The 62323-nt window shown below is 47.8% G+C and overlaps 1 protein-coding gene across 3 annotated transcripts; it reads right to left on the reverse strand.

The window, feature by feature from the left end:
* Positions 1–18155: 18155 nt before the first annotated feature.
* Positions 18156–60278, reverse strand: Znf341 (zinc finger protein 341). 3 transcript variants are annotated; one of them, XM_041670062.1, is made up of 15 exons: positions 60064–60278; positions 51113–51223; positions 46841–47037; positions 44955–45104; positions 43970–44212; positions 42687–42882; positions 41281–41371; positions 38890–39080; positions 35484–35674; positions 32245–32453; positions 25490–25586; positions 24761–24893; positions 21485–21596; positions 21208–21278; positions 18156–19477 (listed from the first exon to the last, which is right to left on the reverse strand). In XM_041670062.1, the coding sequence occupies exons 1-15, from the start codon at positions 60092–60094 to the stop codon at positions 18963–18965; spliced, it is 2538 nt and encodes an 845-aa protein (XP_041525996.1). In that variant the 5' UTR covers positions 60095–60278; the 3' UTR covers positions 18156–18962. The 3 variants fall into 3 exon arrangements, with proteins under 3 accessions (XP_041525996.1, XP_041525997.1, XP_041525998.1); XM_041670063.1 differs by lacking the exon at positions 44955–45104; XM_041670064.1 differs by lacking the exons at positions 46841–47037; positions 60064–60278 and having other exon boundaries at positions 51113–51181.
* Positions 60279–62323: the final 2045 nt, after the last annotated feature.

The following is a 62323-nucleotide window of genomic DNA, read 5'->3' on the forward strand; positions in this document are numbered from 1 at the left end:
ACGCGCCACCAAAACCGGCTCTGCTTGGGCATTGCAGTACCCCAAGCTTCCCACAGCTGCGGTCTGGGAGCTGGGAGCAGTTGTTCTCTGTGAAACTTGCAAGCAGCTCGGGAAGGCTGTTTGGAATTGGGCTCCAGCATCTCCAGGGCCCCTCCTCACTTCAGTCAGTTGCTGCCTGTGGGGGCAGGAGGCTGTAAGCAGAGTTCCCAGGCTTGGGCTGTGACCAAGGCAGCTGGGAGGAGGATTCAGCCAGCAGTGGCTGTAAAGCCTTCCTCAGCGAGGTGGGCATGGCGAAAGGCAGAGAGCAGCCTGCTTTTCTTTACAGCTCTGGAGAACAGTAGGGGAAGTCAAAGTCTCCAACAGGTCTTTTTGTAATAAAAGTGTGGGACACTCAGGAATAATCAGCCATCCTTGTGTCCATAGTCAAATGCTTTAGACATAGCGAGGGGGAACTCCTCCCCCGCCCCCGTACACCCCAGAATCGGACACCTGGGTGTACAGTGTAAACAAGGGGGGGGGCGTTCAGTACTGTCACTGTGGCTGCTGGGTAGACCTCTCAGGTGGGCAGAGCACCGCTTCAGTAGCCGGCTGTGCTGGGCGCCGCTGTTCTCTGACGCGCTTCTGTTCAGCAGCTGCTTTGGGAAGTGTCTCGAGCCCAAAGTCCTGTAAGGCCATTCCTGCTCACTGAAGTCTGCATTCGGCCACTCAGGGGCTGCTCTGTCTGAGGTGCGCAGTCTCTGCAGCTGTCATCTTCTGTTGCCTCCCTATCTGTCTAATTTTTTTTCCTTTACTAAGTCCTGGAGGGAGCATCTCTGCAGCCCCTCCATTCTCTGCAACTTGCTGTCTGATGCTGACTGGCCTATAAAAGACATCACTGCATTGGCTTGGTGATCTGCTGCCATGGGATCAAAATGGGTTTACATCCTGTACCCCTCCAATAGTCTTTCTAAAAAGTACTATCAGACCTTTGTACTATTGCTCTTACCTTAGCCGAATTAGCAAATTAGTAGGGTGCTTTGCAACACCCCCCTTTTTTTAGACCCGCCAATTGGACTCTGGCAATAAAGACAGAGCTGCTCCCTACCAGCTGGAGTATTGAAGTCCCATCCTCTATCTTGTCCGGTGATTGGGTTGGCCTGCTGTCAGCTCCTGGGACATTCTTTTTTCCTCTGTGGTTAGGAGCACCTGTAAGAGCTGCTGGCAATCATCCCAAGTGGGCTGATAAATAACCAGAACAGATTCTATAAGCCCATTCACGACCTGAGGGTCCCGAGAAAAGGAAGGGTTATAAGTAAGGATTAGAGGCAGAAAAAGGCAGTATTGTAATTGGCCTGCTACTGAGCAAAGGGGAAATGCTTGGGAGGTCACTCTCTCCCTAGCGGACATCCCTCCCCTCTCCCAGCATAGACACTGAGCACTGAAGTTTTCAGGACTAGGGCCCCTGACCAGCAGGGCTCCTCAGGAACAAAGTGCTTCCTCTGAGGGAGGAGGAGGGAGAAGTCTGCCATGCCAGAACGCTTGGCTGGATATCAGGAAGAACCGGAGGTGCCTGGATACTGGGTTTCTTTTGCTCCTGTACAGGAAAGAGAGAAGACAAAGGGCTTGGGGAGGGGCAGCCACCACCTCCTCCAGCAGTGGGGCTGCTTTCGGAATCAGGGAAACTGATGATGGCCAGGGGGCCGGTGCCAGGTTCTGAATTCCTGCAGGTGGATTTTAACAAAGACAAACTGACATACAAAAACAAAAATACAAAGAGATAGACATAAACTCAAAACCAGAAGCTGGTGCTCTTACCACCACTCTGGTGTAGAACTGAAAATACACAAGAACAAAAAGACAGACATAGACTCAAAATCAGAAGCCGCGCCGTAGCAGATCCAAAAATACAGATGGAGGATCACATCTCCTCTGGACATTAGGGCGACCTGGTCACCCCTCCCTCCCATAAATGCCCATGAAACGTCTTTCAGGGCTAGGGCAAGGGATCTCAGGACACGTCTGCCTCCTCCCTTAGCCCCATTTCAATACAGACCCTGCGCAAGTACAATTCTCAGATTACTAATTCACAATTACACAGAAACAGAAACACAATACACAGACAGACATAAAAATGAGCTCATTTCTTTATACCTCCAACTGGGCCCAGAGTATGTCTGGGAGCGACTCGATTCCCCATCAGGGAACCAAATGTTGGACTCTAGCATCCAAACACCGAGAAGCAGTCGCCCCCAGAGACCACCTCACACACCACAGCCGATGAAAAAGCATGAGGATTTTATTTATTCTGTCATGACAGGGTCCCCCAGCATTCGGGAAGCCGAGGGACCTCGAATAGCTGGTACAGTCTATTTTTAAAGGGGCCACAGAAGCAAGGGTGGGAGTTGTTCTTTGACTATTCTGATTGGCTTATTCGAAAGGGCTATTACCAATAATTGACTGGACACCTGTTGCCAGATCAGATGAGGTAAGAGGTCATTTTGTCCCCATTTCCCAGGGGACCGAACCAAAACATACGCATATGGGTAATTGTTCAGGAACTGAGTACTTGCGAGTGTAGCTGTTAGGTCCTTGGTTCCCAGGGGAGGAGGGGAAGCACTGTGGCACAGAGGCTGAGAGGATTCAGAATTGTCAAAAATGGCTTCAGAATTGTCTTAAAGTCTTACAGTTTGAATGCTGAGGAAGGAGCAACAGATGCCAAAAGATATTTGTTTATAAATGCTGCTGAACTAATCCAACATAGATATTTTGAAAATGCCTTGACTGAAATTTGGATCTAAGGACATGATGCTTCTATCCCAATATGGTATGATGGATCATGCCCTCCTGAAGGGTTGCTGTAAACACCTTCAAAAAAATTACTTCACTCAACTGCCAACTAAGATGACCCTGGCACACAGGTTATAACCATGAAAGACCCAATTAACGACGCCCCTATACAGCAGGAAGCAGTTTGGAGAGAAATAACTGCGCCCATATTCCCAAATATTGTTTATAATGTTCTTTTACATTTAAAGGGGGATATGACATAGGTATGAATAATTTGCATTGATATGGATTTTGCTTTAGTGATTTAAATTTAAGGTCAATTTTGTTATATGTATATGTATTTCTGGTCTTGATTAAGGTATTGTAATTGTGTAGTTCATTTAAAAATGTAATGTATAATTAGGAAATATAGGTTGCTAAAAGATAATCATCAATAATAGTAAAGCTTGTAGTCATGTTAGTTAGATTTTCTAGATATATATAGATATATTTCAGTTAGATAGGCATTCTTCATATCTTTCAAAGACTGCAGAATATGAATAACTTAGGGTTTTTCATGACAATTAGACACGTCTGCTCCTGGCAGCACCAAACTACTTCAAGAGGAATATGGGCATCAAAGAGGCTCCTTATGGAGTTTGATAGCCATTTGGGCAAGAAACTGCTCTTGCCTGGACTGTTGCATAAAGTGGACACAAAGAACCCGCAGAGAGAGGACTGCTGAACTTGCTTAAAGGTGAGATGATCTTTCGGGGTTCCTGATTCATGAAAGAGTCTGCAAGACATTCTGCAGGACACAGCAGATAGTGACTGTACTGCCTTTGAAATTTCCTGCTTCATTGAAATGTCTGCTGGAAAATATGGGCCTGTAGGCCGAAGATGGATGCCCCAACGGTACAGAGGAACTTTGGGTGACTGTCCAGGCAGCGAGATGTCTCTGTGATTTCTAGAGTTTTGTAAGTTGCTTACTTCTCATTTACTTAGGTAATATTATATCCTTCTGGAGTCTTTGATGGAGTTGAAGAATAGATAGATAGTTATAGTTATAGTTTTCCTTAGTTATGATAAAGATTATTGTAATTTTTACTTGATAACTGTTTTGTTATATGTAATTTTGCTATGTTAAAGTTAAAGCCTTTCCTTTTTGTTTAAACAGAAAAAGGGGAAATGGTGGAGGAAGGTCATTGGCTAATAAAGAAACTGCCTTGGCCCATCTAATAGGGCAGAATTTAGATAGGCGGAGTAAAGAGAACAGAATGCTGGGAGGAAGAGGAAGTGAGCTCAGAGGCCATGCTCCCCTCTCCGGGGCAGACACAATGAACTCTGACCCAGGATGGACGTAGGCTAGAATCTTCCCGGTAAGCGCACCTTGGGGTGCTACACACATTATTAGAAATGGGCTAGTCCAGGTGCGAGAGTTAGCTGAGAAGAGGCTAGATATAATGGGCCAAGCAGTGTTTAAAAGAATACAGTGTCTGTGTAATTATTTCGGGGCATAAGCTAGCAGGCGGCCAGGGTGCTGGGGACGTAGCCCCGCCGCTCCTATTACAACATTTTCAAGCGTCCCTGATAATGCTGGCGGATCCTCCCTGCTCTGCCCTCTTCCTGCAGACACCTCACTCCCTCATTCCACACTTCCCCTTTTTATTCTTTTCTGCTTTATAACAAACCACATAATTGTTGTATTTACTGTGTTCATCTTTTATCTCCACAAAGGATCATACAAATCATGGTGTTCGTGATGCTATCTTCAAAGCTAGGAAAGTATTTGGTTAGTTGGAAGCATCATCTCAGCCCCTAACATCCTTATCCAAAAACGTCTGGGATGCTTGGGTGGGGCTTCATCCAGCTCCAGGCATCCACTTTGGAATGCTGGGTGGAAAGCTCCATTTCAAGCCCCCTCCCCTGGGAGACGCCTCAATCCAGACTCCACCTCTGGGAAAGGCTGCCAAACAGTGACCCCCTCCCCAGGGAGGGTCAAGACCACTCCCACAGGCTATTTAAACTGCCCCCCAGAGAACAAACACATGGCCTCCTCAGTTCTCCTTCCCCCCTCTCCATGTTTTCCTAGAGGGCAAACATGGAGAGAAACCTGGGCTTCTTCTAATTTGGTTTGATTTGGATTCTTGCATCAGCAGAGAGGCATCTTGAGCTGAAAAAACTTAACATCATTTGCTAAATGAGTTAATCAAAGGACAGAGGTAGGGATGATGGGGGAGCCTTGCCCCGGGAGACCTTGTAAGGGGCCCTTTCCTCCCAAGCACAGTGTATGTGCTGTGACTATACAAGGGACAAGACCTTTGGTCTTTGGTCACCTGTCTCAGGACGAGGGCTCTTAAATGTGCCCCAGATATCCGGAGAGAATGTCAGACCCTTAACCCTGTATGCAGACCCTGTCAGTGTCTGTGATTCCCAGCTGTCCAGGGCGCTGAGAACATGGAGGACAGATCTGAAGTTGTGGGGGTTGGGAGTACCTGCACTGGAGGCCTCCCTTCTTCCCTGCACCGTGGGGCATGGGAGTGTGGGAGCAAAACTGGTCCAACCTGTTTTCCTAGGGACCTGCTCAGTCATCCCAGACTTGCAAGCTATTACTTCAGTCATTTTTCCAGAATGTCTCTGCTCAACCTTCAGACCATTGAAATGTCCTCTCTCAGACTGCGGCTAAGCCCACAAAGCAGAATCTACCTGGGGAAAGTTATTCTTAGCTGCCTGTGGTGAGATGAGAGGACACAACTTACATCATGTTCTTATTTTTTTTAGATTGATTTATTTATTATGTATACACTGTTCTGCCTCCATGTACACCTGCACGCCAGAAGAGGGCACCAGATCTTATTATAGATGGTTGTGAGCCACCATGTGGTTGCCGAGAATTGAACTCAGGACCTTTGGAAGAACAGGCAATGCTCTTAACCACTGAGCCATATCTCCAGCCCCCTAGACTGATTTATTTATTATGTATACACTGTTCTGCCTCCATGTACATCTGCAGGCCAGAAAAGGGCCCCAGATATTATTATAGATGGTTGTGAGCCACCATGTGGGTGCTGGGAATTGAACTCAGGAAGAACAGAGCCAGTGCTCTTAACCTCTGAGCCGTCTCTCCAGCCCTGTGTCAGGTTCTTTTATAGTGTGTTGTCCATTCCACATATGTTGATTGAAGAATTCCTGGGTAGTTTTAGGCACAGTGTGTGTGTGTGTGTGTGTGTGTGTGTGTGTGTGTGTGTGTCTATGAGCAAAAGTCTTTGCCTTTGTTAGAATGGGATTGATGGAGGCAGCATGGAATCAGAGACTGACCTCTGGTGTGGGATATTTGTACACTGTGTGAAGGTGTATTGCTGTGGTTGGTGTAATAAAGAGCTGAACAGCCAATAGTTAGGCAAGAGGTATGGGTAGTACTTCTGGGCAGAGAGAAAGGAAGTAGGAGATGAATCTAGACGAGTGTCAGATGCCAATGAGACATGGAGTGAGTCAGATGTACCAAATGAAAGAAAGGTAAAAAACCACGAGGCAAAATGTAGATTAATATAAATGGGTTAATTTAAGTTCTAAGAGCTAGTGGGACAAGGCTAAGCGAAGGCCAAGCTTTCATATGTTATGATTGTTCCATCACTTTAAGAGACAAGCCACGCCCACTCCCTGCAGCCCCCCACCATCTTGACTTCTCTCGCAGTCCCTTTTTTCTTTCCCCCTTCTCCTTTCTCTCTTGCTCTATTCTCTTCTCCTTCTTTCCTCCCCCTCCTCTCTTCCCCCTTCTTGCCTCTTTCCTTCCCATTTTATAATTTAACTAATAAATATCCAATTCTATTCTGTACGATGTGTCTATCCATGTCCCTGTCTCCTGCCTGCCCGCCATGTGTCTCCCTACCTGGGACCAGCCACCTGGGGATTGGCAGGCATCTCTGCCTGTGACTGGCTGCTCCCAGGGCCTGCTGCCTGCCGCCACATGGCCTGCTATCACCATTTGGGGACCTACAGCATTTCTGCTGCCTACTGCCACCGGGGATCTTGCAGTATTTTTAAAAAATCATAACATCGGGGGCTGGAGAGATGGCTCAGTGGTTAAGAGCATTGCCTGCTCTTCCAAAGGTTCTGAGTTCAATTCCCGGCAACCACGTGGTGACTCACAACCATCTGTAATGAGGTCTGGTGCCCTCTTCTGGCCTGCAGACATACACACAGACAGAATATTGTATACATAATAAATAAATAAATATTAAAAAAAAATCATAACATCATACTTAGTAAGTGTCCATGTCATTACTTGGGAGCTGGATGGTGAGACAGAGAAAAACCCAGTACAAACCTCTATACAGAATTGTTCTTTAGTTAAAATAGCTGATATTAAACTACTAGTAGTCTCTGCAGTAGCGGAGGCTTGGGGGTTTTATTAGGTGGAAAAGGGGACTTTGGGAATGGAAGATTCCATCTGCAGGTCAGTGTGAGAGCCAAAGTTACATTTTAAGTTTTAATTACTATGCCTAAGAGATCCTTGAAACAAAAACGTCTCTGGTCTGCAAGCCTTTTGCCCAAGGACAGATGGTTCCTGAAATGCTGGATGCTGTTGTTTATGGGAGATCACAAGTCACATGTTTTCACTCCCCTAAACAAATTTGTGTTGGAAGGAGGGGGCCACTTGTTTGGTTCCTGACCACCCGGCTAGCTTAGACCCGAAATAATCACACAGAAACTGTATTAATTAAATCACTGCTTAGCCCATTAGCTCTAGCTAACTCTTATATTAATTTAACCCATTTCTATTAAACTGTATATTGTGATGTGGCTGTGGCTTATCAGGTAAAGTTCCCAGCATCTATATCCGGTGGCTCCATGGCTTCTCTCTGACTTTGCATCCTTTCTCCCAGCATTCCATTCCATAGTTTTCCCCGCCCGCCTAAATTCTGCCATATCAACAGGCTAAGGCAGTTTCTTTATTCACCACTAGTATACATAGCATACAGAGGGAAATCCCACATCATGTTTGACTCATTTGCACCAGAAGTGTTTGATTGCATGTGGGCAGGATGTTCACAGGCAGGAAATATGTCAGGAAGTATGCTTGCCCCTGATTGGACCTGATGGGAAATGAAATGAGTTATGGGTTTTCCTTCTTAAACTGGTGACTTGGGGCCATTTCCAGAAATCTAGGTGTGGACTTGGCCAGAGCCCATCCACCTACCAATATTTAATTAAAGCTTGCTTCAAATGTGGCTTTAAACTGTGGTAGTGATCTTATTCCTGATCAGTGGGATTAACATGAGTTTTTCTGCACACTTGAAGTGATAAATAATAATGGAGGTTGGTATGTTGTTCAGAAGTTTGCTGTTTTTTGGGGGAAGAAGGGGTGCCTAGTGACGTCCCACAGGCAAGTCAACTTTCCTGTCCCAAGTTTCGCAGCCCAACTGAGGCTTTTAGGCCAACCCACTAATCTTCATAGAGCTTTTGTTTCTAATGAGGACAACAAACCTCAAAGAAATGTCTGGTGTAGTGGCACAGCACTCAGAAAGTAGGGGCAGTAAGATGAGGTTCAAGGTTATCTGAAGCTACATAGCAAGGTCAAGGCTAGCTTATGCTACATCTTGGACATCTAGGAGAACCTTTCTCAAATAAACAAAATGGGGAAGAGATGGTTCTGCCGATTTAAGGCTTGCTATGCAAGCACAAGGACCTGAGTTCAGATCCCAGCACCTATGTCAGGTGGCTCACAGTCACCAGGAACTTCAGTTCCAGGGGATCTGAGTCCCTCTTCTGGCCTCCAAGAGCACCAACACATGCATGGCACACACACAGACACATAAATAAAACTGAATAGTGTATGTGTATATATATGTATATATATATATATATTATAAATAAATAAGATAATTTTAGCTGGGCATGATGGCACTATGCCTTTAATCCCACCACTTGGGAGGCAGAGGCAGGCAGATCTCTGTGAATTTGAGGCTAGCCTGGTCTACATAGGAAATTCCAGGATAGCAAGGGCTGTATAGAGAGAGCCTCTGTCTCAAAACAACAGCAACAAAAGTCTTATATTTAAAAGGAGGTTATGTGCATAAGTGTTGGCCTGTGTGTGCATGTGCACCCTGTGGATCCTCTAGAACTAAAGTCAGAAATAGTGTGATGGGTGTGGGTGCTGAGAACTAAACTGAAGCTCTCCACCAGAGCACATGTTCTTAACCACTGAGCTGTCTCTCCAGCTCCAAAATAAAAATCTTGGCGGAACTAAACTCAATGCAATGTAAATAAGGTTCAAAGCACAAAGGTCGGCACTAAGTAGATGGCAAGTAAATTTGCTGCTAAAGAAACTGAGGCTAGCCCGGCATGATGGTGCGCACGACAGGGGCAGGTGGGTCTCTGTGAGTCTACGAAGCGAGTGAGGGCCAGAGCTGCTACACAGAGAAGAAGGAAGAAAGAAACTGAGGCTAGCCGGGCATGATGGTGCGCACGACAGGGGCAGGTGGGTCTCTGTGAGTCTACGAAGCGAGTGAGAGCCAGAGCTGCTACACAGAGAAGAAGGAAGAAAGAAACTGAAACTGAGGCCACCAGGGTGTGGTGGCTCATAGCTACAGTCTTCCCCTCGGGGAAGCCAAGTCAGCCCCTTTGCTGGCAGCTCAAGGGGACCTGAACGACTCTGAGTTCCAGATGTTCCAGGCAGGAGGAGGGGAGGGCAGGAGAAAAGGAGAGACAGAAAAAGAGAAAAGAAAGAAATGAATTGAAACATAAAGACACTTGGGGCTATCAAGATGGCTCAGTAGGAAATGTGCTGGCTGATACTCTTGCCATCCTAAATCCATCCCTGAGCCCCAAGCAGTGGAAGTGACTGACTCCCCAAAGACGTCCTCTGACCTCTCCACACGCCTGGCATGCACACACCCACGTGCACACTCATACATGGGCACATTAACAACAAAAATAAATCCTACTGTTACTACTGTGTGGCCCTGGCTGACTTAGAACTCATCATGTAGACTCAAGTGGCTTCAAACTCACAGAGATGAGTAGATGCACTGCGTCTCAAATGCTGAGATTAATATATATTTATGTTTTTGTTGTTCTTATTTTGTTTTGTTTTTTGAGACAGGGTTTCTCTGTGTTAACAGTCCTGGAACTTGCTTTACAGATGAGACTGGCCTCAAACTCACAGAGATTAGTTCATACACTACCTCTCAAATGCTGAGATTTATATATTTTGTTTGTTTCTTTTTCTTTTTTTTCTTTTTCTTTTCTTTTCTTTTTTTTTTTCTCTGTAGCTTTGGAGCCTGTCCTGGAACTAGCTCTTGTAGAGCAGGCTGGCCACGAACTCATTCACCTGCCTCTGCCTCCCCAGTGCTGGGATTAAAGGTGTGCACCACCAATACCCCAGCTTTTTTTTTTTTTAATGTTTTAAGAAAGTAAATGTAGGCTCTCTGCTCCTCCCTGTTCTAGAGACAGCCGCTTCTTTTCGTGCAGTACCAGCCTCGTTCCAGAGACACGATGGTGAAGGTCGGAGTGAACGGATTTGGCCGTATTGGACGCCTGGTTACCAGGGCTGCCTTCACTTCTGGCAAAGTGGACGTTGTTGCCATCAATGACCCTTTCATCGACCTCAACTACATGGTCTACATGTTCCAGTATGACTCCACCCCTGGCAAGTTCAAAGGCACAGTTAAGGCTGAGAATGGGAAGCTTGTCATCAACGGGAAGGCCATCACCATCTTCCAGGAGCGAGATCCCGCCAACATCAAATGGGGGGATGCCGGCGCCGAGTATGTTGTGGAGTCTACCAGTGTCTTCACCACCATGGAGAAGGCTGGGGCCCACTTGAAGGGTGGGGCCAAGAGGGTCATCATCTCCGCCCCTTCTGCCGATGCCTCCATGTTTGTGATGGGTGTGAACCATGACAAGTATGACAATTCCCTCAAGATTGTCAGCAACGCTTCCTGCACCACCAACTGCTTAGCCCCCTTGGCCAAGGTCATCCATGACAACTTTGGCATCGTGGAAGGACTCATGACAACAGTCCATGCCATCACGGCCACCCAGAAGACAGTGGATGGCCCCTCTGGGAAGCTGTGGCGAGACGGCCCTGGTGCTGCCCAGAACATCATCCCTGCGTCCACTGGCGCTGCCAAGGCTGTGGACAAAGTCATCCCAGAGCTGAACGGGAAGCTCACGGGCATGGCCTTCCGCGTTCCTACCCCCAATGTGTCCGTCGTGGATCTGACATGCCACCTGGAGAAAGCTGCCAAGTATGATGACATCAAGAAGGTGGTGAAGCAGGCATCCGAGGGCCCACTAAAGGGCATCCTGGGCTACACTGAGGACCAGGTTGTCTCCTGTGACTTTAACAGTGACTCCCACTCTTCCACCTTCGATGCTGGGGCTGGCATTGCTCTCAATGACAATTTTGTAAAGCTCATTTCCTGGTACGACAATGAATTCAGCTACAGCAACAGAGTGGTGGACCTCATGGCCTACATGGCCTCCAAGGAGTAAGAAGCCCGCCCTGGACCACCCATCCCAGCAAGGACACAGCAAGAGAGAGGTCCTCGGCTGCTGAGCAGTCCCTGGCCTAACTAACCCTTGACACTGAGCATCTCCCTCAGTTTCCATCCCAGACCCCCAGAATAGCAGGAGGGGGCTTAGGGAGCCCTACTCTCTTGAATACCATCAATAAAGTTCATTGCACCCCTAAACAAAAAAAAAAAAAAAAGAAAGTAAATGTAATGGTCTGCCCTATCCCTTTAAGAGACAAGCCCTGCCCACTCCCTACCCCATGGGCTAAGGCAACAGATCTTCCTTTGGCTTCCAGCCTGAGTCCCTTCATTTCTGTTTCTCTCCTGAAGAGGCAGTTTCTACTTCTCTCCCTTCTCTCCAGTTCTCCCCTTCCCTCCTCTCTCTCTCTCTCTCTCTCTCTCTCTCTCTCTCTTTCTCTCTCTCTCTCTCTCTCTGTTTCTCTCTCTCTGCTCTTTTCCCTTCTCCCCTTCTTCTCTTTGCCTTTCCCCTCTATAATCTACTAAATAAATACCCACTTTCTCTGCATGGCATGCCTAGTAGGTCTCTGCCTCTCACCTGCTGCGTGTCTCCCTGCCTGGGACTGGCTGTCTTCATGGCCCCCACCCACTGTGGTCTCGTGGCCCACTGCCCACTGCAGCCTCTCAGGGAATGACACTGTTTTATTTTTACCATAGCATTTGGGTCCCGAAGAGACACGGGACAGTTCCATACCACAAATTCTGGACAGGAGTAAAGCAACTAGCTTCCTCAGGATGTGACCAGTACCCAGCTTTCTTAGGTTCCCCCCAAAGACAACACCCACAAATAAGCAGGAAGCAGTCTTGAGAATCTGCCATCCCAGTTCCTTTAACCTGTTGTGCCTAACTTCCCACCGTTTTATTATAAGAAAGAAATGGGAATGTTATGATCTGCTGGCCTAGTCTGTCACCTGGGTACCCTGTCCCTTTAAGAAGCAGACCCCTTTTCTCAGGAAATCCGGGATCAACTTACCCCTGGACCCAGCAATACCACTCCTGGGAATATACCCAAGAGATGCTCTATCATATGACAAGAGCATTTGTTCAACTATGTTCATAGCAGTATTATTTGTAATAGCCAGAACCTGGAAACAACCTAGATGCCCTTCAATGGAAGAATGGATGAAGAAAGTATGGAATATATACACGCTAGAGTACTACGCTGCGGTAAAAAACAATGACTTCTCGAATTTTGCATGCAAATGGATGGAAATAGAAAACACTATCCTGAGTGAGGTGTCCCAGACCCAAAAAGATGAACATGGGATGTACTCGCTCATAATTGGTTTCTAGCCATAAATAAGGGCCACGGAGTCTACATTAGGTGAACCTAAAGAAGCTAAGTAAGAAGGTGAACCCAAGGAAAAACATATAGTTATCCTCTTGGCTAAGGGAAGTAGACCAAATTGCCGGGGAGAAAATTAGGATCTTGGGGGTGGGGTGGGATGGGGGTAAGGGGAGATGGGGAGAGAAAAGGTAGAAGGGAAGGAGGGGGGACTTGGGGAATCAGGAGAACTGGGATAAAGGAAAGGTGGATAGGGGAGCACGGAACCACAATTCTTAGTTAAGGGAACCACTTTAGGGTGAGCAAGAGATTTGACCCTAGAGGGGCTCCCAAGTGCCCAACATGAGGTTCCCAGTTAGTTCCTTGGGCAGCTGAGGATTGGGAAGCTGAAATGACCCTATCCTAGAGCAATACTGACGAATATCTTGCATATCATCATAGAACCTTCATCTGGTGATGGATAGAGATAGAGACAGAGACCCACACATGAGCACTGGACTGAACTCCCAAGGTCCCAATGAGGAGCAGAAGGAGGGAGAACATGAGCAAAGAAGTCGGGACCACGAGGCGTGCACCCACCCACTGAGACAGTGGAGCTGATCTACTGGGAGCTCACCAAGGCCAGCTGGACTGTGACCGAAAAAGCATGGGATAAAACCGGACTCTCTGAACATGGCGAACAATGAGGGCTGATGAGACGCCAAGGACAATGGCACGGGGTTTTGATCCTACTTAATGTGCTGGCTTTGTGGAAGCCTAGCCAGTTTGGATGTTCACCTTCCTAGATATGGACGGAGGGGGGAGGACCTAGGACTTACCACAGGGCAGGGAACCCGGACTGCTCTGTGGACTGGAGAGGGAGGGGGAGAGGAGGGGGGGAGGGGGAGAAGGGTGGGAGGAGGGGGAGAAGGGTGGGAGGAGGGGGAGGGAAATGGGAGGCTGGGAGGAGGTGGAAACTTGTTGTTTTTTTTTGTTTATGTTTTTTTTCTTCTTTTCTTAATAAAAAAAATTATAAAAAAAAAAAAAAGAAGCAGACCCCTTGGGGGCTGGAGAGATGGCTCAGAGGTTAAGAGCACTGGCTGCTCTTCCAGAGGTCCTGAGTTCAAATCCCAGCAACCACATGGTGGCTCACAGCCATCTATGATGAAATCTGGTGCCCTCTTCAGGTGTGCAGGCATACATGCAGGTAGAATGCTGTATACATAATAAATAAGTCTAAGAAAGAAAGAAAATTGCAATTTTTTTTTCGAGACAGGGTTTCTCTATGTAGCAGTCCTAATTGTCCTGGAACTAGCTCTTGTAGACCAGGCTGGCCTTGAACTCACAGAGATCCTCCTGCCTCTGCCTCCCGAGTGCTGGGATTAAAGGCATGTGCCACTACCACCCGGAGAAAATTGCATTTTTAATTGCAACTGAAGAAGGGAAAATTTGTATATACCCATCGTATTAGTTCAGCACTGTTCTATTACCAGTCAAGCCTTGTAGTGGGTCTTCCTCTCTTTTTTAACTGAGTGTATGTGCATGAGTGTGCGTGTGCCATTGTGCATGTGTGGAGGTCCAGAGTTGATCCCTTTACCATGCACAAGGGCCTTTACCCTCTGAGTCATCTCATCAGCTGCTTGTGGCATTTTCTTTTTGTTTGTTTGTTTTATTGCTCTGGCCAGACCTTCACTGTCATGCTGGAATCATGCTTAAAAGGAATCCCAGCATAAAGGAATCTATCATAGGTTTCCCCTTGTAGTACATTTTTGCCATAATTTTTTTTGTCTTATTTGTAGTTCATTTTAATTTCACTATTTTGGCTTATTTATTACTTTATTATTTTGAGATGGGTTTTATGTATCCCAGGCTGGTCTCCAATTTGCTATATACCCAATAATGACCCTGAACTTCTGATCCTCCTGTCTTCACTTCCCATATGTTGAGATTACATGTGTGCCACCACTTGGTTTTATGGGATATTAGGGATTGAACCCCAAGCCTCACACATGCTATGAAAACACCCCCAGTCTTTTCTTTCTTTCTTCCTTCTTTTCTTTCTTCGTCTTTCTTTTTTCTTTTTCCTCTGACAATATAGCTCTGCCTGGAATAGAACTCACTATGTTGAACAGGCTGGTCTCGAGCTCACTAAGATTCACCTGCTTTGCCTCCCAAATGCTAAAATTAAAAACACAAACCACCACACCAGGCTATTAGCAATATTTTTTTAAACAGGGCCTTGATATGTAGACATGGCTGGCCCTGAACTCTGAGATCTGCCTCCCAAGTGCTGGGACTAAAACATCAGTGGTGGCCCACGTCTTTAGTCCCTGTACTTGGGAGGCAGAAGCAGGCAGATCTGAGTCTAAGGTCAGCCTGGTCTATATAGAAAGTTCTGGGACAGTCAGGGCTACACAGAGAAACCCTGTCTCAGGGACACACACATAGGTACACAAAGCATCCACATCAAGCCTGTTTGAAACGTGGTCCTGCCACGGCAGCTCTGGCAGAATTTGAACTTACTCAGTAGCCAAGTTTGACCTTGAACTTGTGATCCTTCTGCCTCAGCCTCCAGAGGTGTACACCACCACCCCTCTGGTATTTATTCATTTATTTACCTTTATTTACCTTCTTTGGCAGTGGTGAGGATTGAACGCAGGACCCTATTGGTGTGAGACAAATGCTCTACTAGTACCACTATTTGAGACTGACGTGCTGCCTACTGCGCTAAGGAGGCACGTTAGTACCACTATTTGAGAATTCCACTTTTTTCTTTTTTCCTAACATGGTCAATGCCTGTCTGTTAACTGGATTCCACCCAGCAGTTGCCAATCGTTGTTCTCCAGTTTACCTATTTTATCCCCCTAAATTATGGCATCAGCCTCTTGTGAGACCCTCATCCCTTATTCTCAGAGGAACGAGAAGGAATTTCCTAGCAGGGTGTTTTAAAATCAAAACCCCAGACTAGCTTCATGTTCCTAGAAAAGATAGCATGCCCCCCCACACACACACACACACTCAGAAAATTTCCAAAGCACAAGGACACCTGGCCACCTGGTGGAGACTGATAACTGATAAAGATGTCCTGACTCAGGGATATGGTGACCTTGCACTGAAAACAAAGAACAAGCTGATGTAACAGGCTGGGTAAGAGCTAGGACCTTGCACCTGTGCCAAGCCCCCTGATGGTCTTGAAGGGCTTGTCGTTTTTGCCTTTAAAAAGCTGACCCCACAAAGGGATTCAAGCTCCTCCCTGCCTCACTGCAGCAAGTGTGGAGATGAGTCTCAAGCTAGCTCATATTACGCTAACAATAAACCTGGCTTATTGCAGTCTGGACTTCTCTGGTTTCTGGTGGTCTCCCTGCGGGTTGTAATCTGGACACAACACCTCATCAGGTAGCATACTGTGGTGGTTTGGATGGGAATACCCCACATAGACTCGTGATTGAATGCTTGGCCCAGGGAGAGTGGCACTATTAGGAGGTGTGGCCTTGGAGGAAGTCTGCCACTATGGGGCGGGTTTTGAGGTCTCCTGTGCTCAAGCTACACCCAGTGTCACCACTGCTTCTGCTACCTGCTGATCAAGACACAGAACTCTCAAGCTCCTTCTCCAGCACCACGTCTGTCTGCACACTGACATCTCCTACCATGGTGATAATGAACTAAACCTCTGAAACCATAAACTATCCCAATTAAAGTTGAGATTCAGAAGCATTCACCACGGTCTAGAAAGCACGGTGCTGGGATTCAAGCATACCTTACCTGACTCCAGTCTGTGTTCTTTCTGCATTAGGGCGGGACCCGGATGCTCAGCCTCTTAACACTACATTGTCCAGCAACCTGGGGGCTCTTCAAGGTGCTTTGGATCCTGTGCCCCCACTTCTCTGTGACCCCTGATGAAGGACTTTCTTTCCTCTGGGGCTCAGTCTCCACCTGTTAACCTAGGAATACATGTGTCAACCGACTCCAGGGGTGTCCAGCTTCCCTCACAGAGTCCCAGGCCAAATCTGCCTTATTCTGTGATCTGTCTCTGCCACTTACCTGCTCCGTGGCTTTGGCCTGGCAATCTCTGAAGCCCCCACTGCCTTATCTCAGCTCCCAAACTGGATTCAGTGCGTAACTTGAGTGCTTCAAACTATGGCAAGCCTATGGCAAGTGAGTGAACACGCAAGTGCTGCTGGGAACAGAGCTCTAACTGAGCATGAATGCAGGTGTGTCAATATTTCCCTGAATGGTCCCGCTCCAGTCTAAAAACAGGTTCTCTACCTCCCAGGACGCCTTTGATATATAGAGAATAAAAGCCAACTTCCGTCTACCCAAGGCTCTCTCATTTGTCACCAGCTCATAGCTCACATGTCAACAGAGCAGAGTGGCTGGGAGCATGAGGAAGCAGAGCTTGACTCCCAGCTCTGCCACTCGCACGCTGTGTGAGCTTGGGCAAGGAGTGTGCCTCTCTGTGCCTCTGCTTCCTCAACTCTAAACTCGGAGAAGCAGTGGCACACACCTGATGGCTGCAGCAGTGTGACATGAGCAGTGTCCATTGTATGAATACAGCTGTCACCTTCCATGTACTCCTCCCAATATCCGGTCACCCTGGGCCATTGTCCAGCCCAGACTTCACACATACTTCCTTCATTGCCTTCCCTTGTCTTCCCACCCGAGCTCTCTGTGGCAGCCGGTATGGGGCCACATCTGTAATCCCAGCACTTGTTAGGAGCCAGGCTGGGCTATTTAGTGAGCTACAGAGTGAGGCCCTATCTCAGAAAATCAGCCTGCCAGCCAGCCAATCACGTGAACCAAAACAAAGCCCCAGCTCAAATGTCATCTCTTTCAAAAGTCCCTGTCCCCATCAGTCCTCTAGCTCTTTTGCAGATGGGACACTTGGAGCCCTCGCCCATCCCCAATGGCTTTGCCCCTCCTGCAGCTGCCCCCACCCACCCCCCATGTGGGAAGTCAGGTATGGCTCTGAGCTCCAGCCTTGGGTCTCAGCACAGAGCTTCTGAAGGCCATGCCAGGCTTCTAGGCAGCTCAGTCATCAGTCAACTCTACTGTGCCCTGCCTCAGTTTCCCTTTCTGTAACAGAAGCAACATGGTTCAGAGGGTGGCTGTGAAGAGATGGATAAACATGAGTTAAGGGCCCTTTTCTCCTACCTGCCTCCCACCCGAACCAGCTGGGAACGGAGGGAACAACTAGACGTGGGGCATGGGGAGGGCTTCTCTCTATAGTCAGAGCTTCTGAACTGACAGCATGCAGGGAAGACCCAGGATTCTGAAGTCCCACGCACAAGTATAAACCTCTTCCAGGGGCCATTCGCACAGAACATGCTATGTAATAGCATCTGGAAAACACCGGGTCTCCACCCATGAAAGAGAGGGGTTGGGAGCCTGTAACCCAGGCTGACCGGAAGCTTGAAATCCTCTTGCCTCAGCTTCTTGAGTGCTGCTGACTGTCAGAGTTACCACCCGTCTGGACAAGCCTGCTCCTCTGTGATTCTCCCTGGCTGGTTATGATGTGGGTGCTACAGGGCACATCAGCCTGGGCTTTAGAGAGGAGTACCGCCCCTTCGGAAAGGAAACACTAAGGCTCAGGCCTGAGTCTTTTGGACACATGTCACTGATAAAAACATTTATTGAGACTTACTGAGCAGTTTCCAAGCCGTGGGTACTGTGTGCAGCCCTTTGTCCTCAGGACGCTCTAAGAGGTAGCACTCTATCAAGTCCTGTTGTACAGGTGAGGAAGTGGAGCAGAGAGAGGTGAAGCGCCTTGCTCGAAGCCACACTGGGACATCTGAAGCCAGGTCTGGCTGCTAGCTACACTCTAAGCCCCAGGTTGAGTGCCACTTACATATGCACCTCACACAGTCCTCTGAGGGCGCCATCAGGAAGTATTCAGCCAGCAGAAAGAGCAGCCCTATCTGAGGCCACCCCAGGTAGCCTGGATTGGTGGGTAGAACCACCCTGCCTTCTCTTGGACAAGACCCAAGTACCAGCCTCTATCACTCAGCCCCTGGGCGTCTCATGTTCTGACTATCTCTCTTTTTGTTTAATTTTTATTTATTTTTAAATTATTTTTATTTTATTTGCATTGGTGTTTTGCCTACATGTTTGTCTGTGTTAAGGTTTCAGATCTTGGAGTTGCAGACAGTTGTGAGCTGCCATGTGGGTGCTGGGAATTGAACCTGGGTCATCTGGAAGAGCAGCCAGTGCTCTTAACCACTGAGCCATCTCTTCAGCCCTGGCAATCTCTCTTACCACTGCTATGCCCTAGAGCTACGGTGCCTGCCTCAGCCCCTGTGAGTGCTACGGGGCTCCTCAGCCGATTCGCAGGGCATTGAAGGACAGTGGTGGCATAGGGTTGATACATAACTTCCAAAAGGGCTTGTGCCATGGTCCTCCACCCGGGAAGTCCAGCCTGGTCACTCGGAGGCCTGGATGTAGACTGGGACAGCAAGCATGGCACATGCACCCTCAGCCCCGGCCTGCAGCTCGGCCAGTGCCAGGTTGGACCCCAGACCCTCGGTGTGCCCGGGCACCACCAGCTCTGGGTCTCCGCCCACCACGATGGACAACACGGCGTCCTGCTCGAAGGGTGGCTTGCCTGGAGCAGCCTCGGGTGCGGGCCCTGCAGCCTTTAGCTCCTCCAGTCCCAGTGGGTCGGGCACAGGGCTTTCCTCCTTGTGCGCACTGACAATGCTGCCACCACCGCGTGGGGCTGCTCTCCTCCGGGGAGGCCTCCGGGCTTGCAAGTCCTTGTCCTTCGTGGGGCCCAGGCGGCAGCGGTGATCCTTGAGGTATTTGTGTCGCGAGAAGCCCTTGGCACAGCCGGCGCAGCGGAACTTGTAGTTGCCCGTGTGTGAACGCTGGTGCTCGGCCAGATGGGCTCGGCGGCTAAAGGACTTGCTGCACAGCCCACACTTGTGGAGCTTCAGGCCTGGGGAGGGAGGAGCCATCAGGGAGAGGCACAGCCCCTCACCCCGCAACATGTCCCACCCAGGAATAACTGCAGCCTCTGAGCGGACAAGTGTCAGTGTGGCCAGGCCTCACCAGGAGGCTCCACTGTCCCCTGTCACTTCCCCCACACTGTGTATCCTCCTGCCCCTGGGCCTTTGCACCTGCTTTCTCCGTGTCTGAAATAATCTGCTAAATTCTTAAGCCTTGGTGGACTCTGTAGGTCACACCACTTCTCCCTGGATGGCCAGAGGCAGCCACCACCTCTGGGCTGCTGGCCTCACCTGTGCCCCTCAGGCCCCTGCCAATGGGAGAGAGAGATGTTTTTGTAAAGCACAAAACAGTAAACGGCTTGGTGTCTAAACCCTGCTGAGGCCCTTTCCTACAAATCAGGGAGTGGTCTGCCCAGCCCCTCCTCCACCACCACCCCCCCCACTCTGGGCTTTCCTTATCCAGGGGCCTGTACTTGTTCTGTCTTCCTAGCTCCTCTCTCTCCTTAAGCCTAGGCTCTGTGGAGGACTTCCCTGATTCCACACCAACCCGGCTGGGCTAGGCTCCTTCTGTAAATACCTTCACCCTTCAGCTCCTGGGGTTGGGGGCCCAAAAGGAGCAGCTGCTTGCCTGAGACCACCCAGCAAGAAGCTGGCAAGCACCAAGGCTCAAAGCCTTGTTCAAAGTCAAAGTCCTTGATTAACTCTCCCCATTTCTGATTTAAAAAGGAGGGGGAAGGCTCCCTTAGCCCAGGCTGGCTTTGAACTTGCTATGAAGCCAAAGATGACCTTGAACTCTTGCTTCCAGCTCCCTAGTTTTTGGCTTCCATGCTTAGTTTATGTGTAGCTGGGAATCAAACCCAGGGCTTTATACATGCCAGGCTGAGGCATCCTCCTGCTCTATGTTACCATTTTCAAGCTTTTAACAGAGGCCACGTTATCTCCACAGGAATTTTTGGAGACAGTTTTGATTGTTACAGTAAGGGGAAGACGTCACACTGACATACCGTGGATGTGAGGTGGGCATGGACAGTGAATGGGGTCAGCCTGGATGGTGAAGGAGAAACATGAACAATGGATGGGGGCGTCAGCATGGACAGTGGAGGGGGGCATGGACAGTGAATGGGGTGGGCATGGACAGTGAATGGGGTGGGCATGGACAGTGGAGGGGGCATGGACAGTGGAGGGGGCATGGACAGTGGAGGGGGGGGCATGGACAGTGGAGGGGGGGCATGGACAGTGGAGGGGGGGCATGGACAGTGGAGGGGGGGCATGGACAGTGGAGGGGGGGCATGGACAGTGGAGGGGGGGCATGGACAGTGGAGGGGGGGCATGGACAGTGGAGGGGGGCATGGACAGTGGAGGGGGGCATGGACAGTGGAGGGGGGCATGGACAGTGGAGGGGATGCTGATAAGCACTCCTGTTTGCCCAGGAAGGTGGCTTGGGGACCTCTGTCCGGCCTTCCCAGGCAAGCCCTTAGCCACACCTTGGATGGCACCGACATAGTCCAGCTCACATCTACTTCCCAAGGGGCTGGGATTGCATCTACTTCACCTCTGCTATGCCAAGGCCCCCAGCGCAGACCTGGCTTCTAGCTCCCATGAACACATGAGCAGAAACCCCAGGCCGGACAATATGCGTCATACCGGTGCCTGCTCTTCCTTCCAATAGCTGTATCTTGGGGATCTTATCTCAGCCAGTTCCCCCACCTAAGCCTCTTACCGGCATGGGAGAGAATGTGGGCTTTCAGCTTGTCCTGCCGGTTGAACTCCTTACTGCAGCCTGTGTGCATCCTGAAACCCAAAGTCACGAGTTAGGGAGTGCAGGCGCATAAATCCTCTCGCCGGTGCCTGCGCTTGCCTTTGTTGATCAAAGGGCTAGGAAAGGGGGCAGTGGGGAGTGAGGCAGGCAGGGCCCAAGAGGCCCTCAGTCCAGCCTTCCACATTAGCCCCTCTGGGTAACGCAGCCCAACCCCATCAATAAGGCAGCCCCTACTTACGAGAAGGGACATTTGTACTTCTTGAAGGGTTCGTGGATCAGCATATGTCTCTTCAGCTTGTCTTTGCGGTTGAATGCAGACTCGCACACTGAACATTTGTAGGGCTTCTCGCCTGTGGGGATGTGGGAACACCAGTCTGAATGCCCCGGGAGGAGGAGCTTCTCTTTTGACTTGGCACAGAGTTTGGATGGGTTTTGTTCAGTTTTTGAGCAGGTTTTCACTGCATAGCCGAAACTGGATTGGAGTGTTCCAATCCCTCCGCCTCAGCCTTCCCAAGTGCTAAGATTACAGGAATGTGTCACTCTGGAACTCAAGGCTTGATGCTCACTAGGAAAGCATGACACCACCACACCATAACCCCAGCTTTAAAATAGATTTTTTTTTTTTTAGTTTTTCGAGACAGGGTTTCTCTGTAGCTTTGGAGCCTGTCCTGGCACTAGCTCTTGTAGACCAGGCTGGCCTAGAACTCACAGAGATCTGCCTGCCTCTGCCTCCCGAGTGCTGGGATTAAAGGCGTGCACCACCACTGCCCGGCTAAAATAGATTTTTAACTAAATATATATAATTATTTTATTTTTTTGGTTTTTCGAGACAGGGTTTCTCTGTGGCTTTGGAGCCTATCCTGGAACTAGCTCTGTAGACCAGGCTGGTCTCGAACTCCCAGAGATCCGCCTGCCTCTGCCTCCCGAGTGCTGGTATTAAAGGCGTGCGCCACCATCGCCCGGCTAAAATAGATTTTTAACTAAATATATATAATTATTTTTATGTGTATGTCGTTATTTGCCTGCATTTAAGTCTGTGTGCCACGTGCCTGTGCATGCCTGATGTAAGGAGGCCTGAAGAGGGCATCAGATGCCCTGGAACTGCAGTTGCAGACCGTTGTGAGCTGACCTTTGGGTACTGGGAATTGAACCTGGGTCCTCTGGAAGGACAGCAAGTGTTCTTAACCATTGAGTCATCTCTCCACCCAACCCCTATCACAGTTTTCTTGATTTTTTTTTTTTGATTTTTTTCGAGACAGGGTTTCTCTGTAGTTTTTGGTGCCTGTCCTGGAACTAGCTCTTGTAGACCAGGCTGGCCTTGAACTCACAGAGATCCACCTGCCTCAGCCTCCCGAGTGCTGGGATTAAAGGCGTGCGCCACCACCACCTGGTTCACAGTTTTCTTTTTTCCCCTCTTGAGACAGGGTTTCTCTGAGTAGCCCCGGATTTACTGGAACTCTGTAGACCATGCCTGGCCTCTAACTCAGAGATCTGCCTGCCTCTGTTTCCTGGGTGCTGGGATTAAAGGCATGCACCACTATAACCTGTAATGTTATCTAACTAATAATAATAATAATAATGGCTGAAAAACTTATTGAAGGGGAGCTGGAGAGATGGCTCAGAGGTTAAGAGCATTGCCTGCTCTTCCAAAGGTCCTGAGTTCAATTCCCAGCAACCACATGGTGGCTCACAACCATCTGTAACGGGGTCTGGTGCCCTCTTCTGGCCTGCAGTCATACACAGACAGAATATTGTATACATAATAAATAAATAAATATTTTTTAAAAAAAACTTATTGAAGGATCTGGGATTAGAGTATGGCTCATTTGTAGGGCTTATCTATATGAGGCCTTAGGTTCAATCCCCAGTACAATAGTAATAATAGTAATAGTAATAATAAAGCAAAGTTCACTCATAGGGAACAGATGGGACTAAGCAGCTATGGAAAGGAAAGCACTCCTAGGAATGTCTTTGTGGCATACTGTTAAGGAAATAAGCAGATAATAGAGTTACGCCATGTGCTCACTTACATAAAAGAAAGTGTTTTGAACAGATAAAAAATAAGACCAGAGGGTCTGGAGGACATGACTAGGCAGTTAAGAGAGCTTGCAGCAGCTCTTCCAGAGGACCTAAGTTCAGGTCCCAGCAGCACCCATGTTGGGCAGTGCACAATTGCTTGGTACCATTCTCTTAAGGTCTCTGAGAGTACACATGCATATGACATCAGCTCACACAAACAAATATTTTTTTTTCTAATCTGTCACCCAAACTAGGCAGTAATCGCAGTTACTAGGGAGGGAGCTGGGAGCACTGTATAAGCTGGGACCTACAGGTTCTAGCGTGGGATTTGCTTTTGGTCTGGTATTGTGTTGAAAGAGAAACTCACTTGGCCCTCCCATCTCCGCCTCCTGAGTAGCCAGGATTACAGGTGTACACCACACCCAGCCGGTATTTATTTTAAAGATAAAACTGGATGCTGGGCCTGAGGAGATGACTCAGTGGGTAAAATGCTTGCTGCCCAAGTGTGAGGACCTGCGTCCAAATCTCTAAATTTACATAAAACTGGGAGAGGAGCACACATCTGCCATCCTGTAAGGCTAAAGGGCAATGAGAGTTGGAGACAGAATCCCTGGGCACATAAACCCCAAAGCTGGCCTGTGTACACAGCAGCAAACAACAGAGGCCCTGCCTCAAGCGAGGTTGAAGGTAAGAATTAATACCCAAGGCTGCCATTGGACCGCATGTGTATGCCACGTCCACACCCATTTTACACACACACACACACACATACACACACACACACACACACACACTGAATCTTGCGGCACAGACCTGTAATCCTAGTGCTCAGGAGGTAGAGGCAGGATGATCAGGAATACAAGGTCAACTTTGATTATATACGAGATACTGTCTCTCCCTCCTCCATAAAAATTTAACAATCTCAAAACTTTAACTATACCTCAAGCTGGGAACCTAGTAGAGGAGGCAGGAATTTGCAGGACAGTCACCCTACAGTAGCCATGAGGTAGCCTAGCAGGGCTGGCACCCAGAGAGCAGAGTCAAGCCCCCCCACCGCTCTCTTTTCTTTCTTTCTTTCTTTCTTTCTTTCTTTCTTTCTTTCTTTCCTTCCTTCCTTCCTTCCTTCCTTTTTCTTGTTTATTTTTATTTCTATTTTTTTGAGACAGGGTTTCTCTGTGTAGCCCTGGCTGTCTTGGAACTCACTCTGTAGACCAGGCTGGCCTCGAACTCAAAGAGATCTATCTACCTCTGACTCCCAAGTGCTGGGATTAAAGGCGTGCGCCACCATCTCTTGTTTCACCTCTGCTTTCATGGTGATAGGAGCCCCATGTTCACAGGTAAGAAGGTGGGAGCCTCATGTTCACAGGTGAGGGGGTGGGAGTCCCGTGTTCACAGGTGAGGACAGGAAGAGGGATTCAGGGGAATGGAGCCAGTACAGAAGGAAAAGACAGAGGGGCAGGCTAGAGATGGGGAGAGCGGTGCGTAGGGCACCCACCTGAGTGGATGTGGGCATGCAGCTTGAGGTAGTGCTCCTTCCGGAAGAACTTCTTACAGATCTGGCACCTGAACCGGCCACCACTGCCATGGGTGGGTAAGTGACGTCGCAGATAGCGCTCGCAGGGGAAGACCTGGAGAAAGACAGGATCGTGGCAGGTCAGGTTCCAGGACCCCTTCTCTCACCACCTTCCACCTTCTGAGCTCAGGGAACCTGGTTTGAGCTTCTTGGAAACAACATCCTACCTGCCCACAGGGCTGGAGGCCAGAGGGTCAGACCTAGTCCTGCAGACCGCTCGGCTCTCTGAGCACTCCTGAGCCCAGCCAAAGCACAGTCCCTCTGAGCTGCCACCCAGGCTGCTGCTGTTCTTCCTACACAAAGGCCGTTCTTTCTTAGTCTCATAAACTCCTATTCGACCCTCAAGACCCACACCAGGTGTCAACACTCTCAGCAAAGTCTTCTTTGCAGATGCCATGCTAGACAACCTGAATTCTGTCACTGAATGATCATCCATGTCTTTGTTGTTGTGAGACAGGGTTTCTCTGTGCAGCCCTGACTGTCCTGGAACTCACTCTGTAGACCAGGCTGGCCTCCAACCCACAGAGATCCGATTGCCTCTGCCTCCCGAGTGCTGGGATTAGAGGCCTGCACCAGCGCACCCGGCTAGAAGCCTTCAGGCAGGGCACTGTCCCTCTCAGCCTCCTGTGAAGAAGATTCTGCGATACCTACCTTCTGGCAGTGTGGACAGGGGAAGCTGTGAGTGGCCGTCTGTACATGGTGCTCCAAGGCCTCAGGAGTGGAGTATTTATTGACACACTTGACACACCTAAGTGGGAAGGAAGAGTGAGATGGGCTCTAGCAAGTATGGAGACTTCCCTTGCTTCCCCAAAACCAACTTCAGGAGGTAAAATCCTACATGAACTTCATTCTCAAATGCATGCACTCTGCTCCGACATTTCCCACCCTCAGCTGAGCTGCTGAGACAGGTGTAGGAGTGATGTGGGATGCCCTTCTGTGTGCTGTGAAAATGTTTATTACCATTGGTTAAAAAGATGCTGATTTGGCCAATAGCTAGGCAGAATAGAGCCAGGTGGAAAATCCAAGCAAAGACAAAGGGGAAAAAAAAAGGTAGAGTTAGGGAGATACCAGCAGCTCCCAGAGAAACAAGATGTGAGAAAGCAAGCCATGAGCCTTGTGGTAAAATATAGACTAATAGAAATGAGTTAAGTTGTAAGAGCCAGTTAATAATAAGCCTGAGAGCCGGGCGGTGGTGGCACATGCCTCTAATCCCAGCACTCGGAGGCAGAAGCAGACGGATCTCTGTGAGTTTGAGGCCAGCCTGGTCTACAAGAGCTAGTTCCAGGACAGGCTCCAAAGCTAAAGATAAACCCTATCTCAAAAATAAATAAATAAGTAAGTAAGTAAATAATAATAATGACAATAATAAACCTGAGTTAACAGGCCAAACAGTTTGTAATTAATATTAAGCCTTGGAGTGGTTATTTTAAAAGTGGCTGTGGGACCAGGTAGGACAAGAACCCTCCAGTTATATAGGGGCCTCACTGGCTTCCCTAACTCCTCCTGACCCCTGATGTCTTTTATCCACCAAGGAAGCCAGATGATGTCTTTAAAAATGAAAATCAGGGCTGAAGAGTTGGCTTAGTGATTAAGAGCACTGACTGCTCACCCAAAGGACCCGGGTTTGATTCCCAGCACCCACATGGCAGCTCTCAACCATCTCTAGTTTCAAGGGACTCAACGTCCTCTTCTGACATTCCACGGGCAAATAACAACAACAAATTAAAAAATACGTCCTTTTCTCTGTATTTAACAAAAATAACTTTTGTAACTAGGGAGCAAATAACATCAATAAATCTTTTAAGAATTATTTTGGGACAGTACCTTATAGAACCCAAGCTGGCTTCAAACTTCAGAGTGAACAAGAATGCCCCTGAATTTTTGAGTCTATCTCCCAAGTGTCAGGGTTACCTGTGCTGTGACACCAGGCTATAAATCTTATTTTTAAAGGGAAGATAAGGAGGTGGGAGAAGGTGTGGTAGTACATACCTCTAATCCAGCACCTAGGAAGCAGAAGTAGGAGGACTGCTACGAATTGAGGTTAGCCTGGTCTATATATCAAGCTCCAAGCCAGTCAGGGCTGTGTAGCAGTACCCTGACTCAAACAACAAAAGGAAAGAAGAGAACAAGCAAACTGAAAGACCCTACAGACCCCCTCCTCAAAACCCGCAGCTAGCATGCTCCAAACAAACAAACACAAGCTGCGTGGTGGTGGCACAAGTCTTTAATTCCAGCATTCGGGAGGCAGAGGCAGGCGGATCTCTGTGAGTTTGAGGCCACTCTGGTCTATAGCATGAGTTCCAGGACAGGCTCCAAAGCTATAGAGAAACTCTGTCTCGATCAAACAAAACAAAACAAACAAACAAAAAAATACAGTGAGTAGCAGGGGTGAGAATCTGGGGACAGGCAGGTTTGGTATACAGGAATCTAGACTCAAAAAGCTACAGCTTCATTCAGGACAGTAAATATGCTTCCATTTTAAAAATCTTGCTTCTTGGTCAAAAATCTTTAGTTTGTAGGTGTATAAGTTTGTATCTAAGGTAGATTAATTTTAGTACTGTGTTTCTGTAGGAAAGTTTTAAAATCAAAGATTGTAATACAATCAGAAAATTTTTAAAATTGTTTAGGCTATCCTGAGTTTTTATTTCTTTCTTATAAAGTTGAGGATTGTTCTTTTGAGTTTTGTGAAAAGTTTTGCTATAATTTTAATGAACATTTACATTAAATCTGTACGTGAGTTCTGTGAGGAATATTGCTATAATTTTTAATGGACATTTACACTGAATCTGTAAACTGCTTTCAGTAAAATTGTCATTTTTGCTGTGTTTCTTCTGCTTTCCCAAGAAAGTAGGGGATCTTTCAAGGTTTAAAGTTCTTATCCTACAAGTTTTTCCATTTGTACAGCCCGCTCTTGGGTGGGAGTCGTTTGTTTCAGCTTGAGGTCCTTTCCTGCTGCTAGGTGTGGCTTCAGGGTGACCTGCTGAGACTCAGGCCTCAGGCCTCTTAATTAAATTTATCAAGGGCCAGAGTTATATTCTACCAAGTGATAATGGTTAAAAACAAAAAACATTTCTGCCTTCACAGGCAGAGATGATGGGACCCAAAACTTCTGTCCTGCTTGCTTAGAGTTACTCCAAGATATTTTGTGGTATTTATAAATATTTAAAAGGATGATGTCTCATTTATCCTAGGTATAAAAGAGGTACATTTGGGTTTTCAGATTCTGGCTATGATAAAGTAATTTTGCTGTAAGCAAGGCTGAGCACATGGTCTTATGGTTAAACAACTTTGTATTTAGGCCCAAAAGGGGTATTACTGAGTTTTAAGGTAGGTATTTGCCTAATTTTAAAAAATAGACATAATGGGGGTCCCCCAGTGCTGGGGAGACTATCACTTGGGTCTCGGGATGGCGCGGCCCCCCCATGGCTCACTGGAAGCCAACCTTGCTGAGGTCAAGCACGCGGCCTTGGTTGGGGGGGGGGGAGGAGTTTGACCCCCGAATGACAGGAGAAAAAATTTTTGAGGAAAGAGACCACAGCCCAGAGGCACGGCTCCCTGCCTCTCGAGACCACTCCCAGGGTCATAATCAGCTAGTTCCTAAAACAGTAGTACCTGCAGGGGGAAACTCCTGTTTCTCAAGATTATTCTCAAGATATGGTCTGGCTTTCTCTTGGGCTAGTTCCTAAAACAGTGATAATCCATCACAGTGGGGAAGCTCCCTGTTTCTTGGGATTGTTATCAGGATTGCAGTCTGGTTTTGTCTTCGTTAGTTCCTGGTGCAGGGTCGCTGAACAGGCTGGCCCTGGATTTTTGATTCTTCTCTTCCTGCTGGGGGAGTCTGGTTTATCCATGTTTTTCAATACTATGTATGATCCAAAGGTGACTGTCAGTATGCACTTCCAGCAATGGAGTTTTTTCCTTTACCCACATTTTCTTTTCTTTTCTTTTTTTTTTAAAGATTTATTTATTATGTATACAACATTCTGCCTTGATGTATGCCCACACGCCAGAGGAGGGCGCCAGATCTCAGTACAGATGGTTGTGAGCCACCATGTGGTTGCTGGGAATTGAACTCGGGACCTCTGGAAGAGCAGGCAGTGCTCTTAACCTTTGAGCTATCTCTCCAGCCCCCTACCCACATTTTCTTAGGCATAAATTGTTAATAATAATTTTTAATCTTGGTCATTTTTACAAGGATAAGATAAAATCTCAGAGTTTTGATTTGCATTTCTCTGAGGGCTAAAGGATGTTATGTTTGAACATTTTTCAAATGTCTCTCAGTCATTTTTAGTTCGTCTGGGAGTTTTCAGTTTAGGTCTGTAACAAATATTTTTATTGGATTAATTTTTAATAACTAATTTCCTGAGTTCTTCATATATTTTTGGAATGGATTTATAATAAGTAAAGATCTTTTCCCACTCTAGCCTTGTTATACAAAAGTTTCTCAGTTCAGGAGATTTAATTTATGGTTTCTCCAAATGTTTATGCCACTGAGGCTGTGTTTGAGATGTGGCAAAGTGTGCTTCAAAAATTTTTTCTCTGTGAGGTTCAACATAATTTTTATATGCTGATGCCTTTGGCTCATTCAAACTTAAGTTTTGTACATGGAGATGGATATGGATCTATTTTCATTCTTCTACATGTTGGTGTCTAATGAGGCCAGCATTATTAGTTAAAATGCTTCCTTTTTCCATTTTCCTATCTGCAAGGCAGACTTAAAACTTAAGAGGAGGATAGCTTACAAACTTTTGGTTGGATGTCCAATGGTTAAAGCCCTAGTTATTCTTATGGGAGACCTTGAGCCGCTAGGTAAAATTCTTACAAAAAACAGTTTCCAATAGAGAGCTTAAAACAGCTGCCTAACAGGTACTCAAGCAGGTAAAATATAAATCAACAGGTAAAATATACAATAATCAACAAATATAGTATATTAATTATGATTCAGCTATGGCGAGTACATGTATTAAGTATAAACTTATTCTACAACAGTTTTATAAAAAAATGCTGTTTATGGCTAAACCTTCACAGTTTTGCCAGTTAAGATATTAAACTCTTAATTTAAAACAGTAGCCTGTCTGATACAAAAGGGCAGGATAAAAGCTAAAAATGGTTTGACAAAATATTGACTATGATCAATGTTTCTTATACTAAACAATAGATTCATTGATAATTTTAAGACTGATTCCTGAACAATTGTGTTTGCTCAATTCAAAGGCAAAAACAATAATCTTTTCCCAGATGATCATTGCTACAATTCACACAACTGTATTTTACTAATGTTATAGCAAAAAATCCCTTAAAGGATTTTATGCTAAATTTTACAAATGGCTCTTCCAATGGAAGAACTGCATATATGGTTAAGAATAAAAAAAAAAAGATTGTGGAGCATGCCAAGGCTCCTTGGAAGCAACTCATAAAAAGTTGCAAGCAGATCCTGATGCAAACAGATCTGGTGCGATAACACCAAGCTGACCTTTGCTAGGGCAAGGTGGAAAGGCCCTTACAATACATTATGAAAAAACCCGACCTATATATATTTGGGGTCGAGGATATGTTTGTGCTTTTTTTCACAGAAAGAAAATAAAATCTGGATCTGACGTCGAGGCTGCAGACGCCCTACAGAGGAGTTCCAGAGGCGACTGGGGAGAGGTCCTTGGTCCGGCCTTTCCTGCCCCCAAGGAGAGGAGTGCCTGAGAACAGAACCTGCTGTGCCACTCTGCAGGGTGTCGTTCTGCCTCGAGAGTCCAGGGACACCCGGCTGAGATAAGTGCCAGGTGTGCTGGAATAACTGAACTGCCAGGAGGGTTACAAACCCTAGACTAAGTAACCCGCCAAGGCAATCAACAGTCAGGGGTCATCCTTGGCTGTGTGCAGTGAAATCATCCAGGACTACATGAGATGTTGATTGGCAGGCAGTGACATGGGGACAGTCCTGTTCTAACAGGCTAAGCATGGCCAGAACCCCTTATCACAGGAGAGGGAACTGAGGCTGTGTTCAACACTTTCTCCAAAGCCATGCATTGGCTCTCGTCAGCTTGGGATCTGAGCACTGGCAGATGGCTCCATCGTACTTATTATCACCCTCAGGCAACCCTGAAGCAGCTGCCTCCTGAGCTATTTGAGGGCAGGTTGGCAGCATTTCATTATAGTGTACAAGAAGCATTTGTTCACACACCCGTCTCCCCAGCAACAACAATTCTGGCTCAAAGATCTGCATTTGCTTATATTAATCCCAGAAGCCTCACCCAGAAGTTTCTGAGGTAACAGAGGTCACCAGACAAATATCTACAGGTATAAGTTTGCATGAAACACAAAAGCCATCCCAACATAAAAATATTTAGTGGAAGGTGTCCCAGATAGATACCTGTCACCACCTGTCCTCATAGGCTCAGGACTGTTTGTGGAACACCTGCTCTTAGTCAGCAGCCTAGCCTTTAACGGCTGAGCCATCTCTCCAGCCCTAGAACACCAGTTTTTCAAGACTGTTTTCTGTCTATGTGTGTGAGCCTGCATGAGTTTATGTGCACCTTGTGCCTGCAGGAACTCACAGAGGCCAGAAGAGGGCACCAGATCCCTCTTCTGCTAAAGGCAGTTATGAACCACTATTTGGGGGCTAGGAACTGAACCTAGGTCCTCAGCAAATACTCTTAACCACTGAACCATCTCTCTAGCCCTCAATACTTCTTCACTCTTTTTTGGATTTTCTTTTCTTTTTTTTTATTTTTTGTTTTTCGAGACAGGGTTTCTCTGTAGCTTTGGAGCCTGTCCTGGCACTAGCTCTTGTAGACCAGGCTGGCCTAGAACTCACAGAGATCCGCCTGCCTCTGCCTCCCGAGTGCAGGGATTAAAGTGCGCCACCACTGCCCGGCCAAGACAGGATTTCTCTATGTAACAGTCTCAGCTGTCCTGAAATTCGCTTTGTAGACCAGGCTGGCCTCGAACTCAGAAAGACCTACCTGCTTTTGTCTCCATAGTGCTGGGATTAAAGGCATGCACCACCATGCTCAGCTAACTTTTTTTCTTTTTCTTTTCTTTTGCATTTGTTTATTTTACATGTGTGTGTGCCAGTGGAGATGAGAGAACAATAGATGGAAATGAGCTCTTTCCCTCCATCAGTTGGGTCTTAGGAATCAAACCCAGGCCGTGAGACTTGGTAGCAAGCACCTGTACTCACTGAGCCATCTTTCTGGCCCCTTTTCAAGGTGAGGTTTCTATGATAAATGCCTGACAGGTGAAGAATGGCCTGAGAAGAGTCAGTATCATTTTTCCTCACTCATGCCCAAACACTCCAGACTGGACCCCAGCTCTTAGTCTCAGTTTCCCTTTGCAGAATTTCACAGATTCTGAGCAGCCCGAACCAGGCTGCCTGCCCCCAGTCCAGTGTGGCTGGTGGCATGCACACATACTTGTAGACGGTGCTGTCCTTCTTGGGGCTGTGCTGCGGCAGGAGGCTGTGGGAGTACTGGTGCACACCCAGGTCATACAGGGAGGGGAAGTCCTTGCTGCAGAGATGGCAGCGGTAGCTCAGCTCCTCCTGGTGGCTTCTGATGTGCTCCAGGAAGGTGTCCAGCTTGGGGAACATCTGGGCACAGCTTTTGACCACACACTTGTACACCTTGGGAAGAGAAACTGGGAGGTGAGACGGGGGGGGGGGGTCGCCTCTTGTTACCCCTACCCTGTGACCCGGGCATGGGGCTATAAACACTGCTGTGAGCAACCTGCCAGCGGTTCCCCTGGTCCCTACAGATGAAACCAGGGCCTCCCAAATGCTGAGCAAGCAGCCTACCATTGAATTTTATCTCTAGCTCTCTTTTCACTTCTTATTGTGATATAGGTACTCACTAAGTTCACCCAGGCTGGCTTTGAGCTCCCTCTGTAGCTCAGTCAGGACTTGAATTGAGATTCTCCTGCATGAGCTTCCTGAGGATCACAGGCTGTGGCACCAGGTTCAGCTCCTGGCTTCACTGTGATTGAAGGGTTCTCCTCTTGGCCAGTTACCCTTCCCTATGGCTTTGTGAAGCCTGAATGGATCCATAAAAATTACCCAAGACCTAGATATACAGTGAAGTGGTGGCACTATGATCTTTAACGCCATGGCTCTCAAATGAGTAGATACCATTAGCCAAGGGCAGGGGGGCACACCTGCAATCCCAGCACTTAGTTAGAAAAGGCAGGAAAAGAAAGGCATCTTAGATCACAATCGGAGGGGCTGGAGCAATACCTCAGCCATTAGGAGGGTTAGGAGCACTTGTTGCTCTTACAAGAACGCAGGTTCAATTCCCAGAACCCACATGATAGTTCATAACCATAATTCCAACAGTAGGAAATCTAATACCTTCTTCTGACCAGGGCACTGGGCATACACATGATACACAGACACACACACACACACACACACACAAGAAGAACACTCAAACACCTAAAATAGAGCAAATAAATCTTTAAAAATAAAAAAGATAATCTTTAGCAACATGGTGAGTTTATAGCTAGCTTGAGACTCCATATCGAAGAAGAAAAGAAAAATTTGAGAGGTACCACTCCAGAGTGTCTGACTTGGCAGATGTTGGCGCCCAAACATGTTTTCAGATGACACTAATCTGAGGATCATCTTTGGAATTGTTACCCAACAAACTCTTCTAAGGTCGTCCTGCTCTTTGGGAACATGGCTATTTTTGACTATTTAGTATTGACTTAGGACCCAGACTCTCAAGTTCAATGTTAATTTGAAAAAAAAATCTAGTATAAATGATTTTTGTATGTATGTGTGTGATGCTATGGATGTAACTCAGGGTCTTGCACAGGACCCCTGAGCCACGTCCTATTCCTAAAGAGATTTTGTTGTTGTTGTTGTTGTTGTTAGATAGAAGAGGTAACTCCCAAGGTTATGGAAGAGACACTAATGAAATCTGTGTCTACCTTAGCGGTCTGATGTGGGGACAGTCAAATGCAGGAGGTATGTTCCACACACTTCCATTAATTGTACCATTTCCACTGCCTCTCTCATGACCGGTGTGACATGCTGACATGTGCCTGGTCTCACTTCTATATTCACTTTCAATATTTTGAGAAGTCTGGTAGTCACCAATATTCCTCAAGTGCTTACACAGTGTCAAACCCCTCAATTCCTAATGGAGTCAACTCCAATTTGCCCAGGGTACCAACAGACTGGGTAAAACCCCTGGTCCTCCTGACAGCCTTGAATTTAGACCAGCCATGTCACTCTTCTTGGCAATGATATGCAGGCAACCGTCTTGGGGGTGATCATCCTTCCCAAAACAAAATGGCAAAAGCCTGCTAGCAAGAACCCTTTCCATATTTTTTGCACTTATCTTGACTGGAATATAAGTGTGATAGACGGAGACACGGCAACTATTCTGCAGTTTTGAGGGCGAACACCACAAGCTAAAGGTTCTAGAGCAGGAAGTCAGAAGCCTGGCCCTGGATGACATGCCTAGCCTGCTAGACAAGCCCAGCACTGTCATTCCGGGCCGTTTTGACAGGACAGAAATAAAACCCTAATGACTGGCTAGTCTTCTATTACTGTCTGTATATGAATAGTCTCCTGCGTGACAAGAGCGAGCTCTGGAGCTGCGGACACAGTTCGGCTGGCTCGGTTGATAGCAGGCTTGCTGAGCACGCGTGCAGCCCTATTTCAGTGGCAGAAGGACAGAACTTCAGGGTCATCCTCAGTGCATGTATGTGCGCATACCTGTGAGTGCAGGTGCCCCTCAGAGGCCACAAGAGGGCCTCATCCCCTGGAGCTGGACTTACAGGCAGTTGTGAGCCACCTGATGTGGGGGCTGGGAAATAAACTCAGTGATCCTAACCACTAAGCCACAGCTCCAGCCTCGTGAGCCCCTGACTTAAAACAAAAATAAAAACAAAACTGTCTGTGATCCATAGAGCTACAGAGAATTCCGCCAGGAAAGGTTTCCATTGTTCATGAGAAATATGACTGGATTTTCTACAACGCGTAACCCTGATGGGACAGCGAGATGGTTCAGCCAGTAAAGGTACTTGCCACTGACAACCTGACTTCAATTTCTGGGACCCCTGGTAAGATGAGAGAACCAACTCCCTTAAGTTGTCCTCCGACCTTCACATGCTCCATGACACTTGCGTGCACAAGCGCACGCGCGCGCACACACACACACACACACACACACACACACACCAACAGTCAGAAACAGAGCACGGAGCAGGGTGGAGGCAGAAGCAGACAGATCTCTGCAAATCTGAGGCTGGCCTGGTCTACATGGACAGTTCCAGTCAGCCTGGGCTGCATAGTAAGAACCTGTCTGTTTGTAAAAAAAAATGGGGGGGGAGGCAGCAAGCAGGAGGTAAGCCACATGAAAGACAGGGCCACGCCTTATGGAAACAGCCACCAGAGCTGGCAAGACAAGACACAAAGCCCTTGAATCTGAGCTGAGTGCTTGCCCTGGCTCAGCCTCCTGCCAGGTCAGATAACAAACTTCCTAACCGTCTAACTTAGCTATCTATCATTCCTCCAGCAGTCTACCTTCAGGACAAAGCACCATGGAGAAGGCTGGCCTTGTCCCCGTCCCTTTCCAGGCAGCACTGGGGACCCTCCTGTCATCAAGCTCACAAACGGGCAGCTGTGCCCTCTGCTTTCATGGCCACCCACCTGCTCCTTCTTGTGCTGGATCATGTGGGACTTGAGCTGGAAGTAGGTGCTGAACTTGCTGGGGCAGAACTGGCACAGGTAGGAGCTGTCGATGAGGACCACCTGCTTGGCCTCCGGCTTGCCCCCTTCATCCTCACCTGCTGCGGGCAAGGCCTGGGGCTGTGTGGTGCTGGGCAGGGTCTGGCCCAACCCTATGCCGAGAGAAAAAAGTCACAGAGAAGGGTTTCGAGTGAGGCAGGACAAGAACTGCACCATGCAGGACATCCTGGGACAGCGACCACAGACTTGCTCTCAAATGCTGTATTCAGGACCGTACTAAGCGTATGCATTCCAGTATACTCAGACATGATGCTGAAATACTAACATACATTCTTTATTTTATTTTTTCAGACAGGCTCTTAGGTAGTCCAGGCTGGCCCCAAACATGCTTGTAGCTGAGGACGACCTTGAATTTCTGATCCTCTTCCACTAACTCCCAGGGCTGGGATTGTAAATCTGAGCCACCACACTCAGTTTATACAGTGCTGAGGACTGAACCCAGGCCATTCAGGACTACATCCATAGCCCTTAAAATACATTCTGACTAAGAGACAGCTGGTGATCTCTGCTCCACACCCTGCCTTCACTCAGACTGTGATCTCTCCATGGGTGTTAGAAACGAAACATCCCTAATCCTAAACATATTCAGGTTGCCTCCCAGGCCTCATCATTCTTTGCTCACTAGACCATCCCCCACTCTTCCTGACATCAGGGGCCTGCTCCTTCACCTCTGCAGCCCACGGCCCGGCACACAATAGGCTCCACATGTATGCTGAATGGGTGGCCCCCGGCACACAGTAGGCTCCACATGTATACTGAATGGGTGGCCCCTGGTGCTGGGTCTGTAGGAGTTCAGAAAGCAAAACCCAGGCACAAAAGAGGGCTGACTCCAAAAGAGCACCGGTGGGTCAGATAAACGAGGTCCGCTGGCACTCGCCCAGCCAAAGGCTCATCAGCCACTGGCATGTGGCTGGGGCTGCTCACCCTGGTGCTTGGGTAGGAAGAACTGTGGCTCTGGCTCTACAACTGTCCTATTCAGTGGTCACCAGCCACAGGTGACATGGAAGAGCTGGAAGACAGCCGGTCCCAGTGCAGAAATGCCGTACATGTAAATACACACTGACTTTCAAAAATTCAGCAAACAAATGCATGCAATATTTCCATATGGCTTTGGGGTGTTGTGTGTTGTGGAATATTCCTTTACTGTGAAGATACGTCACTGTGATTGGCTTAATAAAAGGCTAAATGGCCAACAGCTAGGCAGGAGATATAGGTGAGACTTCTGGACAGAGAGAGCTCTGGGAGGAAGAAAAGCGGAATCACCAGCCGGACGCAGGGGAAACAGGATGGGCAGTACAGAGTAAAGGTAACTGAGTCACACAAAAAATGTAGATTAAGCCGGGCAGTGGTGACGCACACCTTTGATCCCAGCACTAGGGAGGCAGAGGCAGGCGGATCTCTGTGAGTTCGAGGCCAGCATAGTCTACAAAGCAAGTTCCAGGACAGGCTCCAAAGCTACAGAGAAACCTTGTCTTGAAAAAAAAAAAAAGAGTTCAGAAGAGATTCTTTAAAAAATGTATATTAAAAGATATGGGCTAATTTAAGTTATAAGAACTAGTTAGGAACAAGCCTAAGCTAAGGCCAAGCTTTCATAATTAATGTCTCTGTATGGTTTTTTGTGAGCTGGAGACCCAAAGAAAAGTCCATTTACAGGGTGTGGCTCTGAGGAAGACAGAAGGGCCCAGGTTCCATACCCAGCTCTACAAAGGAAAAGGAACCTCACGATTCCTTCATGTTACCTGCGAAACAGGGTATCAGGTTCAGTAAAATAGATTAACTTTATCTCAAATTTTGTTTCTATTCCTCTTATGTGTATCTATGTGTCTGTGTGAGTGGTGTTGATGAGGACAGAAGGGGTTGTGTTACAGAAGTTTGTAAGCCACTGGATGTGGGTGCTGGGGCTGGAACTCTGGTCTTCATGACTGTACAGCAAGTACTTTCCTGCGAAGCAATCTCTATGGCCTCCTATTTTGTTTTTCTGAGACAAGATCTTGCTCTATAGTTCAGGCTGGCTTCAAATTCACAATCCTCCTGCCTTGGCCTCCCAAGCACTAGGATTATATGCATGTGCTACCATGCTGGGCTACTAAAAAAACTTCAAATTGCATCATGGTACTCAAGTTGAATCTCCACTGACAGTTCTGTTTATCAGCCTAATAAGTCCCCAGCCCTACAAGGGAGAACTAAACCAGTGTTTGGGACAGGACTGTTAGCTCAGGAGCACCTGAACGCTCGGATGAATGAGAAGCCCATAGAACATCTGGAGAGCAGATGCCCACCGAGACACAATGGTTTCCATTGCTGATCAACTACAGACACAGCATGGAGCACAGAAAATGGATTCTGAGGACCAGTAAAGGAGCTCAGCGGTCAAGTGCTTGCCTGTGGCCTAGAATAAGCCCTGCCATGAATTCAGCCTCTGGCACCACACAGAACTGGGTAAAGTAGCTGGGCAGTGGTGGCACACGCCTTTAATCACAGCACTCTGGAGGTAGAGGCAGGTGGATGGATCCCCGTGAGTTCGAGGCCAGCCTGGTCTACAGAGTAAGTCCCAGAATAGCCAGGACTACTCAGTGAAAACTTGTCTTGAAAAACCAAAAAAAAAAAAAAAAAAAAAAAAAAAAAAAAAAGCAAAAACAAAACAACAACAACAAAAAATGAAAAAATGGGTAAAATAACTTAGGTCTGAGGTCTGTGATCATAGCAGAGGCAGGAGGAGCAGGCATTCAAGGTCATTCTCAGCTAAGTAGCAAGTTTCAGGCCAGTTCAGACCCAGGGGAAGGGGAAGGGTACAGAGGGAAGAAGGAAAGTAGAAAGGAGGGAAGGAAGGGAGGGAGGAATGGATTCTAATATAAGATCCAGGCTTAGCCAGAATCAGACAGTAATTAGTGAGTAATACCTACATTTGCCAGGATTAGAGTAATGTCACATATCTTATATACTTGGCATCCTTCTGTTCACCCTATGCCCCTTCTTTAGAGAGGCCGCTATACAGCACAGACCGAACTCAGACTCACCATGTGGCAGAGACTGACTTCAAACTCCTGATTCTCCCATCTTAGGCTCACCAGGCCGGAGTGACACAAGAACACCACGCTCAGCTCTCCAGGTTCCATTTTACAGACAAATTGGGCTGAAGCCCAGAGACGTCATGGAAACCACCCAACTAGCATCAAAACCTATGAGGCTGGGGTTGGGGATGTCGCAGAGACCCTGGGTTTGGTCCCCAGTACCACAGACAATCGGAAATTGCCTCTGGAGCTTCCAAAGGGATGAACGGGGGAGCGGCTCCTCCCGCTCCACTCACCTGCGTCTTCCTCCTCTTGCCTGCTGGGGTTCAAAGCCATGACCTGCACTGTGACAGAGTTCCGAGAAATGGTGCCACCACTGCGCCCCGGAGGCCACACCTTGTGAGTCTGCATGTGCTTCTTGACATTAGACTTCTGGGCAAAGGCGCGACCACATGCAATGCACTGGAAGGGCTTCTCCCCCGTGTGGCTAGGGGAACAAGGTCAGTCAGCATTCTCAATGTAGAAATAGGGGACACAGCCTCCACCCAGGAGCCCACAGCCACCAGGAAGGCCTAGAGATGCTGCTGACCATTGTCCTGACACCACTAGGACCTGTTCTCCCAATGTGTCAGAGAGATCAAAGGTAGGAAGACCCGGATCTGGAGCTGCTCGGTCAGCAGATCTTCTCCATGGCCACCGCACATCTGAGATGACAGATTTCCTGACTGCTGAAGTATCAAGTAGGAAGCGTGTGTGTGTGTGTAGGCATGAATGTGCCACAGTGCCACAGCATATGTGTGGAGGTCAAAGAACATCTCGTGGGAGTTGGTTCTCTTCTACCATGTGGCTCCCCAAATTTAACCAGGTTATTGAGCTTGACAGCAAATCCTTTACCTACTGAGCCATCTTCTGGGACCCAGTACTTCCTCAACTTGGCGGCTGCTGGGCTTTTTTTTTTTCAGTTATAAATTAATAGGTATTTGTTCTTCGGGGCAGTCTGTTCGCTTGTTTTGCCCTCACAGAGATGGCAGCCATAGACCTCCCACACGCCAGTGCTCTACACTAAGCCATACCCAGCTTTGGGATAAAACATTTTTTTCTTGAAGATTTCTTTTATGTGTATGTTGTTTTGACTGTGTTTTTGTCTGTGTACCACATATGTGCCTGCTGCCTACAGAGGTCAGAAGAGGGTGGTGGAGCCTCTGGATGTGGAGTCACAGATGGTTGAGCCACCATGTGGGTGGTGGGAATTGAACATGGTTCCTCTGGAAGAACAGTCAGTGCTCTTAACCACTGAGCCATCTCTCCAGCCCCTCCTGATCTTCTGTATCTTAAGTGCCAGGATAGCAGGCGTGTATCACCATGCCCGGCAAAATTAACTTCCTATTGTTTTGTGTGCTGGGATTCGACCCAGGGTCTTGTACACACGAGGCAAGAGCTGTGATAAATCCTCTCAACACACTTTTTCAAAACTTATAATTTTTTTTTTTTTTTGGCTTTTTTGAGGCAGGGTTTCTCTGTAGCTTTGGAGCCTGTCTTGGAACTAGCTCTTGTAGACCAGGCTGGCCTCAAACTCACAAAGATCCGCCTGCCTCTGCCTCCCAAGTGCTGGGATTAAAGGTGTGCACCACCATGCCCAGCTTTTAAAATAATTTTGAGAAGCTCCCTATTAGTTGTCACTGAATATGGAAAGTCATTTTTTTATGAATAGCTATGTATTGAAAATGCAGTAATAGAAAAATCCAGGGGTTACAGAACAATGTCATTGAAGATCAAAAGTGGCACCACCCAGTAAGAAAGCCACCAGCTGTGTGGGACCAGTCACACTTGGCTTCGTTACAGGGAAACTGAAAAGTCTGTTTCTCAGCCGCACTAGCCAAGTTCTAACAACCACGCAAGGGTAGCGGTGCCAGTTTGGACATTTCCAGTATTGCCAAATGTTCCTGACGAGGTCCAGTTGCTTCCAGCAACGTTTGCCAATGTCTGAAAACATTTCTGGCGGTCACAGCTGTGGGGAGAGGTGGTGGTGGCATCTACTGTCAGAAGCTAAGGAGAATTGTGAACCTTCCACAAAGCACAGTCGGCATGACTCGACCCCAGGTGCTAGGCCCAATAATGCCAGGATCGGGAGACCTTGATCTAGACAGATGTCGTGCTCCGTGTGGCTGTAATCTAGGACTGGCCCTTGGTTCTCTCTCAGAAATGAACAAATTCGTGGCAGGTGTCAAAGACAGATTAGCCCAAAACTGAGACTTCCTCCACTGACTCTTTAGGGATTAAAGCCGAAGTCACCACACCACACTGTTCCTGATTTCCTAACACCAGAGCCATGGCAGACCCCAGACCCCCACATTGTCAAGAGGTGCCGAGCCTGCCCACCCTACCATTTTACAAACGGACTCTTGGAGCAAGAAGGATCCTCTTTAGCGAGCTATGCTGGCACAGCTGGCAGCCTGCCAGCTAACCCTTCTGCAGCTGGAAGACAGGCAGCCTTGTGTGTGTGCAGCCTCCCTCAGTTCAAGGGTACCCGCCCACACAGACACGCCAATCTTCTGGCCTTGGTGGGCAAGCTCAGTCTGTAGATTTGAGAAGAATGTGGGGAACCCTCCTTCTCTGCACTGCAGGCCTGCAGATGGGCACAGGGCCTGAGAAGGGAGCCCCTCCCCCCAGGGCTACCTGGCGGCTACCTGCGGATGTGCTGCTGAAGATCAAAGTTTTTGGTGAACGACTTCTCACAGTAGGAGCATTTGAGTTTCTGGGCCTTTGGCTTCCCTGCAGCTGAAAGATAAGGAAGGGAAGGCATGGTCAGGCCAGGGGCCCGGTGGAGGGGACAGGGGAAGGGACAAGGGAAACCTCCAGCCACTTCTTCCCTGTATCTGGGGCCAGACACATGTGCCCTGGCACATCTCCACCTACGGGGGAGCCAGACAAAGCCCCCTCAGAGGCTTTCTCTGCTCATGATGAAATCCATCACCTCTGCTATGACTTTCAAAGCTCCGTGTCCTGTACCTGCCAACTGCAGAACTCTCTCCACCCGGCAATGGACTCCTTGCTAACCCTGATGCTCCCAAGCCAGGTCTCACCTCAGGACTTTGTACCTGCTGCTTCCCTTGGAAAGCTTATCCCTCAATACCTACATGACTACTTCCTTCCACACAGATAGGCAGGTTGTGTCCTTTTCTACCCTGTAATCTCCTTCCTAGAGAAACTCATAAATATTGATTTATTTCCTGCCTATCTCTCCCATTAAACTGTGAGTGACTGACAGAGGAGATCCTGGACCAAGACCTAAATCCCCAGCGGGTGTACACTGATGTTAATGTGTATTTTCGGGAAGAAGGGAAAAGAGAAGAGGTTGAAAGGGAAGCAAGCCCTTAAAACATTCCTAGTTGAGCCGGGCGGTGGTGGTGCACGCCTTTAATTCCCCAGCACTCTGGGAAGCAGAGTCAGGGGGATCTCTGTGAGTTAGAGGCCAGCAAGTTCCAGGACAGCCAAGGATGCACAAGAGAGACACACCTTGAAAAAACAAAACAAGCAAACAAAATTTCCAGTTCCTTTCCCACATCTACTCCTGGGGTTTGACTCCATATTTCGCATCTCTAAAAGGGGAAAGATCACAACTGGTGTAACTGGGAGCCACCTTTGCCTCTTTCCTGCTCCTGGCCAAGACAAGCATTCCCAACTCCCTCTGCAACTATGCATGGTCACATGGCTACACAGGAAGAAAGTCTCATATAGGGTTCTGGAAGCTGGGAGAGTTCCCTTTACCCTTCTCCGCCTCCTCCTCCCCCTCACTGTCTGGAATACGCGGTTGATGACTGCTGACATTTCAGCAGCCACCTCCGGTGACAAGGCATCCCAACAAATGCAGCCGTGCTCTCGGGACAGAGACACAGAACAACAGAAGAAATATGGCTGCTTGGCGACCACGCCACGGAATTCCCAGATTTTCTGCTCCTGGTCTCCTAGTTCAAGCTTTCCATACATGCCACCAAACTCAATCTCAACGGTCTTCACAACAAAGACCATACCCAAGCAGCCTATGGGGAGGCCAAGGCCAAGGAAGGATGCCCAGGGAGGGTGGGTGGCCAACCTTCTGGGAGTCCACTGGCACCTTTAGCACGTCTGGTCTTCAGCGTTGGTGGGGAGTCAAAGGTGGCCACTGTGTTTCCACTTGCACTGGTCATGGGGGCAGTGGAGCTGGGTCCTTTTGCTTTGAATTCCTGCTTGCCAGGGCTGTACACTGGGGGAGTGGGGTACACTGGAGCCTCCACACACTGGTTTGGCACCTAAAAGGACAGCACTGTGACGGGGGAGTGATGGAGGAAGGTCATTGGTTAAAAAAATAAAGAAACTGCTTGGCTGGCCCTCATAAGTTAGAACACAGGTGGGTGGAGAAAACAGAACAGAATGCTGGGAGAAAGAGGAAGTGAGCTCAGACTCGACAGCTCTCCTCTCAGGAACAGATGCCTCAGACAGAGACGCCATGCCCCGCTCCCAGGCAGGCACACGCGATGAAGCTCCGACCCAGGATGGACGTAGGCTAGAATCTTCCCGGTAAGACTGGTGCTCACAGATTATTAGAGATGGGTTGATCGGGATATCAGAATTAGCCTAGAAGAGGCTAGATAGAAATGGGCCAAGCAATGTTTAAATGAATACAGTTTGTGTGTTGTTATTTCAGGCATAAGCTAGGAGGCGGCCGGGGTGCTGGGGACGCAGCCCCGCCGCTCAAATTTACTACAGGGGAGAGCCTTAGAGGGGAGTGAAAAGGGGGACCCTCACTGTGGCCCTAGTTACTTTCAGCTACTGCAGCTCCATCATCACAGAAGCGTGCACCTCGCTCACTCACGCCAGTTACTCCCAAGACCCCTTAGAACTTCATAAACTGGGCCAGGAAGATGGCTCAGTGGGCCAAAGCCTTTGCTGTCAAGACTCATGACCTGAGTTCAAACCCCAGAACCCACAGGATAGGAGAGTGAACTCTCACAAGTTTTCCTCTGACTTCCACACACGTACCCATCCACTAAATAAATGTAAGAAAAGAAAGACACACAGAGATGCACATGTGCGTGTGTGCATGTGCACACACACACACACACACACACACACATGAACTCACACACAGAGAGAGCACAAACTTCACCAAGTAGTTTTGGAATTAAGTTATCTGGGTTTAAACCCAGAATCTGCTACATGGCCGCTAAGTGGCCCTCACAATAGTCTGCATGTCCCATCTACAGACTGCACGTGTTGATTAAAGCCCTCCTCTCCCCACGCAGGCACTCATGAGAAGGGTGGGTCTGCTTTGGTTCTCCATGGCGACTTTAGCACAGTGCCTGGCATCCACCCCACCACACCGCCGCATCCGCTCACCTCCAGGGGTGGGTAGGGCTGCATCCCCAGCGCCTGGATCTCCACTGTTCCATTCCCTGCCATAGGGGCGGTGCTGTAGACCTCCACCACACTATTTCCAACAGGGTTGGAACGCCCAGAAGGGCCCAGGGTCTGGGGAGGAGGGGGTGGGGGTTGGGGAGGTGGGGGCAAGGGTGGAGGGGGTGGAGGAGGCGGCGGAGGCTGGGTGAGGTAGTTGGGCACTGGATGCATGTTCAAGCTGTTCTGCAATCAGAAGAGAAAACGACAGTGTTGAAGTGTCCGGTTCATTCATCAGCGTGAAAGGCTTTACCGGGCACAAGGGAAGGACAGCAACTCACTGGGCAGCTCAGAGGACAGTACTGAGACAGGGAAAGAAACGAAGACCTGGGAGAACATCAAGGGACATCAGCTCGGGGCTGCGATCCCTCTTCTCTATGACGGTTGGCTAAGCTAGCCTGCCTTGGGCATGCATGTGTCAACCAGAGAAGGCCAATGTCAAAGAGAAACAAAAGTTTATAAAGCAGGACTGGCTCTTGATTGGTGATGTTTCCCAGGACACTGACCACACAGCAGCTGCTTACTAGCATGTACCAATGGTGGGTTCAGAGGACCAGGTCCTTTCCTTCTGGGAGACTGAAATCTGGTCTTGGTGACTGGTCACCTATGTGTACTGGAAAATCTCAGGGAGCCACTATATTTTCAATTTGTTTCTATTAGACCAAGAATAAAAACAGGACTCAAAATAGCTGGACAGTGGTTGTCATGGCTCCATTGCTCAGCAGGCTGGCCAGAGATGGCTGCTAGTTTCTTTCATGTCGGGGAGCTGGAGCTAAAGTGATTTTCTTTTACAATATTCTGATTTCACAGGAGTTAGTTTGCAGGCCTGGGATGAAACTCTTGAGAGATGTATAAGGCCCTGAGGTCAGTCCCCAGTATTGCAAAGAAAAAAAAAAAGGACCCCCATGAGAAGCCCCTGCCTCCTTACCTGCACAGGTGGGGGCCCCTGAGGCATAGGCTGGTCCAGGGATGTAAAGGCAGACATGGCAGACATGAGCACGTCATCGCTCACCAAGATGTTCCCTTGTACCAGGGTCTGGATCAGTGGAGATGGGGGCACTGTGATGTATGTGGAGATCTGAGCAAGAGAGGAGGGGGCGTGTCTGAGGCTCTATGAGGAAGCTGGAGGGCGATGTGAGAGACCTAACTCCAAGTCACACGTAGTGACTTACATCTGAAGGAGCACCTGGGAAGCCAGAGGACTTCTGGGAGTTTGAGGTTAACATACCACACAGTAAGGTTTAGACCAGCCTGGGCTACACAGGGGAACTCTGTTTAAAAACAAAAACAAGGGGCTAGAAAAATGCTGCAGTGGTTAAGGGATCGCCTGCTCTTGCAGAGGGCGCAAGTTCGAGTCTCAGCACCCACGTGGAGGTTTACAATCATCTGTAACTCCAACTCCAGGGACCTGATGGCCGCTTCTGATCTCCAAGGCATCAAGCACACATACATATGTGCAGGCAAAACACTCACAGATAAAATAAAATGAATAAACCTTAACAACAAACAGAGAAAAAAGAAGAACACGAAGAACAGAAACTAAGCTAAAGACCCATGTTCTGGAGCCTTTCCTCCTAGCTGCCCCTGGTCACTTGACTCTCGGCAAACCATCCACATCTCTGAGCCTCGAGCTCGTCACCTGCCAATGTGGAGGAGTCACATCTCTCTGAAAGGCATATCATTCCGGTCCAGCAATAATACTTCTGCCTTCTGTTCCAGGGAAGCAAGCACTCACAATGTCCACAGAGCAGTCCACATGGGTAAAGTGTCAGTCAGTCTGGGTCCCTCTTCTCAAGATTCTCCAGTGGCTTCTACATCCAAGTAAAAGCCCACAGGGCCCACACGATCTGACCTTCCCTCACTATTCCTGCCCAGCCACTCTGCCATCCTTGTAGCTCCTGGGACACCTGGCACGCTTCAACCTTAGAGCCCTTGCACACGCTAGTGCAGGAACACATTTTATATATGTAACCTTATTACCTCACCTCCCGAGCCTCTGCTCAAACGTCACTTCTTCAAAGTTCTGCTCCAAATATCATTCAAGATAGATTATGGTAAAATCTCCCACCCCATCTTAGCACTTAGTAGACTGAAAAAAGTATAATTCATTAATTTATTTAACAATTTGCTGGGCACTGGTGACTCAATGCCTTTTATCCCAGCTCTCGGAAGGCAGAGGCAGGCAGATCTCTGAGTTCAAAGTGAGTTCCGGGGCAGCCAGAGCTGTTACACAGAGAAATCGTGTCTCAGAAAACCAAAAAGGAGAAGGAGGAAGAGGAGAAGAAAAATCCTCAGGGCAGGTACACTGTGAATTTCAGCTGCTAGCTAGAAGATGACAATGGAGGAAAGAGGGCAAAACATACCACTAAAGTCACCACAGGGACCAGACACACATGGCGGACAAGCAGTCACACAGTGGAAGGTCAGCTTCAGAGCAAGAATAAGAAATTCCCAAGTGTTAAGGAAAGAAGACTAATAAATTAGTGAAGGAAGAAGTTAGGCTTTTCTGAATGACTTAGAAAAGTGGGCAGACTCAAGAAAATACGTTGCTGCCACCCAGCAAGCTGCAGCCCAGTGTGGCCTCAGACTCTTGATCCTCCTGCCCCAGACTCCTGATGTCAGAATGACAGGTATATACCACTATGCCCAGCAAAACACGTCTATCTTTGTGTCTTTCTGTCCTGTCCATCTCATCCAGCTCCACAACGTAGAGACTTCGTCAGCCCTGCCCAACACTGTTCTGCCCAGACTCAGGACAGTGTGTGCAGAAGGAGACCTTCCGAAGAAATCAACAAAGAAGGAAGAAAGAACTACCTGGCGGTTGGCAGGAGGAGGGGCCTGCTGGACGGCAGCAGGTGCAGCTGAAGGAGTGTAGATGCTGTTGGTGGCCAGTGAAACTGTGGCCAGGGCAGGGGCATTCCCCTGGCACTGTTCACGCTTGTGGGTCATAAAGGCTGGCAGTGAGTTGAACTGCTTCTTACACTTCCCGCAGAGGAAGACGTCCTCGTCATCTGAAGAGGCCACACATGGAGTGATGAGAAAAGCAAGAACGAGTCAGGGGGATGGCAGTGGAGAATGGGGTACCACAGCTGAAAACACAGCATGGCTTGCCAGGCAGGTGCCGAGCATCAGCCATGGGCTCTCTAGGGATGTTCAGAGCCCAACAGGCACCTTTAGGAAGAGCTGGCCATGTGTGGTCGGGTATCAAACAACTTGAAATATGGAAACAGCACACTGACTTCATTCCAAAGCTGAGAAATACAGACTCTATTTTGACTGAATTTACTCGTGAGCCTCCAGTGGGCTATGCAGCTATACCATCACACCTCTGCATCCACCATGCCCTCGTCCCGGTTCATCTCAGATCAAACCACATTGCAAGGCTCATCAGCTCTAGGAAGTCTTTTTTGGGGGGTGGGGGAGTCTCGAGACAGGATTTCTCTGTGTAGCTTTGGAGCCTGTCCTGGAACTAGCTCTGTAGACCAGGCTGGCCTTGTAGTCATAGAGATCCACCTGTCTCTGCCTCCTGAGTGTTGGGATTAAAGGTGTGTGCCACCACCGCCCAGCCTAGGAAGACTTTATATAAAGATTTATTTGTATTTTTAGTAGTGTGTGTGTGTGTGTGTGTGTGTGTGTCTATGCATGCACATAAGTGCAATGCCTGAAGAGTCCAGAAGAGGGCAACATAGGAACTGGAATTACAGGCAGTTGTGAGTCATCTTTTATGTGTGCTGGGACTGGAAGAACTCAGGTCCTCTGTAAAATCTCTTAGCTGAGTCATCTCCCCACCCCCACACCCAGGCAGTCTTCTTACAGCCAGGGCCACAGTTCCTTATTCTGGGCTGGCCCCACAAATACAATTTTCTCACTACCACCGGACTGTGTGTTCTCTAAGGGAAAGAAATGTGCTTTATTTATCAGCGTGACTGTGATATATCCTGGGCTCTGGAAGGTCCTCAAAGCGTATGTGTTGAATAAATGAAAAGCCACTTAAAGGCTAGAGAGAGCTAACAACAGTTGCATATGGTGTCTTAAAGCACACCACAGCTCAAACGCCCAATTACTCAATTTGTATGTGTATGTTATTGGTTACCAAAGCCATTGATAAATCCCAAACCTGGCACCAATGTTCATTGTATTCTTCTTATAGACTAGTACAGATTTTAGTGGGAAACATGACTTCCTATTTTTTTTTTTTTGTTTTGTTTTGCCTTGTTGTTCGAGACAGGATTTTTCTGTGTAGAGCTGGTTATCTTGGAACTCATTCTATAGACCAGGCCTTGAATTTAGAGATCTGCCTGTCTCTGCCTCCTGAGTGCTGGGACTAAAAACAAGCGTTGCCACTGACCAGCATGATTTCCTACTTAAAGTATATTTTCCCCAAATTGCTTTGTTACTAGGCATATCACCTGACTATACTCTGACCAATGGGGTAAGGGCAGAAGTGTAATATCTATGCAAACTTCCATTCAAAGGAAAAGGAACAGCTAGTCTTGATGGTATCCATATAATCTCAGCACCCAGAAGTTAAGGCAGGAGGACCTAGAGTTCTAGACCAGCCTGGCCTACATATGAAGTCCTAATCACAACAACAAAACAAACAAAAAGAAATGGTTCTGACTTCCTCTTCCTTCTCTCTTCTCCTTCATATTGGCCAGAAGAGGAAATCAACTGGGAACAGGGGAAGTCCATCTAGACCATGGGATGAAGGCAGAGTCTGAAAAAGCTCTACAGATGGTCAGTCAGGGCTTCAGGGAGAGAAACATCAGCTTCATTTGAGGAAACCAGTAGAAGCTTCCACTTCTTTCTTGGCTTAGATTAGGCTTTGTTGTTGCTATTGTTTTATTTTTATTTGTTTGTTTGAGACAAGTGTTAAGTTTCCTGCTAGAATACAGAGAGGTGTGCCTCTTTCACAGGCATCATAGTCCAGGACTAACAGGTTTCAGGTGTATCTTAAAAATCCCGCGTTCCGAATTCCCTTTAACTGTCTTTAAAATGTTCATACCTTTCATCTCAAAGCAAGCCTTTTGCTATGACACCAAGATGTAAATTTGTACCAGTTGTTTTACAGATACCTACAGGTTCCTGGAAAAAGTTCTGCTGCTGTATCAAAAATCAGGTCTGGCAAAAAAAAAAAAAAAAAAAAAAAAAAAAAAAAAAAAACCTAAGAGCCTCCGAAGCCTATTTTAACCCCACCCAGTTTCAAGCATATTTTACAGGTCACCCCTGCTGTCTGGGCCAAGACCACCTTACAAAGCGCTCTCCAGACAGCACCAACACCTGCCCCAGGTCCTGGGACTTCACCCTGGATCAAGGACACCTACCAACTAAAATCTGGTTCTATCTGCTACTGTGTCCCAGTTATACACCCGAGCCTCACCTGTCCAACCAGGGCACTGCTCTGTCCCATTCTTTCTGGCAGTTAATGACTTCCCATGGCTAGCCCCATTTATAGGGTCAATAATAACAATATTTTTTTTCTCCTAGCCACCTGCCTTCTCATCTCCCTCAAAAAGCAGCTGCCTGAGGTCTCCAGGATGACAGTAAACCAGATGCTGCTCGAGTCACACCTCTGGCTGAACGTGAGCCCACCAACTCCCAGATCTCCCCTCTCCCACATCGCCCCAAGCCTGTAGGAAGTAGTCAGACTTGAGCCAACACCCCATATCCAAGGAGTCTGGTCAAAAGTGAGACACCAACCCCATGACACCCCTATATCCAAGAACTCTGGGATGCTTGGGTTGGAAGCGTCACATCCTTGGCACCCATCCTTGAAGCGCCAATGGAGCAGGAATGGAGCAAGAAGCTCCTTTTCAAGCCCCCTCCCCTGGGTCCGGACTCCACCTCTGGAAAAGCCTGCCTAGCAGTGACCCCTCCCCAGGGAGGGTCAGGGCCACTCCCACAGGCTATTTAGGCAGCCGCCCAAAAAAGAAACATGTGGTCTCCGGGTTTTGCCTGGTCTCCCCTGCTCTCTTCCCCTCGCCATGCTTTCCCAGTACACCTGGGAGCACTGCATTAAACACGGGCATCTTTTATTCTCTCTAATTTGGTCTGATTGGAATTATTTGCGTCAGCGGAAAGGCTCGTCTAACAACAAGATCTTAGCGTGCAGCCCTGGCCGACCTCTGCTCCTGGGATTGAAGGTGGCTGATGCTGCTGCTTCTTTTCTTGCACTTCTTTAACATGTACCTTAGTGGGTGGGTGTATAATTGAGCCACAGTTTGCACATGGAGGTTAGAGGACAACGCACAGGATTAGGTTTTCTCCCTCTAGCATATGAGTTCCGGGGATCAAACTCAGGTCACTGGGCTTGGTGGTGAGCACGTTTATGCATGGAGCCATCTGGCTGACCTCAGAAACTTCCATTTCTTTTTTTTTTAAATATTTATTTGTTTATTTATTATGTATACAATATTCTGTCTGTGTGTATGTCTGCAGGCCAGAAGAGGGCACCAGACCTCATTACAGATGGTTGTGAGCCACCATGATAATTATATATATATATATATATATATATATATATATATATATATATAATTATCGCTATTATTATTCTCTAACCCCAGGTGTTTATCCCTGTGTGCCTAGTGATTCTCAAGCACTCAGATGTCGTGGGCTGCATGGTGGATGCGCACCTGCAATTCTGGCACTCAGGAGGCAAAAGTATGAGGATCAGGTGTTTAAATAGCAAGTTTGAGGACAGTGGGGCTTTATGAGCTTGGTCTTAAAAAATATTACCAATAAATTAATAAAGACCCATGGGACTTCCAGAGAAGCCCTTTCCCCTCTCTAGGAGTCACAAGCTTGACCCATAAGCTGGAAAAATCTGTGTGTTCTCTTTCCACAGAAGGGAAGCCGAGACATGACTTCCAGGACAAAGGTCGTGAAGCCTCAAGGCTCCTGGGCATTCCCAATGATGATGCCCACCACCTGCATTCTCTAGGCAGTGGGCAGACAGAAGCATGGGCAGGTTCAGCAGGAGGACACCAGAGGACAGTCTGAGTCTGGGGTCACAAAGGCGGTTCTCTCCCATGCCCCACGAACCTCACGTGCTCTGCGTGGGAGCCACTTGCCCTCAGTACTCACCCAGAGGCTGAATGGCAGGCGGTGCGCTGACACTTTGTCCTGTGGGATCAGGGACGGCTCCTTGGCCATCCAACAGTGACTGGACAGCCAACACAGTCTGGTTGTCCATTCCTAAAACAGGAAATGCAACCTGTGAGGAAGGGGGCCCAGCTTCCACTCTCACTTCACCCTCACAGGCAAGATCTACCACAAAAACCCCAGACATGTTCTCTTCACTTCACTCCAACCGATTCCAGAACGTGAGGCTGGAGACATGATCTCAGAGTAAGGATTGCATCCCGAAACCTCTCTCGCAGCTAGAAGACATGATCTCAGAGTAAAGACTGCATCCCTAAACCTCTCTTGCAGTTAGAAGACATGATCTCAGAGTAAAGACTACATCCCTAAACCTCTCTTGCAGCTAGGAGACATGATCTCAGAGTAAAGACTGCATCCCGAAACCTCTCTCACAGCTAGAAGACATGATCTCAGAGTAAAGACTGCATCCCTAAACCTCTCTTGCAGCTAGGAGACATGATCTCAGAGTAAAGACTGCATCCCTAAACCTCTCTCGCAGCTAGGAGACATGATCTCAGAGTAAAGACTGCATCCCTAAACCTCTCTCGCGGTTAGGAAAGAACTACATGCTGTCAAGAGGAGAGAAGGTATTAAATGAAAATTTCTTAAAACCAGGTGTAAAAATGCCTTTAATCCCAGTACTCCGGAGGGAGAGGCAGGTGAATCTCTGTGAGTTTAAGGCCAGTTGGCCTATATAGCACCAGAACACCTAGGGCTAAATCAGTAGTTCTCAACCTTCCCAATGCTGCGACCATTTGATACAGTTCCTCATGTTGTGGTGACCCCAACCATAAAATTATTTTTGTTGCTACTTCATAACTACAATTTTGTACTATTATGAATCATAACGTAAATATTCTGTTTTCTAATGGTCTTAGGACCCCATGTGAAAGGGTCATTTAACTACCAAGGAGGTCACGACCTATAGGCGATCTGTGTTAGTTCGAGGCCTATCTGCTCTACAGAGTGAGTTCCAGGACAGCCAGTGCTATACAGAGAAACATTGTCTCAGAAAACAAGCAAAAAACCAAAAAAAGAGCTTCTCAAAAGAACGCTGTACTACTTTTTTTTTTTTTTTTTTTAAGATTTGGTCTCACTCTAATAGCCCAACTGGCCCTGAACTCATTATGAAGGGTTAAGTTGTTTTTGAGTTCCCTGGTGATCCTCCTGCCTCAGGTGGATTTCTGTCAGTTCAAGGCCATCCTGGTCTATGGTGCAAGTTCCAAGACAGCCAGGGCTGGGCTGTTACACAGAGAAACCCTGTCTTGAAAAACAAAAACAAGCCGGGCTGTGGTGCCACACGCCTTTAATCCCAGCACTCAGGAAGCAGAGGCAGGCGGATCTCTGTGAGTTCGAGGCCAGCCTGGTCTACAAGAGCTAGTTCCAGGACAGGCTCTAAAGCTACAGAGAAACCCTGTCTTGAAAAACCAAAAAAATAAAAAAATAAAAATAAAAAAATAAAAAAACCAACCAAACAAACAAAAAAGCTGGAAGAATAAGCTGAGAGCTTGCCTCACTGGCAGAGCACACATTTAGCATGGACAAGGTTTTTAGTATGTTCAGAGGTTCAAAACCTACCCCCAACCGTCAAGAAAGAAAGGGAGGGAGAGAGAGAGAGAGAGAGAGAGAGAGAGAAGTGAGAACCCTTCTGGGGTCAACCTACACCCCTAGTCTAGCTTCTTTTGAACTTTCTATAAACAATCTGTAGTATCTCAAAGCCATTGCCAGACCGTACCTAAGTCACAGAGCTCTTTGAAAACCCCATTTTCCGGATACCCCACAAGTCTCCTTGCATTCTTTGCTCTTATCTCTGTCCCTTCAACATCAAATGTCTGATGTGGAATCTTCCAAATACCTGCCTGTGCCCACATCTTCCTGCCAACCTTCGAATCTTCTCTATCCCCTCTAAGTGATGCTCATGTTCTCACCTTCCACCAATGGCCATCCAGCAGTGTCTGGCATACCAAGACCCCCTCCATGGCTCCAGGTGCCTGGATCCCTTCTACTTTGCTGGGGGTCCTTTACAGCCTCCTTCTGCCCACCCCCGAAGGAGTTCCTTCTGTCTGGATTCCACCTTCTACACTGTCCCCGGTGGTCTCATTCCTGCTCATCTCATTCCGTATCTTAGGGCTACAGGTCTAGGTTCCAAGCTCTCCCACATGTTGGACTCTAGCGTCCAAACACCGAGAAGCAGTCGCCCCCAGAGACCACCTCACACACCACAGCCAATGCAAAAGCATGAGGATTTTATTAATTCTGTTATGACAGGGTCCCTCAGCATTCGGGAAGCCAAGAGACCTCGAATAGCTGGTACAGTCTACTTTTAAAGGGGCCACAGAAGCAAGGGTGGGGGTTGTTCTTTGACTATTCTGATTGGCTTATTCGAAAGGGCTATTACCAATAATTGACTGGAGAGCTGTTGCCAGATCAGATGAGGTAAGAGGTCATTTTGACCCCGTTTCCCAGGGGACTGAATCAAAACATACGTATATGGGTAATTGTTCAGGAACTGAGTACGTGCATGTGTAGCTGTTAGGTCCTTGGTTCCCAGGGGAGGAGGGGAAGCACTATGGCACGGAGGCTGAGAGGATTCAGAATTGTCAGAAATGGCTTCAGAATTGTCTTAAAGTCTTACACACACAGCTTCTGTAAACTTTCCCATTGTTAGGTTTTGAATGGAGTCGATGGTTCAAGAGGACACCAAAATAAAAGCTAAGTAGTTTATTAGAAGAATTATTAATGCCATGGACGGACAGAGGGACAGCTGGATGACAGGGGCTCCGAGGAGACTTCAGGTACCAGAACCTGAGACAGACTGCAGTGTCCTGTCTGAAGAGAATCAGAGCCCATGGAGCAGAAGTGAGGTCTGTTCTCACGCCCTTTCTAAGTCAGGGGAGGAAATTTACAGCGAGAGCCTGAGCCAGGCTCTCTGATCCTGGGCAGGAGTCAGGGAAGAGGGTGGGGAATTGGATGTGCCTAGTGCCAAAACCTTAGCATCAACACTGATTGATGTTACCTCATGTCCCAGTAAGAAATTGTGTCTGTGCTGTCCCAGTGCAGTACAGGTCAGTATCTGGGAGGGGGGAGCTGTTGCAAAGCATTGGCTAAGTAAAACCACCAAACCAGATGCAGCAAAACACCAAATTAGACCACTCCATAGGTAGGAAGACAGTTTACTGAGGGAAAAAGTGCTGGGCTGCCTCAAAGTACAGAGCAGAGGCCTGGAAGTGATGTGGGGTTCCCCTCTGTATGCTGTGAATACCATTGGTTAATAAAAATACTGGCTTGGCCTGATAGGGTAGAACAGAGCTAGGCGGGGAAAACTAAACTGAATGCTGGGAGAAGAAGGTGGAGTTAGAGAGAAGCCATGTAGCCCCACCGGACACAGACCATGGAACTTTATCCTGTGGCAATACACAGATTAATGGAGATGGGTCAAATTAATTGTAAGTGTTAGCCAATAAGAAGCTAGAGCTAGGGCCGGGCAGTGGTGGCGCACGCCTTTAATCCCAGCACTCGGGAGGCAGAGGCAGGCGGATCTCTGTGAGTTCGAGACCAGCCTGGTCTACAGAGCTAGTTCCAGGACAGGCTCCAAAGCCGCAGAGAAACCCTGTCTCAAAAAACCAAAAAAAAAAAAAAAAAGAAGCTAGAGCTAACGGGCCAAGAAGTGTTTTAAATAAAATAGTTTCTGTGTGATTATTTTGGGGCTGAGCAGCCAGGGACAAACAAGTGGCTCTCGTTACAACAAACTGGTGCCTATGTGGCCAACTAAAATCCACTTAAAACCTGAGAGGGCTTGCAAAGGAATTCTAGACACTAAAAAAAGTTTAGCTGCATTTATTTCCCTGAATGAGCTTTGCTTGCTGGCAGCATGCTGCAGCTCCTTTAAGAGAGGTTTTCCTGATTCAGCAGAAGAAAAAGCTGTGCTGTTTTGAAATGCCGGCTTTCTGGGCCGTGCTGCCAGCATGAACTCTGACTCTTTCTGGAGGTCTGGCTATGGAGCATTTAAATGGGCTTTTGTGAGCAGAGTGCTATAACCTGCTTGATGGTGTGACAGAGACCCCCTGCATACCTGGAACTGGGGCAATGTGCATGACATGCAGAGGCAGTAAACAGACCTCCACCATGCTGGACTGGGCGAGGCAAGCAGGCAGTGCTGTATTTCCCCTAGCAATGGTGCCACTTACATTCATAAGAAAGGCTTAGAATTTTAAGAAGTGGTTCTGGTCAAAAAATAATTACAGATAACGCAATAAAGACAAATCCAGTTGAAAAAGACCTCTAAATGGGTCACAGTGCTGGATAAATGTACTTAGGCTTGAAAGAGAGAAGACAAAGATTATAGAGAGTTGGAAAAGAAGTAAATCATTTAAATAAAATATAAAACAAAGTCTTTAAAGAGACAGAGTATAAACAGTCATAGATTAAAGGAGTAAAGATAATAAAATAAATATTAAAAAGTAATAGAGTAAAAATAAATAAGCCATGTAAAGATGAACTATACACAGAGTCTGGATTATATTATTGTGTTTTCTTTGAATTTTTTTACTGTAAAGGAGCTAAGTAACCAACATATATACTTTAAAGGTATCTTGTCTTCAAAATTTGGGTCTAAGGATATGTTGTTTTAGAGAAGAGGTTCTGCATCTGTTTCCACAGAAGATAAGAACCTGTGGATTCATTCCAGGCTAATGTGGTTTGATAGACCAAGACCCCCTAAAAGGTTGCTGTGAACCCCCACAAAAAATACTTCACCCAACAAAAAGCAGGAAGCAGTTTGGAATGAACTATGCCCATATTCCCAAATATTGTTTATAAATGCCTGTTTACATTTAAAGGGGTATATGCTATAGAGATTTGCATTGGTATGGATCTTGGTTTATTGATACAAATTTAGGGTCAATTTTGTTATACTGTGTATATGTATTTCTGATCTTGATTAAGGTATTGTGTTTGTGCAGCTCATTTAAAAATGTAATGTAGGCCGGGCGGTGGTGGCGCACGCCTTTAATCCCAGCACTCGGGAGGCAGAGGCAGGCGGATCTCTGTGAGTTTGAGACCAGCCTGGTCTACAAGAGCTAGTGCCGGACAGGCTCCAAAACCACAGAGAAACCCTGTCTTGAAAAAGCAAAAATAAATAAATAAATAAATAAATAAATAAAAATGTAATGTATAATTAAGAAGCATAGGTTAATAGATAGCCATAATAGTCAAGTTTGTAGTCATGTTAGTTAGGTTTTCTAGATTTATAGAGATATATTTCAGTTAGGTGTTATATATTTCAGATAGTCTTTCAGAATATGGCATTTAAAATGTTTTAAGAACTTAGGACTTTTCATGACAATGAGACACATCTGCTCCTGGCAGCACCAATTACTTCAAGAGGAAGATGAGCATCGAAGAGACTCCTTATGGAGTTTGCTAGTCATTTGGACAAGAAACTGCTCTTGCCTGGACTGCTTTCTGGTATGCTGTATAAACTGAACATGCAGGACCTACAGAGAGATGACTGCTGAAGTTGCCTAAGGAAGGTGAGATGATCCTTCAGGGTTCCTGCTTCCTGAAAGAGTCTGCCAGACACATTCAGGACACAGAAGAAAGTGACTGACAAACTGCCAATATTGGTGGAACTATCTTTGAAATTTCCTGCTTCATGGAAAAGTCTGCTGGATACTATGGGCCTGTAGGCTGAAAATGGATGCCCCAACAATACAGAAGAACTTTGGGTGACTGTCTAGGCAGCAAGATGTCTTTGTCATTTCTAGAGTTTTGGAAGTTGCTTACAATGTACCCTCCCTTTTTATTTAAACAGAAAAGGGGAGGTGATGTGGGATTCCCCTCTATATATTGTGAATACCATTGTTTAATAAAAATATACTTGGCCTGATAGGGTAGAACAGAGCTAGGCGGGGAAAACCAAACTGAATGCTAGGAGGAAGAAGGCAAAGTTAGAGAGAAGCCATGTAGCTCTGCTGGACATAGATGCTGGAACTTTACCTGGTAAGCCACAGCCATGTAGCAATACACAGATTAATGGAGATGGGTCAAATTAATATGTAAGAGTTAGTCAATAAGAAGCTAGAGCTAATGGGCCAAGCGATGTTTTAAATAATATAGTTTCTGTGTGATTATTTTGGGGCTGAGCCGCCAGGGACAAACAAGCAGCTCTCATTACAACATGATGATGGGAAGGAAAGTGAATTTTATATGACGGTCAGCAGGGTGGGGTCTTTGAGCTGATGCAGTTGTTCAGGTTACATGGAAATTAGATGCACTTTGCCCCCATCAGTTGACCATCAGCAGCAGGAAAAGGAAGTAGTGGCTTTCCTGACAGACAGAAACCTGAATTTAGCCAGATGGTGGTAGCACACACCTTGGATCCCAGCAATCAGGAGGCTGAGTCAGGCAGATCTCTGTGAGTCTGAGGCCGCCCTGGTCTACAAAGAGAGTTCTAGGACAGCTAGGGCTGTTACACAGAGAAACCCTGTCTCAAGAAAAAAAGCAAACACCAACAAACACACAAGCTAGATGCATTTTGAAGAAATTGGTAGGCAAAATACAATATATAAAAGTCTCAAAGGCAAGGTTCACTTACAAAATAGTCTTGCAACGACAACATTTTATTGGTGAGGAACAGATAAGTGTTTGCCAGGAGTCAGGAATGGTGGGAGGAGAGGGATGCGGAGTGTGGCTTGGAACCATCTAGGATCTTGGATCCCTGGAACCCATCAGCTGGTAGCGATGGAATTCTTCCACACTGATGGCAAGAGTCACCAGTTTAAAGATAACATCAGCACAAGCTGGGGGAAATCGGTTCTTGGAACCACTCTGTATTGTGTCTTAGAACTTGCATGCATGCTGTGACGTAATGAACTAAAAAGAATAAAAAAAAAATACAGCCCCAAATTAAGTAGGTTACCCTCCACTCCTGTCTCTTCCGGTTAGCACCCATCATGACCAGCACGGCAGCAGGGCACTGTCCTTCCAAGCAAGGCCCCTGGGCACCCCGAGTCTTCTCTTACCCCACTCTTTCCTTCCTGCCGTTTCTAGACTTTTGGCAGATCTCACCTATTCTGTCTCCCACAGATATCTGAGCCCCACTCTTTCCACTGGCTCAGTTGTCTAGCCGAGCTTCCCACTCACCTCCCTGCTGCCAGCCAGCCCCCTCCAGGCCAATCCCCGGAAGACAGGCTGAACTTTATAAAACATACATCAGAAGATGCGGCTGCCTTGATGAAAACCTTTTCTTAGCGCCACACTGATTCCAAGGTAAAGTTCAGAAGCTTCGTCAAACCAGCGGAGGTCTTTTCTCTAGCTGCTCGCCTATGCTGAAGTGAATTATGGGAAATCTTGCTCTCCCCAGGGTTTTGCAAACCTGCTTCCGCCACCTGGTCCTTCGGATGCCCGCCCGGATCCACACACACCTGTGATGCTTCCCTCACTCAGATTTTTTATTTATTTTCGTGCTGGGGACCTCCCAAGGCCAGTGAAGCCACACGTTCCAATTTCTCTTTTAATTTTTTTCATCATCCAATATACAAATGCATGCTTGTAATAAATATTTAAAACAATGCAATATCCCACCGTGCTCCAAGAGGAAACACCCATGACCCTGACTGCCCAGATTCACACCATCCCTCCTATTTTCTTCACAGAACACAGAAACTGGGGTTGTCTCTGCAGTCTTCTTTTTTGTTGTTTTGTGGTTTTGTTTGTTTTGTTTTCTGGAAGATATTTATTTTTAACATTTTTATTATTTTTGAGATTATAATTTGATTACAACAGTTCCTTCGCTTTCCACCTTCCAAGCCTTCCCACATAACCTCACCACTCTCCTTCAACTTCATGGCCTTTTAAAAAAAATGTTATTGCGTGCATATATGTATGCAAAGTTTGCACATACATATTCCTAATTGTCCGTTTTCTCACGGTCGCAAGTTGGCCTCAAACCCGATATATAACCAAGGCTAACAAACCCCTGATTTTCTTGCCTGTCTCCACCTTCCAACCACTGAGATTACAGGCGTGGCCCACCACACCTGGCTGAAGTTACCTTCGTTTACTAATCTTTCCCACAATATTGGCGATGGGCGTGGTGTGGGGTAGAAATGGGGGAGGATAAGGTCAACTGAATCTGGTTAAGTGGGACCCTCGTAGATAGCAAAAGGCGCTCTCATCCCATGGTGAGAGCTGATCCTTCAAGAACCTAGGTGGCTGCCGTCTAGAAAACTTCCTTCTGCCCGGCCTGCCCACAAGTGTCCACTCTAGCTGCTCACTCCACCCTGGCGGCGACAGTTGTGCCCAACTCCACTCCTGTCTCTAGAGTTATCCTTCGCTAAACTCCAGCAGGTGCACACGGTGGCGCTCGCTTCCTCCAGAGTCTGAGGCCTGGGCACCTCTGTGATCTTGCCGATCACAGGATCGGATCCAGTAGGATCGGGGACCAGCGTGGCCCAAGCAGGCACAGGGCGGCGGTGGTTCTGACTCAGGAGTACTCAGGGGGCGCCCTGTGTTTACTGGTTTGGGCCTGCGATCTCCCCCAGACCCGGCTGTGCACACAGGCGGCGCTTCCTTCCCTGTTCTGGATTTAGTAGGACTCCACCCCAGCTCGAGTTCTCGGTGGTCAGGGCGCCAGACCCCCGGCTGTTTCCTCCGCGTGCACCCTCCCGCGCCAGCGGCCTGGGCTGCCGCGCTGTTCCGGTCCTGAGGCCCCCTCCCCGCAGGGCCGGCGCTCCCCGGCTGTTCCCGCCCCCTCCCGCCCCGCGGCTGTTCCGGCCCGGACGCCCTCCGCCCTCCGCCCCGCGGCCTCCGCGCGCCCAGGGCCCGCTGCTGCGAGGGCGCGGCGGGAGGGGGCGCCACGCGGAACAGCCGCTGCCCCGGCCCGGCGCGCTCACCCTCCAGGGCCTCGAAGATCGCCTGCGCCATCTTGGAGCTGCCGCCGCCGGGGGAGTCGGAGCCGGGGCTACGCAAGCATTGTGGGAACCGCGGCGGCGGCGGCGGTGGTGGCGGGAGCGGGGCCGCCAGGGGGCGCCCAGGAGCCGGCGCTGAACCCCCCTGCCCGCCCCGGAAACACAGCTTTCCCTGCTGTCCGCCGGAGACCCAGTCCCCTAGTGGTTCCAATTCTGCACGGACGGACGTAAGTCCGACCCTCGCACGCCACCTCCGAACGCTGGCACCGACCCCAATTCTGCAACACGCATCCCATTATCGCTGCACGCAGTGTTCACCAGCTTTGCAACACCAACCACCCTGCAACTGTACCACGCATAAAGCAGCCTTGTCGAATGACTCTCATCTCTGCCTGCTCTTAAGATTCTTCTTAACCCCGATCTCCAGCTTTGAGGGCAATCTCCATTCCTATTCACGTCTCTCGACCCTGATCTCTGAGACCCCATTTCTGCCACAGACCCTATACCCATCTCAGCCATCCCTATCCCAAGTTCATAGGGATCCACCCCACTCCCTAATTTCATGCCCTTTTATTTATTTATGTGCGTTGGTGTTTTGCCTGCATGTGTGCCTGTGTTGAGTCCCCTGGAACTGGAGTTATAGATGGCTGTGAATGGTGCTGGGAATTGAACCCAGGTTCTCTAAAGAGCAGCCAATGCTCTTAGCCAGTGAACCATCTCTCCAGTCCCTCATGTCCTCTTTTTTACGTTTATTATTTATTTGATTTATTTTTGTGTATGCACACACATAGCAAGTGTCTGCACACACACAAACACACCACAGCCCATGTATGAAGATCAGAAGGCAAGGTTCAGGAATCGATTCTCTTCTTCCACCATATGAAACCCTGGGATTGAACTCAGGCTCTATAACAAGTACCTTTGCCAACGGAACCATTTCTACGACCAGGTCTAATTTGTATATTGTTTGGTGTGGGGTCATCCACTGGAGCATGGTCTGCCAGGGACTACGGCCTTAAAAGAAACTGGCTTTCTCTCCCAAGGCAGTCCTCGATGGGGAGTGTGAGCTCCTCCCTCGAGCATTCTGGAATGTTGATTGACTTGATCCTGTGCAAGCAAAGAAATCAGCAGCTGGTCTAAGTTTATGTGTTATTATAGTCCTTCATTTCCAAGACACTATTTCACCCCAGTCCTCCCCGGCCTCTGGCTCTTATATCTTTCCACCCCCCAATCCAGGAGTCTTGGTAGGGGGAAGAGATATAAGATATAGGCCCCTTTCACTGTGGCTGTCCACTCCACTGACACTGTGACCAGCTGTGAGTTTCTGTTAGCTGTCATCCATGCGCAGAGAAAGTTCTCTGATGATGGCCGAGAACTACCCTAGTGTATGGGCAGAGAGATAGGAATGTAGAGGACAGGTTGATATTATGAACATTCAATCTTTAAAAATAATTGTGGGGCTGGAGAGATTGCTCAGTGGTTAAGGGCACTGACTGCTTTTCCAGAGGACCCGGGTTCAATTCCCAGCACCCACATGTCAGCTCACAATTGTTTGTAGCTCCGACACACTCACACAGACACGCATGCAGACAAAATACCAATGTATATAAAATAAAAGTGAATCATTAAAAATATTTACCTGCAGTGTGCAAAAGGGATGCCAATCTGTTGCCCTTGAGCAACACAGAAGAGCTGGAGGAAGCCCGCACAGGGAAAGGGGAACCAGAGAGATGCCATCAGCAATGGATGGCTTCCATAACCATAGCCATATTGTTCTAAGACTGACTACCACGTATTTGACTCCAAACAGCCTCCTTGTTTATCCACAGATATCTATTTAAGCCTCAGCCAAAGGAATAATCAATACAAATCACAGTTTTCACTTTCTCCACTAAACTCCAAAAATTAAGAAATAAATGCGCTCAAAGCTCCTCTCTATTGGAACACTGCTACTGTGTTCTACTAATTTGCTTCCGAAGCCATCCGCATGTCCCCACTGCGGATTCCTCAGCCTGCTCTGAACATGAAATATTCCCCTTGCTGCTCTTTGCCTCCCATCTGTGCAAACACCTGAGCTCTGAGAAAATCTCCCTACAAAATCCACTCATTTGCTGGCTATGTTGGCAACCTTTAATTCCACCTCTCAGAAGGCAGAGGCAGGTAGATATCTGTAAGTGGAGTTTCTGTGTCTCGGCAACTGCTCCCAAATAACCACTCAGAGTCTTATTATTAATTATAATACCTC

Source organism: Microtus oregoni, unplaced genomic scaffold (genome assembly GCF_018167655.1).
Source record: "Microtus oregoni isolate MIOR12 unplaced genomic scaffold, Mior012 000020F_ref0000438, whole genome shotgun sequence".
Taxonomy (NCBI): Eukaryota; Metazoa; Chordata; class Mammalia; order Rodentia; family Cricetidae; genus Microtus; species Microtus oregoni.

Coding starts and splice junctions, on each gene's coding strand:
- Znf341 (XM_041670062.1), bottom strand. CDS start 60,094: ATGGCGCAGGCGATCTTCGAGGCCCTGGAGG. Junction 42,883..43,969: donor AGCCCTACCCACCCCTGGAG/GTGAGCGGATGC, acceptor CTGTCCTTTTAG/GTGCCAAACCAGTGTGTGGA. Junction 19,478..21,207: donor CCACATTCTCTCCCATGCCG/GTAAGAGGCTTA, acceptor CTCCCTCCCCAG/GCCTGAAGCTCCACAAGTGT.